This window comes from Sceloporus occidentalis, unplaced genomic scaffold (genome assembly GCF_023333645.1).
Source record: "Sceloporus occidentalis isolate IW3139 unplaced genomic scaffold, rSceOcc1.0.p SCAF_82, whole genome shotgun sequence".
NCBI lineage: Eukaryota > Metazoa > Chordata > Lepidosauria > Squamata > Phrynosomatidae > Sceloporus > Sceloporus occidentalis.
In genome coordinates this window covers 3,590,089-3,662,177 of record NW_028317062.1, presented here as the reverse complement: position 1 = coordinate 3,662,177, position 72,089 = coordinate 3,590,089, and the positions used below count along the sequence as shown (strand labels likewise).

The following is a 72,089-nucleotide window of genomic DNA, read 5'->3' as shown; positions in this document are numbered from 1 at the left end:
TGAGTGGGTCGCCAATTGCCCACTCATTCGCCTTTTCAATGCTGCTGCTGGTGGTGGTGCCAGCATCTCTTCTCTGCCAGTTCGCTTCCTGGCTAGTGTCATGCCTCAAATGTCCCTAATTGTAAGGGCAGTTTCTCCCCCCTGGCTGCCTCTGTCTGCGGTGTGGCAACGCCTGCTACCTCCGCCGGAGTGGCCAGCTTACGCTAGGGCCTTGTGTCTGAGCTCTGGAAGTCTGCTGCCAAACGTCTAAGACTGACAGTGTTTGGGTGCTTTGCCCTGGGGTGAAACAGGTGAGTGGGTCGCCAATTGCCCACTCATTCGCCTTTTCAATGCTGCTGCTGGTGGTGGTGCCAGCATCTCTTCTCTGCCAGTTCGCTTCCTGGCTAGAGTCATGCCCAAAATGTCCCTAATGGTAAGGGCAGTTTCTCCCCCCTGGCTGCCTCTGTTTGCGGTGTGGCAACGCCTGCTACCTCCGCCGGAGTGGCCAGCTTACGCTAGGGCCTTGTGTCTGAGCTCTGGAAGTCTGCTGCCAAACGTCTAAGACTGACAGTGTTTGGGTGCTTTGCCCTGGGGTGAAACAGGTGAGCGGGTCGCCAATTGCCCACTCATTTGCCTTTCCCATTTCATTATTTTCCTTCTGATACACAACCAACCAAACATAACACACACAATAACACATATAACACATATAACACACAGTGACATCACACATAACACACATACACACACACTTACAATGCACAAAACACAAGGACCTTTTCCTTGTTATTTGCCCTGGCCTTCACTCACTAATAGCATTACATTAACACTATAACTCACACTTCACCCTATAACATTTTTCCATCCACATACCTGCCAACAGACCCAACTTTTTCAGGGACAGTCCTGCTTTTTTCCAGTCCTGTCCCATCTAATTTAGCTAAACTAGGTATGCAAAATGCAAATACACATAGGTAGTTATAGCTCGGTAGGTAACGCTACTATAAACATTTAATAAATATAATCAAGTACTAAATAATAAATCTAACTTTAAAATACATTTAAATAAACCCCTATTTTTTTTTTAAAAAAAACATTAAAATTAAATTATTATTATTTAGACATAATCCATCTTTAACCAAACCAGTGCACTGCTACTAATCTTAAACATAACCGTACATTAACCCTAAGCTATTTTTTAGTTCTTGTCCAACATTTTTCCATCAGCATACCTGCCAACACACCCAAGATTTTGGTGGACAGTCCTGCTATTTTCCAGTCCTGTCCAATAAGTAAGTTGGGTTGTTGCAAAGTATGCCATTGTAAATAGGTAGCAAATGTTAGGCATGTAAAGTGGTCCAAAATCAATTTAAAAATGTAAAATATTCCCTATTCTTTTATTAAACATCTATGGACAGTACACCTCGGTATGTGTGTGCAACTCTATTGGTCGTTTCGGCAGGGGGCTCGCCTGCCATCAACGAATGAAGTGCATTCTGCAGTTCTGCAATTCACTCGTTGATGCCAGACCAGCCCCCTGCCGAAACGACCAATAGAGCTGCACACACGTACCTTCACGGCAGCTGCTGCTGCTGTGATGTGTTATTAACCCCGTATTAACCCCTGCTAGGCAACCAGGAGGAAAACGAAGATTAAACGAGCACGAAGAATGTCCGCGAATATTCGCCCGAAGAGAAGACAGGAACGGGCGAATATTCGCGGAATACGAAGATTTTTTTTTCCCCGAAGACGAGCACGAAGACGAACACGAAGAGCCCCCTGGTGCCCAAGTCTAATTATTATAACAATATTATAGTTCTGTATCCCGACATCTTCTTGTATCTTTAACAAATACAACGTGGTGGAAGTCCCTGCTCGTATTGCTTTCCATGGTCCTGAAAAATATGAGATTCAGTAAACTCAATAAACAGTTAACATGTAGCCTAACCTTCTGCTGTTCTAACAATTCTCCAGAATCAAATATACAACTAACCTGACGATAGTTAAATATCGGCCATGCTTTGTTTTCAGGGGTCAATGAAGGCAACACACAATTTGATGGCAGATTAGAACTATTTGGTCCATCCAGTCTGCCTAATTTTTCTGCTCTAAAGACTCAAACCATAATTAGTCTTTGGTCTTCTCTTAGATTCATGGTAACCTCTACCACCTCTGCCAGGTAGCTGTTCCATTTATCCACCACTCTCTCAGTAAAGTAAAACTCTCATATAACATCTTCCTCTAACATCTATCTTCTTTTTTAAAACTAACTTCCATCCTCTACTTTGCATAAGAAGCTCAGGCCCGGATTAATTAAACATTACTACAAGATATAGAGAATAAAAATCTACTGGACAATCCCTATATTCTTTTACAAAGCCTTTACTTTTATAAACTTTGATTATAATAATTTTCTAAAGTCTTGGCAAATCCATTGTAATTAAATGGGGCCCCTTAATGTTTCACTTAGGGCCCCTTAAAAAATAAAACCCCTACCTTTATTTAAAAAGAACCAATGTGTTTATCTCTGGGAGTTGTGGCATAATCCGGCCCATTACTATGAAAGGCCATTAGTGAATAGACCCCACGGATCTCAGGCTACCTCAATACAGAATTTTTGGAAAGCGGGGAAAAATGGTTTTGTGTAAAGGAAACAAATATATCTATTTTACATTTTCTTAAACATATGTGATACATATTGCCTGATCCTGATGCCCACAAGGCATCTCCTGCCTTGAAAATCATTTTCTAGCAAAAATGTTTTTAAAAAAAAAAAAAAAAAAAGGTAAAATCCCAGTTTATTTCTACTTTTAATATCAGTTTGTGCACCTAATACATACCCCCTCCTCTTTTTCTCACTGACACAGCCCGGCAGGCCTAACGGGATGCGCAGAACAGATGGCCTGACAGCAACAGTTTGAGGAGGGGGCTTTCTGCCATCTGTCAGAGAAGAGGCACAGGTGACTGGAGGCTAGGTTCGGGGCAGGGGAAAGTTTTAGCATAAATGCCAGAAGTTCGTTTTAATTTGTCTCATATTTAGTGACCCTTTGCTGTCTTGAATAGCATCTAGTTCCGTTTATTTCATGTTCTATTAAGGGATTACTTTGGTAGAATTTCTCAAAAATAACTCTTTTTCCTCCCTGCAAATTTTCAAAATCTGGCATGCTAGCTTCTGTGCACTACAAATCCCATCAGTCACAGTCAGCCACAATTGAAGATTATGAATGCTTTTAATCTGGGGCATCACACAAGTCCATGCCGGAACCTCTAGGGCCCATTCTGTGCCTATGGGACGACTGGATACATTGAGAGATATTTTTTTATCCTGTAATCATGTCTTATGGGGGTTGCTAAAAATGCAACATTTTCAAAAACTACACAAAGTACAAGTAAACGACGACACGCTTTTCAAGTAACTTACATCCGATGGTCCTCAACAGGTAGCCCCCCATAGCCATCTGAGTATCATCAGAATTATAGTTCTAAAGTAGCGACATGGCAACCCACAACCTATGCACCCCACGATTAACCGTGTTTTTTGCATATTTTATTATCTGTATGAAGTCTCAATTTAATAATTCAGAATTAATAAAAAGACAAATATTTCATAAACTGACATTGTGTGTCATGTTTATAGTAGTTAAGGTTGAGAAAAGTCTTGCGTCCATCAAGCTCAACCCTTTTCCTATTCCTTGTTTACTGCTGTTGATTCAAAAGAAGGCAAAAAACCCTTATGTCAGCAATTTGGATTTGTGCTTTCAATGGGAAAAAAAATTCCTTGTTGACTCCAAATGGTAATCGGATTTCTCCTTGAATCAACAAGCACTAAATAAAATATTAATTCCTATACTATTATACATAGCCCTCTATGTTCGGCTTCTTTAAAAAGGTATCCAGGCCCCCTTAGGCATCTAATGTATTTGTATACATAGAGCAAATGCAGTTTACAGATAGGGACCTCTAGTGACAGAGTTGGGCATTTTCACGAGCTGCACAGGTGCTGCTGGGTATTTTCATGCATTCCACAAATTTCATGCTAGCGATTAAACGTTACGGTAGGGAATCTAAATGGAGGATGGTTCCAGCACTCTTCCAATCCCGTTACTAATGTTATTTATTGCTAGCCACTCTGGCAGGCTTAGGTACCTCAAGGTCTTAGCAGAGCTTCTCGTATTCCCTATAGGCATCAATGACCATGGATGGATATAAAGGGCAAGAGTCTATGACAAACAGTTCTGATCAGCACTCCGTTCCTTGTACTTAATGGTCAGTAACAGTAGGTTTATTTTAATAGATTAATTTGACAAACATCGAGAAGCCACCTACTCCAAGAGTCAAAAGGTGTCTACTAAAGGGAGAGTTGTTTCAAATCACTTCACTACTATATAAAGCCAGCAGTGGCAGGTTTCTCTAGCAAGAGGGGCTGATCTGGCTCTGTATAACGTATAACGCAATGGTTGAGGAGACTTGAGAAATCTCAACAATTTACCTATGCGTTATACTGGACCTGTCAGGCTTTTTCTTCACCAGACGCTTACTAATGTTGGCGCAACACAATGAATAGTAGCACGAAGAGTTGAAATCCTATTTCTGCCTTTAGTAAATAGACCACCATTGTCAGTCTCTATAGAGTAACATACAGATTGTCAGATATTGAAGACTGTCACTAAGCACAATTGAGACTTGGCATCATAAAGAAACCTCAGGTGGGTTATTGCCCACCACATGTAGTTGGCAGCGACACTGACAAAACGCATCTCCATGTTTTAGAAGCACCTTACTGTGTTATTTTTAGCTGCAAAAATACATGAATTGTAGACTAATTGATTATTAAGGCCATCAGGTAGATTTTAGGTCAAAACACAGTTCCTAAAAACAGTAAGTAGCGTCCAATTACGAAACCAAGATCAAGGACTGGAATTACACACTGAGCACGCCAAAGTTGCATCCACATTGGATTAGCGTGTTACGTACAAAAAGTAACACGTTGATCAATAAATCACTGGACTAGGTGCCACAGTATCAGCCCCTACCAAATTTTGCACAACTGGTATGCAAGAACGGGCTCAAGTACGTGTGGTGGAAAAGGGTTCAGATATTTCAATAGGACACTGGGCTAAGAAACACATTAACTTACCTGATTAATGAGCAACCGTCATGTTCTTAGAACTCATAGGCAAAGTAGGAAGTGCATGTAGCCATGTTTAATGGACTTTTGTAAAATGAGGAGGATTTCGCTTTAACATGGTTTACCACCAGCATAGCAAATCAGTTCTGCATCTAAAAAGGCATAGTACTCAGTTAGGAGCACGTTGTTTATTAAACAAGAAGGCTCAGCTTCCACAGTCTGCTCACCAGCAACAAGTAACAAGCCCAAGCTGATCACCTGCATGAAGATGGAGATTTTTCACCTTTTGACTTTATTTTTACTAAATACAGCAACATGTTGAAAAACCACAAAAAAACATTGCCTTATCCCTTGTCAGCATTACCGTGCTTCAAGTACACATCATGCCTTTGGAAACATTAGTAGCTTATAATAAATACACGAATGATCCCACAATTGTTTAGCGTTTTAGCGACATCTAGTGGTCATAATGATGTATTGCCTAAAACATCGATACTTCACTTTAACAAGCTTTATTGGAAGATTAAGGGACATGTGAGGATATGCAGGCAGCTTAGTTTCTTATATAGGCTTTCTGCACCCACATTATAAAAGTTCAGATCTCTTATGCTACCAAGACTCCTAGCCAGTGTTCCAATTATGCACTTTGTCATTTGGTTCTACCACAAGGTTTCTACTGTAGTCCAACTGAAGTCAGCGTATAATAAATAAAAACACTTGTGTAATAGTGTGCAGTGATTTAGTGTCCAGGGTAACACCAATCCAAGGAAAGACTATTTACAGAAATATATATAAAATTTTATTTAGCATAATACCCTTTAGCAACCAAATAAAAAGCATCTACCCAACCCCCTGACTCTGACATCAAACATTCAAATCTCTGGCTCCAGATCTATGGAACAGCCATGTTGCTTGGAGAAGTGTTCTAGAAGGCTTTTAGTAGTAGCAGTCATTTCTTCTTCCATATTGTGCATGACAATGGCATAGAACTTGCGCTAAGGAGGTAGAGTAGGGCATCACATTTAGTTCTCAGAGGATTAGATTTCCCTATTCCCCAATCACAATAATAAAAAATAAAACCTACCCCCTTTAAAATATTTAAATAGCATCAAACATACCACTTTCAAAAGTGGTGGAGGGGATTAAAAAACACAACCCTGATATTCAGATATTACGGTTACTACTATTAATTACAAAAAGAACAGTTCTCTTATAGAAAGATTTTGTTTTACATTTAACTTTCATAGTAATGCTAAGCAAGTGAACCCACAGCCCCAGTCTGGTGACCTCCTATTTACATGTCTGGCTGATATGGGCATTTCAGCAGCCTACAGAGCTACATTATGTGCTTCCACAGTAAAATATGGATTTTTTTTAAATGCTCACTTCCCTCACACTGATGGCCAAACATAGTAGTTTGGCTATTAGAAGCCTACTTGTTAGTACTTGCAACCAGGAGTAGGTAGAGTGTGTACCTGGACAACAGGGTCCATGAAAAGGCTTGTGGAAGCCATCGTTTACGGGGCATTTAGTAAAATCTCCTACAGAAAGAAAGTTGCAACATACCAGTTTGGAACCATGCCTATCCTCATACACAAAACCTGCTGATACAAGAGGAGATGGTCTCCCCGAGTTGTATCATGAGATAGAAAACACTTGTGTCATTGTATTATGAAGGGCCCACAGATGGAGCGACAGACAAGGTCCTCTATCCATAGCCTATGCAAAGCACGAGGAAACAGACACTAGCTTCCTCCTCATTTGATCACTAAGGATAAGATCCCTTTTCGGGCAAATGAAGGTAATAAAGTGTAAAGTAGGTAAGAATGATAAAACAAAAAAAAAAAAAAAAAGAAAAGCTTACATAGAAACACTTGATCCTCTCAACCTCCAAACGTATAAAGGCTTCCATTGATAGATTTGTGATGCTTTTTGAGAGAGTCAGGAAGCCACAATCAGCAGAACATTTAGCATGTTCTATCCTACAAAAAAAAAATATATTATATATTCTGCTTTCAGCAAGCAGAACAGTGAATTAACCCCAGCCAGTGTTTTAAACACTTGTGTTTTGGAAAGAAAACTGTATTCGAGACCGAGTTATGGGTAACCAGAGTTCCTAAATTGGATAAAGCTGTCCCATCAGCATAAGATTGCCTTTGTAGAAACAGGTGTAAAATACCAGCTTTTAGTTTAACAAATGGAGGATTGGGTGGGTGGGGGTGCTTGTCCAGGTTTATGTCAACTTATTGTAGGTGTTATGTACATAGCCAGTTGTGATATGACTATATACAGACAGTATGCCCATCTTCATGGAAGCCACTCCAGAAGGTGGCTTCCTCCACCCAAGCAAAACATTTAGGTCTCTAGCCATTCAATCAAATAAACCTTAGCAGATTTACAATTATTTTCCTCTTAAGGGTTAATCGCCTAAAAATACAAGAATATTGTACACAGTAAGCTTAACACATTACAGTATAATAAAGATGTACAGTAGGCACAGTACAACACATGTTAATTCAAGAGAAAAGGCAAACATGTGCTGTAGAGGTTACATTGCGTATGGCCAGAGAACACATATACATACACAAGCAGTCTCATACGCTATACATTTAAAAAGCAGCTTTTTCGTTTATTTACGTACCTGGGGTCATCATCCGGCTCCCAGCCCTCCAACTCCTTTAAGCAGAAGAAACAGCAAGCTATGTCTGGTTCGTTTTCCGTTGGGCAGTGTACAAACCCAGCCTTGGCCATCTATAAATTAAAAAAATGCTTGGTGTGCCTGCACCACTGTATACATTAAAACAGAACTATAATCACACCCCACTCCAAGCACTTTCATGCGCAGTTTCCTTTCTATTTAGTAAACTTCTATACTTACAGTCTCAGGAGTACACTTGCAGTTTTCCGTAAAAGGCCAGTCTGCAAACGTACGAAGGCGGCTCTCATAATCATACATTTTCCTAAAGTCCTGTAAACGCTGGATTGCCTTCGTGTATATGTTGTTAGGCTGCATTATAAACAAAAATCCTCAAAATTTCTTTAGCACAATAAAAAAAAACCCAGTAATACCTTTACTAAAACAAAACAAATACCCTTATGCTGTTATACTAAGACATGCCCCACTTAGGGTGCTATTTAAGAGTTTCCAATACTCATTACCGACAGCTGAATCTTCCATCCTTCCTAAGATTAACCCTTCCTTTACATTAGTATATACCTAGATCACTTCTACCCTGCAATGCTTTGTTTACCTGTAAAGCTGTGAAACACCAGAGAGTAACACTAAGCCTATTATTTCTAAAATGTTTTTAAGGAAGCTTCCAGGACAATAAGTTAAAGTATAAATCCATGTGTCCTTGACTGGAGATCCAGAGGACACTTGTCCCTAAAAAAAGAGCATGCACTACTGAACAAATCATAGAAGGTGAAGTCATGTGAGAATCTAAAAGGAAGAAATGCTTAACAAATGTTTATTTTTTTTGTGTTAATTTTTATTAAGTTACTGCATAATAAGTAGACTTGGGCCAAGGAATTCCTCTATACATTATAGTGACTACATTATAATCTCAGGCAGCATTGAATTATTTTTAAGTTGTGGTTAGGGTTAGGAAAACCTAGGGCATAAATGCTGCATGAAGAGGGAAGGCAAAGGCGATTTCTCCAACTAGTATGTCAGAGGATATCTTATTTATTGGAAGAATAAAGGGTTATGGTGGGTGCAGAAGACCCACTATTCATATTGTATGTCTCAGATGCTGTGCCTTATCCTTTCTGGGTGGGGCGGTCCACCCCAGATACCACTCATCAGGGGAGTGGACCATCTTACAGAGGTCCCAATTCTCCCAAAAATCCCCTCTCTCTCAATGCCTAACTACCTTCTTTGACAACCACTTGATGTCTCATTTCCCGCAGCTCGACTTCTTCTCTTGCCTCTTCTTGTTCTTCTGTCATGTTTCTTCTTCTGTCCTTGGTCCCAATCCTTTATGATTTATTACGCAGAGGATTGAAAGCAACATCTCAACCATATTTTATCTGAGTATTTTAGATAAAATATGAGACAGAGCAGTAAAATGGCAAATGCATTTTAACATAAAAAAATGTAAAATGATGCATTTACATATGCAGTGTTACATTGAGCTGCTGCTTATTGGCGAAATCCACTATGGAGAAGCATCTTCCGAGTACATCTTACCTTGTTTACTTTGGAGAACAGAAGCCTATGCAAGCAGATATTACCATACACATTTAAGAAAAACAAACATTCAGGGTTAACAATTTAACTTTGGCATGGGTTATGTTAATCCTGGGATAGGGCTATTGAGGTAAAAACTGATTTTTTTTATCCTTTCGGAAAATATTTGGAAGAATTCTCATTTGGGATTTTTTCCTACTTCGGCAGTTATGTGTACCTGGAAACGTTGAGCTTTATGGACAAACTATGTAACTATGTAATGTTCCATGTTGATAAGACCACCTCTCAAACTTTTTATATGTAACTCCTGCTGTACACAAGATATGGAAATTTTGTCCTGTGTCATCTGAAAAACTCACTTACCCTTTTCTGTGCTATGAGGCAGTACTAAAGGTAACATGACTCTTAGAAGGACCATCTGGAAGATCAAGAAGCCCCCAGGCCTAATGACTCTTTATCCCCACACACAGTTTAGCAAAGTGAGCTGTAACCCCTTAACTGATGCCAGATCTGTAATTTCATCGCCTCGTTGATGTTATAGGTTCTGGAGTGGCCAATGAAGGGTTAACTTCCACTTTGAAAAAATAGAACTATATCCTACCAGAGTCCTGAGAATGGGCAGCTGGCAACGCTCTTTCTGTAATTCCTTTTTTCCCTTTTTGTATTTGTTTAAAAAAATGTTTTACTTTTTTCTTTGTGAATATAATTATTAATGTGTCCAACCTAAAGGAACCACATACATAGAAGACGCAGCTATACATGGTATGTATGTTTTGTCCTGTATGGTTCTCTTAATGCGTGTCCTTAATGTCGTGTTTGTCCACTTAGTGGGTCATACACCCAAAGCATAAACGTGATTTATGTACAAATGAAGATGCTATTTCTAGCACTAGAGCTGACTCTTTTATACATTTCATAATGTATATATCAAATAAAATATCAGATAAAGTATATATAAATGTTACCACGGGGTCTTTTTACTAAAGATATCAGATATCAGAACTCACACGTTATCCATGCATTGTGTAGGGTCAACTTGGACCTTCTTGAGCATGAAGCCTGCTTACTCTTGATAGCAGATAAATTATTCAACCCCCTGTAAACTCTCTCTTCTTCTCTTGATATAGAGTATTTATAAATGGTACCAATAATTAATAATAAATGGGAATAGAATATATTACAATACAACAGTATATTAAGAGGTACATGACCTTAAGGAGGCCCATGCTGCACTGAGACTTGGTGGTGGTAAATGTGTGAAAAATAACAGATTTAACATTTTAATGTTTAGATCAAGTAATCCCAGCAGCGAGATGGGGGACCAAACTTGGACAGATGTTGAAGTTTTTAGAATAGGGTAGGAGTTGAAAAAGTATGGCAGGAAGCATATGCAGAATGCTAAAGCTTAGGAAGAGGAGAACACTGGGGCTTCCAACCTCTACTATGTTCATGGAGTCATTCAAGGTAGATTTGCTGAGATCTGTGTCTAAGGTTAAGAGCACTGCCCTGCGTGAGAAGAAGCTGGGATGAAGAGGTCTATGTCACATTATGAACAAGAGAATGCAGCACCAGAGGTTCCACCAAAAACACTTTTTGTACTGATAACTTGCAAGGAGTTGGAAACCAGTGATCTGTATCCCAAGTAATCTCAATGCAAGCTGTGTATACATTTTGGCTAAAGGGTTTGAGGTTCTTCCAGCTCAGTAAATAATCAGTCCACATTCCAATTCATAGTTTGGGCATTGTCTCTAGATTTCTTGTATCAGCATGACATTTATTTCATTGACTCCTTAATAGTATTGTGATATGTAATATGTTGACCACAAGAGTTGTGGAAAAAAAACATAGTGAATAGGCTTGGTCCTAGTATCTCAGTACTGGCCAACTTGTTATAGAACAATGGTGTACAAATCAGAACCTCATTCCCAATTGGCCATGGTTTATTATTCTTTTTACATAATCACATATGTTCAAATGAAATGATCTTTGGTTCATCCCATCATCATAAATCTAGATTGCTTAGTATGTTAATGTTCCTACTACTGCCACAGAGTAGGTTGACCAGATATAGGGAAAGCAAAGTGTGTCCTAGACCAGAGCCCTTGCCAGGTTAGCCTGGCTGAAATTAAGCACTAAACGTTTAAATGGAAAAATGATATGTTGTATTAACTCTAGCAGTAACAAAAATGAACAGCCCAGCTGTTACACAGTAACTATCATGTGAATCCTTAATCGTGCTCAGGAAATTTTATAAGAGGTTTAGGTGATCAGCCTAAAGGGGTAAAAGTCCTTTACAAACATTGATATTAGAAAGAAAACACATTCTAGCCAATACATACACCAATAGTAATGTATATTTATTCAATTCTACCAGAAAACAGATAAACTAGTCACAGAATGACTTATTTCTACATTTCTCCCTTTAAAGGGTAATTTATAGGAAGTTTATATTGCAGCTTCCCTTAAATCTTTGTTTCCATTCATGATCGATTTTTTTTATAAGTATTCCAGTTAAAGGAGCCTTTCTTAGAAACCTGTAACGTTGATTGGCACTGGGGATACCAAATTAGCCATTATTCTTGTATGTGAAAAAGAATACATGCATACATTTGACATCCCGCTTACCAGATTAGATACGTTGCAGCCCTGCAATATATTGAATATATATATATATATATAGATATATATAGATATATATGCTTTATTTTGTGATGACAATTATCAATGACTTGTATCTACTTGTCTGCTTCAGGCTTCCTTGCTTGACTCTTAAGAGTCAATCAGCTACCACGCCGGTTTTAACTAATCCAATTAAGGTTGCTGTGTATAGAATTAGGGACAGGCTTGCCTATTCTGACTATAGCATCCTAAGGTGAAGTTCATTAAATGTAACTAATCAGACACATAAAACAAACTGCTTGTGGTAATTGTATCAAATTTGAAATAGCTTCATTGTTGGATATCTGTGGCCTTGTTTGCAAAAACTTTACGATTTAAGGCAATCTTGAAGCTAAAGTGGACTACATTATAAAAATGCAACATTGTTCAAGTGTGTAAGAGGTTAAGATTTATGATTAGAACTACCTGGTCAGGTAAGTCCTGTAAAACGTGGATTGGTCCCTGTACCTAATTATATATATATATGAATGTTTATTTTTTTTCCCTCTGCTTGAACGCAGGTAAGTTACAGTTTGGTCATGAATTTTATGTGATTCTTGATAGCAGGAGTCTAAAATTGAAGGTGCTGAAGGAATGCATTAAGATCAGAGCCGGCTCTCGCAGTTAAAGGAGTCGCCGGCCAGGCTAGTCTTGTATTTCTGCAATTAAGGAGAGTGTTTGTATGAAATTTTATTTGTGTTCGCTTACTGCTGCAATAAAAAACTGACCAGGTGGAATTTTTTTTTTCTACTGTACTGAGTGGGTTGTAGATACGTGGTAAAGACAACTTGCAGATTTGGTAGATGTTAGTACAGTAAGGGGATTTAAACATACATAAGGTAGGCATACTTCTATCCCGACTCTAAGGCCACATCAGGGACTGACTTGGGTTTGAGTCTTTACATCAGAAGTGGGTAGATGAGATCAGCCTTTCTATGTTTCTATTCATTGAAGGGTACGTTTGAAGGAAAGCTGTGGTTTTATTTGCTATTCATTATGAAGGGTCAACACTTGCCCAGCAAACAGGGCTGAGCTGGCCCTGTGCAATGCATAATTCACTGTTTGAGACATAAGACATCTCACTGATTGAAATACACATTATACAGAGCCTGCCAAGAGCTTTCTGCAGCAGGATGTATAGGCCTTAACAAAAACCACTAGGGGGCGCTCGTGTATACCGGTTGGACAAAGTGAAAATAAAAAATAAACCAGAAGAAAAGATGATGGTGTAGTATTATGTACAGATGATGACACTATGTGTCTATTTATGCACTCACAATGTGTACGTCTTATTCAGGCTTCCTTAACATCAAGTTCTCCGGAGAGTGTGTTTTACGGGTTGCAGCTGGGTATCCGGTCCAGTGACATTAAGGAAAGTATTTTGGAACAATTTTTATTTTTTTCTTTGTATATACCTTATTTCACACTGGTTTTCATCACCTTTTTCTCACACATGTATAGGCCTTAACCACAGCTCTCCTGCAAGTGTCCCCTCCTTAGTGAATAAACCCTTGATATTTTTTTTTTTATTTTTTTTTTTTGTGATGGCAAATGTGCAGATAAAACTGTCCTGTATAGGGTGTAGAGAATATATTTCTTTTTATTGTAGCACTGTGTTGGTTGCATCACAAGTGCAAGCCTGATGTACAATACATGCATGGATTCTGAAAATGTACCCGAACAGTAATTTTATGGCGTCTGCTTTGTTTGTAGCTGGCATCATGGATCCCGGGCATCACACTGCTTTCCTGCTGGCTATTTTAGTCTGCATCCTTCTTCTGGTCCTGGCTGTATCCGCCCTGATGATGTGCTACTGCAGGTAAACCCAGAGAATGCTTGACTGCAGTTACGACACCTTGGGTTTTTTTTTTTTTTATGATTTGAATTTATTATGTTTGCATTGTGTACATCCATACATATGTTTGCTTTACTGGCATTAGGTGTTCAGTTGGTAACTAGGGGTGAAGCCTCCCAATAGCCTATACATTGACCATTGTGACTGGATGAGATATATATATATATATATATATATATATATGTGTGTGTGTATAGTAAAAAAAAAAAAAAAAAAAAAAAAAGGTCTTATTCCCTCACACTTTGTTTCTGTGTTTAATCATTAACGCTTATTGGGTTTTTTCCACACTGAACAATCTAACTATTTAACTGCTTCACAGGCAGAAATGCATCAGATTTCCAAACTGGAAATCCACCATGGGACTGCGAAGGCTACATAGAGATCAAGCGACTTCGATGACAAGTTTTATGTGCAATGCAGTGGATCCCAACCCCTTAATATGTAATGACCCGAAAACCTCTCAGACTATGGTCTCTGTGCCTGTGATTGAAGACCGCAAATGCCAAAGAGACACCCTTCTGACTTCTTGCTTGTCAGTCGATAGCATTATATTGTCTTTGAGCGAAGATGACCGTTTACAGACCGAAGAGCCCATTAATACATCTGCAGTGAAAAAATGTATAGCTTCAGAACAAAACTCGGCACTCAACTTTATATTGTCATCTGGAGCATCTGTATTTGGGAGTTTGGGCACTTTGCTTAGCATGAAAGTCAAACGACGTAGTTCATCCATGAAAAGCGGGATGGATTCAGATATAATGTTGGTGCCAATGGAGTCTCCGGTGCAGGCAACATATCCAGCTCATGGGCATTTCAAAACGGCAAGCTTACCCCGCGACATGAGTCGCAGTACAATCCTGTGTGAAAATTCCAGTGATCAACCGTTTACTTGGACCACTGGTGGGTTATCCATTCTAAGCAGTGATGGTGGGCAAAAGGAATCCTCTTCTGTTCCTGGAACACTAGAAAGGGAATCGCGTGCATATGACGAACAAGCATTAAGCAGGCAGAGGCGTGCTCAGTTATGGAATCCCGCTAGACAGCTACAGCCAAATGACTTGTTTGCACCTCTTGGGAATGGGCCCATCTCTGATGGAACACTGGTTGCAAAGAAAGAACATAACAATGTAACAAGCTTAGACTCGGGGGTAGATATCATAGCAGCACCAGTTAGACGGGAAGATGATCTTAAAAGACAAATGGATCTGAAGGTAACTTGCGTAAAAGAGATGGCAGGGTATATGCCATGTACAAAGGCTGTGATCATGGGGGATGATAAAGAAAATGAGATCTATGGGGATGATCAAGCACAGAGGGAGAGCAAAGAATTGCAGCTCTCCCATCAAGAGGCAGCAAGGAAGCTTAATGGAGCACAGAATGCCAGGAGTGTATGGCAGAAAAGAGAAGAGCGTCCACTCATTGGGGTCAACTAGTGTCTGTTGGTTAGAGATTTTTCTATGCGTTTATTACTGTGCTATGAATCAGTGCATTAAATGAGTTAAATATTTAGGATTCATTTTGACATCCTTTTTTACAAGACTGTATTTTGACAAGGAACAAAATGCTTATATTTTCTATGAATTTCCTATTTTCAAGTTTTTTTACGAGCACTGCCAGCGACAGACTGTCGATCTTTATAAATCTACATATTTTAAGTTGCGTGCAACCAAAGATGGTGATATAAATCCTAAACAAGGCATATCTGCTGCAAAGAGGAATGTTTTGTCCTGTATGCTTTTGTATGTTTTGTTTTGTTTTTCTCTATTAAATATTTTAAATCAATTGTTAATGGGGGATGATTTATTTTTTTTGGTTTCAATACAAAACGGTAAGGGAGCTGTTAAATGTAGGGTGAAGATCCAACCTCTGTTATTTATGTTCTTAAGGGCCAGAGGCTTAGCTGTAATATAACACTGAGAACTGGTCGATTTAGGTGGAACAACCTGCGTGCATGGGATTGGAAGGTCTGTATCTTGAGTCTAAGACCAGACCAAGGGTTGAGCTTTTTGCAGCAGAAAAGTAATACTTTTACAATGGGCCCTCACCACAATATAAGAAGCCACTGACATAGGGGCTGACCCTGACACTATATGTATAAAGTTGTCACATGTGCTAACCAAGTGGCTGTAGTACATGTCCTTATGGAAACTTTGATTTATCTGAAGCATCTACATTCAAGCAAGGATATCAACCATACTATACGAGTGGCAAAATCACCAGTTGGGAGTCTTTGTACACTCTTGTGATCGTATCTATCTAAATTCTCAAGCCAGTGTGTAACTGAGAATCTGCATCTTCAATATGAGATTGGAGCAAAATCTCTGAGAGTTCACAATAGGTCCACTGGCTGCTCAGTAGGATGTCCCTTCTATAGTTCAACCTTGAATTGGAAAGCTCCACCCCTAACCAAATACCCCTTAGATTAAAAAAATCTTTACATATATCATGGAAGCTGCTTGTGTTGGTACACTGAAATAAATAGACACACAAAGACATATTGCACCTCACACATATGCGTAAGAGGCTTCTACCTTTTTATTAAATCAGGGTAGTCAGCATAGCTAATGATAATGCACATATAGGAACATGAACGTCCTGCGCTGTGGATGCTTTCAGTCGCTTTAGTTAAAATTCATTGCTGCTTGGGACTTCATGTAATCCACATCCAAGACACTAACTATGGACAAAGTCAACCTAAGCTCTCATAACATTTTTTTGTGTGATGTAATTAGAGAACAGTTGAAGTCCAGTCTCTACCAAGGCCAGTTACTCTTCAAAGCAAGTCCTGTAGTTCCAGGGTCAAGTTGGAAAGATATTTCATCACCTCACACTTGTCTCCTCTCCTCAACTGAATTATCAGATAGAGCGTTAGGTACATCTTGGAATTATACAAAAAAAATCAGTAAATTTTCAAATCTTAAAGGGGAAGACCAACATGTATTGCTTTACATCTTTTGACTTCAGTTCCATTTTTAAGTCCTAAAACCATATAGAAGCTTGTCCATCCATCACCTGTGCAAATCTGCAATATTAAGACATATTAAAATGAATACATGGTACAATATTTATACATTATGATAAAGCTGGTAAAATATAGACTGTGTTCTTTAGGGAGCTTTACTCCAGTCCTTTGAGGATAATGCATGGTATCCTTGTCATGTAGATGTTGAAATGTTGTCTGCAGTATAAAATGTGCAACCAGGATGCAGCAGAAAAGTAGAATATCCGCAGTGAAAGAGCACTAAATCCAAATATTGGACTGTCGGTGACTTGCGAGTCCCTGATACAGGGATTATTTTTACGTACAAATAAAGTATTATTAGAAAATTCCTTTAACATCTCTGTGAATTAGAAACTTCCAGAATATTATATCACGATGGCTCCAGGCTGCGAGATAACTCCATAAGTCTCTTCTGGTTATCAATCACTTTCATGTGCTGGATATAAGCCCATGTTGTAACTGGACTCCTTGGAGACAAAGAGTGTTCTGAGGCTGCAGGACAGGAAAACAGAATATGTTTGGCAAATACCTGGTAAAATATATTGACTATTCAGCTCCTCTACTTGTTTTAATTATGGGTTAATAGGTATGGGCTCCATAATGCATACAAAGTTATTTTAATTATCTTTTCCCCTGAACTCGTTTATGAACAAATTGTCTCAAGCATGGCATGCGGTACATTTACTACGAAGTAAAATCTTGCTGAGTAAAATCTGCCTAATGACTGTTGAGTATGTCCATTAAAATAAGAGTTCACCATAAAACATCTGAGATCCTACTATTTTATTTGACCTCTGGTGGGTTTATTTACTAAATCCAGAGTTCCACGTACTGAATTAAGAAGACCTCAAAAGCAATTGTCTCAGCTGCTGAATAACCAAACTCTGTGTTTTCTGAACATCTCTGACTTTCTGGTGTCCCACAGTGATCAGTGACATGTGTGACTTTTACAGCATTTCTGTGGCCTTGCTTGTATCATCAGAACCCCAAACATACCACATTAAAGAGAAACCGCCCCTATGTTCTCTAATATAGTTTAGTTTGGGGGAGCATTGGTCTGGGTAGCCCCTGCTGCAGAAGAGAGCTAATTTAAGAGGTCATCTGTGCCAGAGACAGGAGATCCATGCTCCCCATTAATTTATGGGATCAAGCAGACATGCAGAAATGTTCACTTACAAGCTGATATCCTAGCAGCACTGGGTTCATCCAGAATGTGAAGAGGACGTGAACGTAAAGGTGACAGTGGAACTGGAAGTAAAAAAAAAAGTAGATTAATGTAAGTTAAACTGCAATATCCAATTTAGTCACTAGGAGGCGACCACAGAAAGCACACTGCTAACAGCACTTGCACATCTTCTGTAGTCCAAAACACATATTAACTATTTGTTAACTATCCTTTATCATTAAAATGTGCACACGGTACAAATGCCACATATACAGGTAACAGAAGGCATATTGAAAAATAAGAAACATCCTAAGTTCATCTTTAAGTGTTACATAGCAGTCTAATCAAACAATAGCAAGATGTGCTTTCATATGGATAAACATATTTAAAAAGAGCATTACTCACTGTAAGCCTGGCTGCGGCAGCCATGAAATGTTTGTATAATCCTTGCAATCATGCGCTGATGGTTTAAAAAGAATAGGTGATTAAAACCACCGAAATCTGAATATAAATTATGTGAATTCTAAAATTCTTTGGCATTTTCGATTGACCAGCGCAGTATTAACATACCATTTTTTCAAAGTTCACAAGGTTATCCAGCGTGCTTCTATTACCCTCATGCAGGAAGGTCAAGTCTGGAAAAGAACAGACAAGAATTAGGAATTTTTAGAAGCATGGCTCCATGGTACAAGTCTCCATATACATTTTTGCATGTCCAGCAGCAAGGGCTGAGCTGGCCCTGTAAATGTATAATCAATGAGACAACTTCCAGCAAATCTCCCAACATGAACATCACGCAGAGCCAGCTTAGCCTTCCCAGAAGGAGATGGTCACAGGGGTCATCCCTTCATAATGAAGAAGAAGTCATGGAGATTGAAGCTTCAATTTCAACTGCAAGCTACTGTTTTAGTGAATAAACCCATTGTGTGTGTGTGTGTGTGTCACCCACAAATTTAGTAACAGTTCCTACCTTTAAGAATGAGGGGAAGGAATGGAATGAGGGGAGGACTAAGCTTTGCTACAGCTAGTCTGTAGGATCTGTGATTCCATGAAGGATCCTGTGAAGCAAAACACATGAAAACTGTTAATATACTGAATGATGGGGTCTCTGTAGCATTTTGTGGGTCCTGTTGAGTTACTGAGCACTACGAAAATATGTATGGCTGCAATCTAGTCATAAAAGGCCCAGAAGAGCTGTTTCAGGGAAGAAGGTGGAACAGAACACAAACATCAGCATTGAAACAAATATGTCCTTCTTCTCGATCATCATGCACTGCGGACAACTAACGTCGTACGTACGTTACATACCATGAGTCTCTCAAATATGGAATACAGCTTCCTGGTTTTGCTTGGCAGTCTCTGGAAAGACATTATTATTGTCATTATATGTACCATATTTGCTCGATTATAAGACAACCCTGATTATAAGACGACCCCCCAAAATCTGGATATTAATTTAGGGAAAAAAAGCCTGAATATAAGAAGACCCTATAGGAAAACATTTTTACTAGTAAATATTAATTCATGTAAACTATTTTTTCTTATTTAATAAAAAAAATGTTTTTATTTCCTTTTATTTGCCTACCTGCCCCCCAGTTATGCACATCTGCCCCCAGGCTTGCCACTCTGCCTCCCTGAGTACCATGATAGTGGAAAGACATTTTAACTAGTGTCCAAAAAATATCATCCCATATTCCATAGTTGATGTGTTTAACTGCTTTTATTTCTAGAATCTGTTTTCATTTTGTATCTCACCAGCCCCGTGTGTCACATCCACTAAATGCCATTTTTTGTTTTTCTATGTAGTATAGAGAATTCTTTGTTCTTTAAAATGTCCAGGATTTATTACACAACGGGGACTATATGGATAATACACAGTCCTTTTGCTTTCATTAAATAAACAAGGAGCATATATGGATAAATAGTTGGGTTGCAGAGAAAGACATTGATGCTGCTCAACTCAGAGATAGGCACCAGCATTGCTCATGTTGGACATTTACTGGGGTTTGGTGGACAATTTAATGATGTTCTATGGACCTTCACAAACCTTGCCACAGACACTGATGTGCTTCTACGGACACTTTGCCTATCCAGTTGCAGACTTGAAGGTTAGTGAGCCATACACTAGCCACATGCTGCCTAGAGCATTGTCAACCTTTATAGTGTTGGCACATTCATCTGGCTACTCACCTGCCAGGTCCTGGACAAGCGGCTCACAGCTGTATTACTGAGTCCAAACATCACCGCAAAAAAACAATTTAAATTCTTCAGTTCTTTGAGGCTGAAAGTAAATTTTTATGAATTTACAGTGAGACAGAGTTGGAACTTCACAGGATCCAAGCAATATTAAGGAGCCCCTGGGCAGGTGTGTCAATGTATTTCTGTTGAAGTTATAAAGAGGCAACATCCTATCTATTGAAGACACAGGGGTTGTAGCAGTAACCAGGCTAAACTTGTGCCATTGGGACTGTGCTAATATAGCTGGGAAACAGGGATACCTCTGCATAGGTACTACGTCTGCTTGCCTTTTTGGGGAACAAGTCATCTTTGTGTGTGTGTGTGTGTGTGTGTGTGTGTGTATATATATATATATATATATATATATATACACACACACACAAAGATTACTTACATAAAAGGTAAAATTAAAGTCGATGTGTGTAATATGATCAGTGTGTCTTCCAAGTATTACACTTTTCTTTTTTTCATTTTTGTGTAGCTTGTGTTTATATGTTTTTGGGGTTTTGTTAGTGACAGGAACCTTGGAGAAGGCATATGATGCATTAGGAACTTACTGGGCTGCCAGCTTGATAAACTTTCTCAGCAGATGGGCCCTGCGCTCATCATCCTGGCATAGACACACCTCAGTAACCACCCAAAATTGCACTTCATTAAAGCGCTTCATGAATCTTTCCAGGTTGGCTGTAGTTGAGTTACGGAACCTCTGCTTCCCAAATGTATGATACAGAAGTTCCACCTAAGAAGTAAACAGTGAACATTCATTTTTAATAATGTTGCAAATGGACAAAGAATGGCACGGTGTTTGTGGATGTAGTTGGGGTTATGCCCAAAATGAAAACATTTACTTTAAAAAAAATAATTATCTTCTCTTAATTCCCCACTGATGTTACTACATGGGAACGAATGGAAACGAACTCTCAGACATCATACACATTAAAATGATGGCTGGAGTGTCCCTTAAAGATTGTTATACTATTTGTATACTGTTGATTTTATACTGTTAAAAAATTGGGCTCTCATCTTGTGTAAAGGTTATCCTGTAGGCTACGACATAAAATAACAACAATTTAGAACACTGGCTACACTTTTAGCTTGGTAGCTGGAGCATTCTAATTATTGAGTTGCTGCCATGAGAAACAGAACCGCTGTCTGTGTATGACATTTTCAGGAATCACTAATACCTGGTGAATGCTCCTGAACAAGTTCCAATCATTTTCAGTCATTTGGTGTGCAAGGTCTTTTGAGCCGATAACATCCAGTATGTCATAACTGCTTGCGTTTGGCCCCATTTGCTCAGGGAGTGGATTCTTAAAAGAAAAAAAGTGGGTGTTTTCATTCAGTTTGGGTGCAAATGCAATCATACTTCACGGCTCACCTCCCTAGGCCCCGGTTTACTTTACTACCCCTTATGATGAATTGAAATGGTTGCTTTTCAGGAAGCCATTCCAGTCCTGTAATCCTTACACTGGGGTGGTAATACAAAATACCAGAGCTCAAAGACTTTAAGACCCTTAGTCTAGATCAGATCATCATTTTAATACAAACACAGCTGCCATGAAGGCCCAAAATGCATTTTGTGCATAAGCCCTTACTTATAAGTAGCACCCACAATCTACTAGAAGAATATTTATCACCTCACACAAGTATAGCAAAGTATAGCTAGTTCCGCTTTTATTTGTATTGGTGTTTAAGGGCATCAAATATAACACCTGCCCAACAATGCACCATATTTTCTAATTCCACCTTATTACATGTTTTGTTCTATGAAATTATTATTACATGCTTACCAAAGTGGTCAATTCTTGCGCACTGCAGATGAAAAGTCTTTCATTGACCCCCAAAGACGTGAAGACACCAATGTCCTCATTTTTTAGACATACTTGTTCTGCAGACAAAGTAAACAGAAACGGGGTTTGTTTCAGTAGTTTTATGCTGTTTATAAAAAAGGCACATTAAAGAGAAGCTTGGTTTGTGTAAAGCTAAGAAGAAACAATTATTTCCAGAAGTAAGAAGATGTTGTTGTCAGTGTCTCCAAACACATTATGCTTGTTGTTTGGAACATAACTATCTCATTATCTCATGACACAAATACTATATAGAATTTGTATGAAGACATCAAAGTACAATAAGGTTTATATACGAAGAGCAATTTTCATATAAAGCAGTATGGAGCAATCATTCACAATATTCCACAGGTTGCTACAGGGATACATTTTTACCATTTCGCACTAGAATGACTCTTCACATATCACATATGCTATTGATTCTGACTATGGGGAAGCATTTTCACCGTCCAAACTTCTCACCTCCACTTGAGTTTACTTTGACTAAGGTTTGATCTCTGTGGCATCCATTCTTCGTTATGAAAGACGATATCACTTCTTGGACAGAGGCATTTACTGGAAGCATGGTGGTAACACAAGAGTGGTCTGGTCTATATATATCATAAGGTACTAGAAAAAAAAAGCAAAGTAATTATTCTTCGTAAACCCATCAGAAACTCAGCATAAAGAGTTTAAGCAATGTCGACCTAAGGTACTTTATTTTGGGCACAAAATCCCAAATAAAATAAAATGTAGTGACCTTCACATTACACAAAGGGCTCACCTCCAGTGAGCTTCTGCTCGTGTATAGTTTGAAGTACCTGTATAAAACCTCCTTAGTGATTGAACTATGCATTATGCAGGGCCAGCTCAACCTTTCCAGAGAAATTTGCCAGTGTTGGTCAAAAAACTGTCAAAGGCTGAAATCAGTGGGAATGTTCCACTGGTTGCTATGGCGATAAGACCAGTTTTCAAACCTAGTACCACAATCACAGAGCTGCAGAAAAACCAGATCGTCTCTAGTGGTTATACCTTTGTCTTGTGCTTGAATGGTGTACGAGTTGCCAGGTTGATCCTCCTCTATGCCAGAAAACATGTTTGAATAGTTGTGATTCTAATAACAGAAAAAAATAATATGTAAAACAATCAAAATACACTCAAAGCTCTAGGGAGCCAAGATCAATCAAATCATCCATCTAGAGACACTTGACTTGAACTCTGCAAATAAATCTATCACAAGTAACAGCAATCCTCCCGTAGAGTGAAAAAATGTGACCAGTACAGAAATATATTTTACTTCAATTAACAAATTTGGTCCAAAATAGCTCACAAATGTCTATATGATGATTACTATTTAATTAACTGTGATAGATTTACCGTATTGGCTCGAATATAGGCCGCACTTTTTCCCCCCACTTTAAGTCTTTACACGTACTGCGTAGCTGTCCCCCGCCGGCCCTGCAAGACCCCGGGGAGTCTGCAGCGGTAAGTCTAGCGGGGGGACCTCTTGGGGGCAGAGTGGCAGCATATCTCAGGGGGGGATAGAGTGGCAGCATATCTCAGGGGGGGATAGAGTGGCAGCATATCTCAGGGGGGGATAGAGTGGCAGCATATCTCGGGGGGGGCACATCTCGGGGGCAGAGTGCATATCTCAGGGGGGGATACAGTGGCAACATATCTCAGGGGGGCAGAGTGGCAGCATATCTGGGGAGGGCAGAGTGGCAACATATCTCAGGGGGGCAGAGTGGCAGCATATCTGGGGAGGGCAGAGTGGCACCAGCATATCTGGGGAGGGCAGAGTGGCAGCATGTCTGGGGAGGGCAGAGTGGCAGCATATCTCGCGAAGGCAGAGTGGCAGCATATCTGTTCCACTAAGTGTTTTTTTTTTTTACTAAGAAATTTTTTTCTTTAAAAAAGCACCTAACTTTTAGGGTGCGACCTATATTCGGGTGCGGCCTATAACCGAGTCAATACGGTATTACCAGCATCAAATCCAGCCCATTATTGCTTATTTGGTCCTTTTTATCCAGCACGCATGATGAAAGTGGCGGGCATTCTCCACATCTTTTGGTTATTATTTTGCTCCAGGGTTTTCTTTCATAGCCATTTATCTTTACTCATAGCCAAGCTAGTCAGCAATATACATTACAAGTTCTTACCTATTAAACAAAAAGTTCTAATATCTGTTTAAGAGCGAATCTTTCTTTGGGTGAGACACCGTTTACAAAAAGTATGGTCATCTATTTTATGGGACTGGGATACTATGTGTGTTATTGTGTCGGAAATTGTTTAAATTACGTAGGACAATGTCTAAAACTATTATATTTATATCTGCTTTTCAGATGTACCCCTATGAATTCTGTTCCTACCAGGAAAAACACATTGATAATTAATTCGAGGCTTATACAACATACCTTTATCTGGGGAGGTGTACAGCCACCAGTATTATCCATTCTGTGGTGAGGGCGGCAAAAAAGACATAGATATTAGCATTTATTAGCACTATATACATCTGCCTCCAATCTGATTGCTCATATTATTTTACATAGCTAAAAGTAATTAAGATAAAATAATAATTTTAGACTGATAGCTTAGTAATCAAGACAGAGACTGTTTTTAAGATCACTTTTCTTTTGGACTAGAAGAAGATTAAAGGATTAAATAGGATATATATATAGGATTAAATATATATATATATATTGATGCATTGATCTGATCTAGACTAAGGGTCTTAGAAATCCTAAGGGTAGTATAAAATAGCGTTTACAGTTTTTAAGACAAGGTCATCCTACGAGCACAAGATATTTGTAAAAGTACAAGCACCAAATAGTTTACAGGCACCAAGTAACAAAAAAACATACGAGAATAGGTTTTTTAAAATATTGTTATGGACACTTACATTCTGTTTCTCCGTCGCTCCTGCAGGTTTTCCTTTAAAAAGCCCAAAAGACGTGGATCTCTGCTAACATATTCAGAAAGTTTCTGTGTAAAAAGAAAGAGTATCACCATCTGCCTATGCGGTATGCAACAATGCATCCACTACTGGAATCAGCAATAATTATAATAAAAACAAGTATATTACGTTCTAAGTGTATGTAGACAATTAGCAGTTGTTATTATTATTAACCTTTATCTATTAAGTGGTAACATATTCTGCATCACTGTACAATTTTAATATGGGGTGGTGAACAGGCTCAGACTGACCTTTTGGGGACCATTTTTTACTGAAGACAGGAAGTATATCTTTTGAGAAAATGGGAATTTTCATTTTTTAAGAAACTCTTTTAAAGAACAAAACCAGTATTATGAGTTGTTTTCGGCTTGTCCGCTCACCTCCAGTAGATTCTTAGCACTTGGCTCAGCTTGTAGTAGTCTCCCATACAGAGACACCCATAAGCTAACCAATTGTAGGATGTTCTGTCTCTTGTGAAGGGAGTAAGTTGCCTTTTCAGGCTCATTCCCGTCAGATGGCTCCACGTGAAACCTAAGTAGCTGTTAAGGTCCCACTGATGATAAGGTTTCACATAATTCTCCTTAATACATGACTAATTATATATCATAACTGGCATTCTCTATCACTTTTCTCTTCACCTTTAATAAAGGGGTTTCTACTAGTAAGCCCCACCAGCCCAGTAATGATTGTTGTTGTTTAAACATACACGAGACAGGCATGAATCTATCTTGAATCTAAGACAAGACCAAGAGTCTGAATATCTACATCAGGAACAATGGGCAGACTAGACGGACCGAATGGTTCTTATCTGCCATCAAATTGTATTTTTCTATGAAATACTTATTTTAATGTGTAAACAATATTACATAGGTTTATTTATTGTACAGAACTGTAAAATGGGTAAAGTGCTTTAATAAATCTAATTTTTTTGAACCATTTATGGCCGTCCTTTCTGCCTGACTCACCTAAAAGTCGAAATAAGACAATACAGAGTAACTTGTCACTACTCCTCATAATACAAAGGTACATTATACAATCTTGGGGAATCCCGACATCATCTCATAACATTAACCAAAGAATTTGTTAGTAATTCCTTATCATTTTTAGAGAAGCAGATTTGCAATGTAAGGATATTGATGAAGTAAAGCTTGGCAGAGCTGAGTGGTTGGCATGAAAATGCTGTGTGTCAGGAGGAATTCCAGCGCAAAGGAATCTGTAAACAAAAAGTTGATTTAACAAAAAGTTGATTTAATTAAGACATAATTAACCTCCTGGTCACTGTTGTTAGAATTAAATTCCTGTCGCTTATAGACAGTAATGTGTTGTCTGTCCTACATGAACAGACATGGGATACACGACCCCTATGTGATGGAAATGAATGCCAACATTACTCCAAGTACTCCAAATGCATTTTTAAAAAATTACTACTACTAGGCCACTTATACCACTTTAATTCATATAATTCCTCCATACCTTCAGGGTTATTGAGGTTTGAGTTCAATCTCATTGTTTCCAGCAGGTGTTCTAGAATCTTATCGGCTGTCCCAGAGACTACTGTGTATCTATTAAGCAAGAAATTACAAAATGGCTTCATTGTGGTGAAGTCACGGGGCTCAAGATGTCATTTAATACTTTAATTACTATAGTTCCTATATCACTTGGCACACCTTGCCAATATACAAAACCAGTTATCGTAGGGCCATACTAAATATTTTTATGAGGTTGCCTTAAAGCTGAGAAATGCTGCTTCAGGTTGATGGAGTTACCATGTTCATCATTTCCTGAAGCAAAAGATGATAGGAGAGCAAGCATTTGCCAACAGTACTACTCTTAAAAACACTGCAAAAAAAGACATGTGGATATGGACTATCGTTAATCCCATCCAATCCCACTCTGTAGCAAATATTTTGGTTTTTTTATGTTTAATCTTGTAGAATAATATAGAACACAGTCATAAAGGTTATCTCCAGTTTCTGATAAACCATAACTTCTTGATAATGAAGGTTATAGTTCATTTTCTACACATTGGTTTCACAAGCTCTTACTTGTGGTTGCCGTGTAATGTTGCTTGATGATTGTTCCCAGAAACCTGAGGGATTTTTTCCAGAACCAATACCACCTTGCCATGTTCCTTGAGACGCACTGTGTTTGCCTCTACATCCTGTAGAAGACACCACCTTTTAATGTACATCAATAAGATAAATGTACAGATAAAATATTCATAATGTGCTGCAAGGGGGCCCAGCTTGCATTGCATGCCATGTATATTAGTAAGCAAAACATAACCAGATATATATTGCTGAGAATGTTCTTACCCGAAGGATTCGATTGAAGTCATGCTTGTCTACACGCAGGAAGTGACAGTTATCCTCACGCAGGATGATTGTCGCAGCTCTAGGGGCATCGTTCACAAGAGCCAACTGTCCGAAATCGTCCCCTTCATGGAGTGTTGCCACCAGGCCCTAAAATCAGCAAAATGAGAACAGTAATAACTTGCCTAGTAGACCAGATTTGAATGTGTTCAGACTGAGACTTCCCTTCTGTCTTTTGAACTTGGTTATGTCTGATTTGTGCTGGAGCATTGTGTTCTTTTTGCATACAAATGTTCTATACAATGTTACCTTTCCATGTGTTACTACATTAACTGAGCCTTTCCAGATGATGTACCAGGACGTTCCTTTATCGCCTTGACTAAACACTGGAAAAGAGAGAAGAATCATATTGACATGTTATTGACTTTGCGACCTATTAAATGTTCTATTCTTCCACAGTTTTGTTGCACAATAGATCTAAAATAGCCCACTGTAATTAAACTCGCTTACATACAAAATATAAAAGCAAAGTGTATCCTATATCCCCAATAAAACAGATACGGTCATTGTGGGTTACTGTATTTTCCATTTATTCTTCATAACCTCCCATAATCTGTCCTTACAGATCTGATTAGTGTATTTGGTCTATCTACTCACACACTGTTCCTGCTTTTGCATGAGGTTCAAACAGCAACACAGATGCCAGCTCCTTCTTCACCTAAAAAATACAATTAAGCATGTGTATAGTTTGATAAGAAAGTTCTGATTGTTATAAATTAATAGTAACCAGAAGAACAACATTGTCAATTTATGCAGTTAACAGACTGCATACAGCTGTATGGATTGAATTAACTGACTTATTGGTATGTTTTCCATGTACAATATTTATCTCCCTCGTCTCTTCAATACATAGATGCATCTTTATCTAGAGGCTAGAACTACTACTGTAGTCAAAGACAGGGAAGACAGTCTTGAGTGACACTGATCCACCATGCTAACACACTTTTAGAAATATATATTCATCATTGACCCCTTGTAGGCTAATATTTTTAAAAGAAGTCAAGAACTCCAAGGAAGATTTTGTATGATTAATGTGAGATACTTACTGAATTGGAAAGATGGGCCACTGCTTTAATGTGCAGTAATTCTTCAAATATCACCTCTAACTCCTCTTCAGTGCGTTGACATGGACTGAAATTATATAGACAAAATATACCAGATCAGAATTGTATTGGTTGCCAATTTTCAGAGGTTCTAGAATCTGTACTACAGATACAGTACATCTAGTTATCTGTATTAGGGATTTCACTGTTCATCATCCACCTCGGCCATGATATACTTACGGCTTACGAAGGATCATAGTTAGCAGGGCTGCTGGTCCGAGCTGTGCCAGGAACACCAGTGATTCTTGCAATTCATCATCCGTATCTCTCTCACTTAGAGCTAAATCCAGAAAATGCTCTACCTTGAAGCGATAAAACTGTGAATCCTTGTCTTGAAAATTTGGTTCTTGCTTTACTGCAACAAAAATAAAGCAAGGGTGGTGTTCCAGAATTAATGATACCAGGTCAGCAGATTTGCGGCTGTTATTCAGTAATGTACAGTCTTAGGGTTCCCTGCTTTTTCACTTAGTCACAATGGGTCTCAACATGAACATTAGAACATATAGCTGTTACCCTTGCCGTATTGCATCGAAAAGCATTGATTAAAGGGACTCTAAGTCTGGAATATAAAAAAAACGATCCATATGTTGTGTTGTGCTGTTCCATAGTTATGACACAATAGTGTTCTTCATAGGCCATATATGCCATGGCCATGTATGTTCAATTAAATATAGCGTATTATGTAAACATTGGCTTGTGCTTTACGTCCAGTTGGCTTACCATGCACCAAGGCACCTTCATCTACCAACACCTGCCATATACCCACAGCCTGACTTCGTGACTGAGGGCCACAGCTTATGCCAATTAGCCAGTCCACTAGTTCTTTTCCTGAACAGCACTGCCTGCATGGGAGACAAGTATGAATGCTTCTGAGGATAAACACACATCTGCTTCACCGTTTTGAAGTCCATGCAGTAATAATAGGAGCATTTCTACTTCTAGAAGTACTGTTTGATAGAGTTATCATAAAACTAGCAACTGAAGATAAGAGGCTGGATTAAATCTATCCCAAGTGATTGAATATTAATTCTGCTATAGACAGAAAAATGGAATAAAAACAACTCAATACAGTTGTGCATCTGTCCCTGTATATCAAAATATGTGCAAAAGAAGAAATATTCTTCTACAACCTGGATTTCTTTAATAATAAAAGCATTCTAGAAAATGTGCAGTTGAAAGAGATATTAACTCATCTGATCATCTGATCTGATCAGAGAAAAGTATTTGTGTACAGAGATGTATAGTAATTGTTATACCTGTGACTGCGGAAGTGGTGTTTTCGATCACGCATCAAGGTTGGTGACATGCTAAGCAGACAAGAACGCAAAACCTTTGCTGCTCTCCAAACTTTTAGCGAAACAACCTATAAAAGAATAAAAAGTACTTTTCTTGGAGACTTTGCAGTGAAGAGGAAAGTAATAAATATTAAGGGTTATGATAATCATATTGGTTTTCCAAACCTCCAACACTGTTCTACCCCAATAACGACAGACAGTATTTGGAATGAGAAAAGGCCACAGTATTTTATTTGTAAGCAACACACAATTTAATTTTATCAAGTAAAACCATGTAGCCTTCCCTAAGCTTGTACTGACCTGTAAACTGCACCAGCAAGTGGGATCAGTACTACCGTCCAGCTTTCCCTTGAGATGCTGCCCATGAGAAAATGCCCTCAACATCCACCAACATAGTCATACCTGGAAACTCTCTGGGTTTGATATGGAAATCTCCTGGTGAAGCATCGCTTCTCCACTTCTCCGGGTCAAGACCCGAATCCCCTGGGTCGAGGGATTGGGGTCTTAACACGCCCTACTCTTCGCCCATTTGCCCTTTAAATGGGGGTGTTTCCTGCTGACATCAGTGGGACCACCCAACGACGTCACAGGACCACCCCCGTCAGTGAGCAGTCCTGTCTGTGTCCCGCAAGGGAAGGCTCCGGGTATCCGGAGTGAAGAAGATACAAACCATGCAACTTAAAACAACTGACTCCAAAAAAGCACCCCCATGCAGGAACATCCTTAGTTCCCCATTGAAACTGTATATTAATACAAGGTTGAGTGGTTGAGGAACTCGCCACATGTTGACAATATAGTTGAAAAAGAAAGGCTTTAACCCTCAGCACCTCCTTACATAGCCCTTGTCCTTATGCCCACCTCCCAAAAAACCTGCCCCCTCAAATCCACCTGGTAATCAATGCCTCCACCCCAATCAAGGTCTGTTCATGCCACCCTTTCCTTTAAAGTTTGGCATTCAGGGCTCCCTATTCTAGCACATGGTTGTTCAAGTTGTGCAGTTACTATATCAACCAATGGAATGATCCTAATAAGACTTTTACCACAAAGGGGTAAAATTGTCTGTTTCATTGATAGTTAATTAGGTATCACCCAGTCTGTACCTGTGGACTCTGGGCTTATAATGATTTGTTAATGTGTTATATCTTGTCACAACCTACAACAGATTATAGCAGCATGTGGGGAATTATGGAATCATTTCCCCATTCCTTTTTATGATTATAGGGTTTTGACAAGCCTTCCCCCTTCTGCGCAATCTTGGAGATCCTACAACGATAACAACAAATGATCAAACTAGCTTAGAGCCAAACTGACTTATATGCCATAGATTTGAATACTATCTACAAAGAAAGTATGGGACTGCTGTATACTGAAATTCTGTTTTCAGGGGTCAAGCCATGGGTGGAGGCTTCTACCCTTAAATCTAAAAGTGAAGTATGGTTAAAATATAATATAGTGTTTTGGTTTAAATCAGTATTTATGGTTGGTCCATGACAAAGCCAACGTGGTCATTCTGCATGGGTATCATATGTGAAAAACTTTTTAGTGTCTATTCACTCAAGTGTTGACGTACTTCTAAAGTGTTTGCATGAAAAATTGCACATTCCGGCATGAGTGTTCATTTTTTGAACTTCTGAAGTTTTTTGAGGGATGTTTGAGGTTTTGGTTTGCCCAGGTACTAGAGAAGAGGTGAGGTATTTAACATTTGTATAGGGATAGCCTCACTGAAAATGTAAGGCATAAGGTTATTTGTTTTAGGTTTAAACATTCCTTTATTATGTTCCCTTATTCTATAGCAAACATATGTAATTACCCCAAAAAGCAAATAGTGAATAACTGTGTATACAGCTAATGTAAACACTGGTGGAAATGGCAAAGTATTGTGACTGCTACATGAGTATTGCTCAATGCCTTCAGAAGTATGAGTTTCAGTTTTACTATTTCCAACTTCAGAATTTCACATTTGACAACAGCACATCCTTATCATTTATTTCATAGATGAATAACACAGAGGACACCTCTCTACAGAAGAGCACAAACCCTTCTCTTACCTGTTTCACAGTTTGGCTGTATTCTTCCTGAGATTCAATATCAGGAAGCGGGGTCTAGAACACAGAAAGAAAGAAATGCATTATATAAAAGAGATGCTTCTACTCAGACACAATAGGGAAAAAAGGGGTCCAAATATTCTGGGGTGTGGATTGGATGTGATAGGACTCATAAGTACATTTATGCTTCTATTTTCCAGTGCTATAAGTAGGGCTCTTGATATGTGGGGCAGGGTTAGAGGTCCTGCCATCCGCCATGACATCACATACGCTTTTGGAGGTCGAAGGGGCTGCAAGAGCATCTCAAGCGTCTCCTTTTGCTCCATGGAAGTTATGGCCCTGGTATTTTCAATTTCTAGAAACCATCACAAAGGTTTAAAGAACATTCAAATGCATAATTTAGGAAAGAGACGTATCATTCTCAACACCATCAAATACATAATCTTTAAGTTACAGTAAGATGTAAACGATACCTAGTAATTTCTAGTGAAAACATTAACACTAAGCATTAGCCCTTCTTTTTCGCTCCTACGCTAAAAATAATTCTTTGTAACGGTTGAAAGACTGTAAGCTCTTCCTATACTGTAAACTGGAAATAGCTAAGTACACCTAAGTCTTAAAAGCCATAGTTGTAGTGTAGGGAAAATATCAGAAGTCCATATTTATATACCGTGCATTTTACTTTTCTGTCATTGCACGACCTGCGATCATTTGAATAGCAGGGAATTAATTTAATCACAGCTGTAGATATTGAGTAAATAAGTCAATCTACCAAATCTCCCATGGAAGCAGATTCACCAGCACCCCGGAAATGCAAAATTAATACATGAATCCACGCACAGGTATCTTTAAAATGTAACACCCAAGGAAGAAGGAAGAGTCTATATATATATATATATATATATATATATATACACATCCATTCATATGTTTATATACAATTAAAGAAATCAGATGTCTCCTCCTTTTATAAGCGGTAAAAGGCTACAATGTTTATGCAGCACTGCAATCTGCTTTTTTTATATAGTGTTAAGTTAACTATATTATCACCACTAGGGGGTGCAATATTTCATAGCTGTATGCACAAAGGATTTTCCATATTACCCACAGGGATGGGGAATGATCCTTTTGCTGCCTTGGTGGCATACATTTATCTGTAGGAACTTAATTAACTGCCTTCTTAAGAACTATTTGAGCGAGTTCCCTTTAAGTAGTTAACACCAGAAACTGAGAAGGGGCAACTATTGGTGTTGCAGAAAAATATATGCCTACTTAGGTCGATGTATTTTACATTTTTTTTTCACAAATAGAGTTGTGTGCATCTTGACATCAACAAGCCAATATCTGCTGTTTCAGCATTAGAGTATCAAATATGGTGAAAGGGGATGAAGTCTTGGTGCCCAGCTCTTATCAGAACTGGTTAATGCTCGTTCTTAATTATTCCCGTTAAACACCATTGGGCGATTGTGCGGAATCAAGAAAACTATGTGGTTGAGAAATTCTGCTAAAATATTTAAGAGTCCTATAAGTGTTAGCAACTTTGCACCGTTACAGACATGATGTGCTGGTGGTCTACAAGGGGGTTGCAGGAGCTTTGTGCGTTTGGGGCCCACATTTTTCTTTCCTTCTGTAGTAGCAGAAACTGAATGCTTCCACAATATGGCTTACTATAAAACTACAGTCAGTTGTACAATCGGCAGATTTCCGACTAAGTCAGCAATTGGACCTAAAAGACTTGGCAGCAGATCCTTAAAGTTGTAGCCCATTGACATCTGGAAAGCCACAGCTGTACAGACTACATGGGGATCTGAAGGCCAAAGGTACAGAAGAGGGTCTCAGCAGCCATGGACCCTAAAGATTTATCTTGTACATTTTCATAGATTAATTCTTTTACAGAAAAACCTACCAACATTCATTGTGTTATTCAAGATATAAAATGGGGTTATGTGTCCTGTGATAGACACATCCTTAGGCCAAAATCTCCCAATAAACAAAGGGCTAATTAGAAACACTTACATAAACGACATTTTCTCTATCACAAGGTCACTTGTGGAGCATGCACTCCAGCTGTCCCCTGCACGCCGCCTTCCACCTGAATAAGCTTGTTTGCAGAACAAACAAGAAAAAAATGTCTGCCAAAGCAATATGCATTCCCCAGTCAGTGGATAGCTATGTTTAAATACTTAAAGCAAATCTACACTGAAACAAATAATAATACTTAATTTTAAAAAAGTACTGGCCCAGGTCTGATGAGACCTTGTAAGCAGAACTAAGAGGTTTTATCAGGCTGCCCTGCTGAACAAAGTGTACTCTTTTGTCATTAGAGCACAAGCACACCATTAGAGAACCGATTTCATTAATTTTCATTACATTTAAAGTTCTATAGCAAGGACAATAAGATGTCCATAATGGTCCCAATAGTAGAATTGGTCAGCAGCACCAAAAAATCAGCAGGTGCACAAGCCAGGCTGCACCAGGACCCTTAATATCATATAAACAGACGAAGGATCAGCACTTCAAGTTGTGAGGTGTTTTAATGTCCACACACAAACAGTCTTTTGTGTGTGAACATTAACCCACCTCACAACTTGAAGTGCTAAGCCGTTGTCTGTTCATAATGGTCCTAAATCCAGTGGAAAAAGTATTTTTCTCCTTGACCATAAAATACTACACTAATAGAGGTCAGGGTTAATTAAAAAAAAAACCTTTATCACATTTTGTTCCAATAAACCCCCTTTACCTGCAAACCTGGAGGCTCCCGTAGTCAGCCATGCCATATTCTAGGTGACTTTCCCTGTTCAAATACCACACTATACTCTTCTGAACACACCAGTGCTGTCCCTTCATAATGAATAGTGAAGGGAGGGAGTTGAAACCACATCTTACTACAGACCCCCCTGACAATTCTAGTGAAAAAACCCTATGTTTCAAAGACATTAACCATTGGCTACTTCAAATACTGTTACATTCTTCTCCTAGTTTCAATCCATTCTCTTTCTCTTATGTTATTAATCCACCTCCTCTTGTCAGATTTGGAACCCTCTAATCCCATACCCTGAGATTTAAGGCCCTCCATTTTAGCCTCCAACAGATTTTAACCATTAACTTGAGGCTCTTTACTCTAACTCCTCTATAATCTATTTAGACTAGAAAGTTAGTTATTTTCTTATATATCGGGTCCGCTACTCTTCTGTGCTCGGACCTGTCTTGGTTACAAGTTACATATTACAAATAAGGAAAATCGCTAAAACTGTATTGGTCCAAGACAAGAGTCTATTCTTATTCTACCACATTTTCTAGGCTAGGTACCACCTTCACGTAAAAACTCCACAAAAACTCCACATTACCAAGTACACATCTACAGTGACTGTTAAGGTCCTGGATTTGGGTGCCTCCATTTAGATTATCTACGCTGGCATGTTTGAGGCTCTTACATTGCGAAATGCATTGATAAACTAAAATGTACATCTTCCTTGTCACTGTTGTAACAGTCTATTTAAACCTTACTGGCTTCTGTATCTATGTTGTACCTGTTGTTCCAGATGTGATGAATAAAAAAATTAGCTGATATAAACATGCGCATGGAAGTATTATCAGTAAAAGCCAAAGCAAACATGTACTCTGAACACACCTTGTTTCACTGATGTAAGAGCAGTAGATCTGTGTGTCACCTTCAGCAGCCTCCTTGCCATGTTCATACAATACAGGCTCAAGTCCTAATGTCATACATTTTGTGCATTTCATATACTTGGTTGCGTTTCAGAGGTAAATCAATGCGAATGTAAAGAATTACAGCTACTGTGTTGTTAAATATCTTAAAGAAGCACTCCAGCCATATTTTCTTGTTAACTGCATAGTAGAGTCTGCTTTGCTTGCATTTCACTCGATTCAAATCAGTTCTAACATTCTTTAGTTATCGGAGTTAAAGAATTAAATCACTGTCTAATTTAACTCCTCCCCCAGCTGCCTCTACTCTAAACAGGGAGCATACCTCAGTATGTTTCTTACATTTGCTCAGTAGAACTTCCTTTCTTGTCAATGGGAGCTCAGCGCCCATTGACAGCAGTCAATCACATCTGTTTGCACACATATGATTGGCTGTAGCTTCATGACTTCATTGTGTGCTACTGAGCATGTGCTAGAAATGTACATGCCAATTCTTCCTAGGTACAGTGTAGAAGGCCAGGTTACGGCCTTTATTAACTTTTATTTCTTATTTAAACAATTGAATTGACTTCCTTTTGCACTGAAAGATGAAATTATATCCATCTGACAGGGTTGAGCAATTTATCATCCACCTCCTCTCGCTATTACCATTAAAGACACTTTAAGGTTTGTTCACCTGAATAAGTAATGGCACTCAAACTGCTCAACTGTGTTTACAAGGAGTGCAGTAAAGCGTAGCCCCCAACCAATTTCACAATGTTCCTGATGGGAGCGTCAATATTTTTCACCCCCAGCTGACCACAAGTGTGAGATTGTTTTATCCTGAAAGGATACCAGGAATGTAAGTTATTTATATAAAGAGTTCCAAGAGGGAATATAAGTAAAAACGAGCCCCAGGAACTACAAATACGTGTCATCTAAAATTGTCAAGCATGACATTACTAATAAGTGGAAACAAAACACATCATGTGTATTTACTTTGGGTTAGAATTATGACAAAATTATACGTGATTGCCATTAGTTGAGCTTTCAGGTTGCATGCCCTCAATGTATTTCTTTGATTTGGACACAACATAGGTCAGGTGTAAAGAAACTTTTAAACATTTTTCTATCACAATTTATATCACATAAAAACAACATAGAAAGCTTTCTTTTCAGTAGGTCTGCTTTTGGGTCGCATGCAAATTAAGTGTTCATAGCAAAATGATGTGTGTTTTATTTTTTGTACATTTTTTAAGGGTTTACAGTAGGGGGGCACCTGACGTCTTAATCACAGAGCAAGGATCAGTGATTTTTCACATTGTGCTGACCATCTCCTGCAATCTAAATAGCTGGGTGAAGAAAGAAAGTACCGTAAATGCCTTGAGAGGTTTCTCGAGAATCCCTTTATGTATTTTCTTACCAAAAATGTTAATTTAAAGAAGCGCCCCTTTAAGTAACAAAACTTTAGCTTTAGATTAATTTGTTATGGTGTCTTTAGATGCATGGATACATTTTAAGATTTATATAACTATGTTTTGGTTTTCTTCTTCAGGTCTTGAGGTCACTAGAATTGTAGAATCAAGACGAATGAGAAGCCCTGACTCTACTTAGCAGTCAGGGCGGCATGTGGTTGTGGGGATAGAGGGGTCAAGTATAGGTCAGGGTTATATAACAGGTTAGGGTTGAGGTTACATAATAAAAAAAAAAAAAAAAGTGTAGAAGCTGCTAGATGCGCTCGCGCCGCTTAGTTGGCCGCGCCTTTTTGCGCTCGAGGGTGTCTCGAGCCACTTAGTTTAACCGCGCTTTTCTGATATGAGGTAAAGTGGTATCTCGCGCTGGGCTCGCGCTGCGCTCGCGCTGCGCTAAGGGCGGGATTTTGCCCTATAAATAGACCTGCTGAGGTGCGTTTGTTTCACACCTGCGGCGAACCGCTAGCTGACTGCACTGACCTCTCTGTAGCGTCTGGTGAGCGGCAGCTTAGCGGGAGAGCCAAGGGTACGAAGATGGAAGAACTTCTTCTGAGGCGCCCACCCTCCCACCCAAAAAGTTTAAAAAAAAAAAAAAATCTGTCGTGGCTTTTATTGGGGTTAAGGTTGCCCCTTTTTTCTTCTGAAGGGTGAACCAGTGGTTTTGGGCTATCCTGGCTTTAGGGCGGATGGTCTTTGAGTATTTAAGTATGGTTGCACTCTGGGGCTTGTGCCAAGAGTGCTTTATGGTTTACAATGTTTATGTTGATATTAAGTAATTGGTTGTTGTTACAATGTAAAACCAAATAAAAGACCACGGCCTGTTTCTCCAATTCAGTTGTTAGTGTCTTTATTTATTAGGATAAGTCGGTATGGGTTAAGCTGTTTATTTGTTTGTGCATATCCCTTACAATCACATGAACCTGCACTCCCAGTGGCTCCATTAAGACAAATTTTCAAGAGGCCGCTAAATCACAGGATAAATATCAAGCCCTGAGACACTGCTTGTATTTAATTCCCACGTTAAATATATCATAACTGTATGATAAAATCACATCTTCCTTTGTGCTCTTTGCTTTTGAATAATGTGGATCTGCCACCTATGTAAAACGTACAATTCAAATTATATTCACTAATTAATCTTGGGTTTATAGATTAAATCCAAATATACATATTAAAAATCCATCCGATGTGTATCATGGGAAATATATCTTGCCCTTAGGATCTATTCTTCCCCATCATGTTGTCTCTACCCATACTGCTTAATTGCTGATTCATGTTGATTGGTTCTGGCAGCCATTGTAAAAGTTGGAGGGGGATAAATTGAAGATACAAAACTATTTAGATAATGGTGGCCCTGCCACAGGCTGTCCACCATTCCAGCCTCCCCGAGGTAATTTTTTTAAAGTGTTTTTCAACTCTACAACTACACAGATTGCTAAACAAAATACACAAGCCACAGATGGTTTTAACTAATGAACAGTAATAGTTCCTCTTTAACTCACCGGGGGCTGTGTGCGAGGGGGAGGGGTTGTGTTATAACAACAAAAGTGATTGCGTTCTTGCCCAAAGGTGTTTTTTTTTTGTTTGTTTATACTAGAGACATAACCATTTGTTAGCTGTAGCATGCAACAAGCATAGGAATTGTCCCACCTGTAAACTACACAATGCAGATAATGTGTTTAAAGAGGTTATAAGTGCCCTCTTTTTTGTATGTGCCCCTCCCCCCTGAAAGTGTTACCTGTACTACAATACCTATTTGTTTATTGTTTCGGGCATCTTAAGTCAATATTAGGATTTGGGAGGTAAAAATAGACTGTTGCCCCTTGGATTTGTTTAATGACTCCCCTGTGTCTGGGGTAAGCTTGGTTGCACATATGCTCCACAAGTCTGGCTATCAGTGTTACTGCAATCAAAACTGAGAAGTATTGTCCTGCACTGTTCTATGAGAACTTCCTTTCTCCATACAATAGATGTGTACTCCTCCTTGAATAGGGTTTCCTGCCTTGAACTGATCCAGAAATCCTGAATTACAGGAGACATCCGGCAGGAGCTTGGCATTTCTCCAGCCTCCCTGCGTTGGTTCTTGAGTGTATTTGGCATGGGTTTGGTGTTGCTATGGTTACTCACTGTGTGCTGTTGGGCACGCCGCCTTGTCTTTGCCTCTATGAGAAAAGCTTTTCCCACTTTTTTATCCCTTTTGGCTCAATTAAACTTTTGCCCACAGATCTACAAGCATTAATGTGATCATGTGTACACTGGAAGTTTTTGTAGCCCAAACCTGAGAAGGACCCCGTTCTATGACTTTTACTAAGCCACAGAGAGATAGTCACCTGTACAATGAAAATAATAGAATATAGAGTATTGCGTGTGGGAGAGCATCAGGGATTGAAAGCAGGCTATTACAAGCTTTCCATGAGAGTAAGTCTAAGGACCATGTGTAAGCTATGACCTTTGGTGTAAGCTAAACAAGATTCAGTGTTAGAATTAACTTGTCCTTCCTTTCACCCCATCCAAGAGACATACCCACAGATCCTCAGTCACAAGACATGCAACAAAAATATAACATAATGCTTATATATATAATTAATTCACAAAAAACTAACATAATGTTTGTGTTCTGCAGTTATTAAACTATGGAAGTTGTATATAAAAATGTATTTTGGTGGAAGGTTTGAAAACTGGTCAGGTCACTATGAAACCAATGGAATGTTCCTACTCACCGTACCATTACACTGGGCGCCATGGGGATAAGACCATTTTTTAAAACATTGTACCAGAATTATGTTTTATACTATATATTTACTTATAACTATAAAAAAGCACCTCTTCCAGGGATGTGATCATTTCAGTTAGTATGCCATTTAGGTAGTCACTAAGAAATGCGAGTCTCAAGATGTATACATATTGTTCTACATTAGCACAGAAGTATCAGCCATAAAGACTGGCTGAGCTGCTTCATATGAGTAGATACAGTTAACTTGAACCGCTGAGGGTCACTGAGGACAGTATTGAGGGACCACCATACCTGGCTACCCAGAGCTCTTTCTTCTGGGGGCGTGGCTTTATTCAGGGGCACAAGGCTAGCTGCTTTTACTGGAAAGGTTAGCCCAGTTATATTTTAGTGGACGGGGGGGAGTGGCCAGGTGCTGCTGTCCTAACCAAAGATTGAAGAAACTGACCCTGAGTCCCATTGAAGCAGAGCATCACCTGGAGACTCTGGTCAAACCCAACAGGTTTCCAGGCACGGGGGGTAAAAATGCTTTTATGAATAAAAGTAATATAGCACATTTTTTATGTAGGATCATAGGTAAAGAATCAAATTAGGATTCCATATTCATGTAATGTTACGCTTAATCTTATAAGAAAAAGTTCAGATAAATCCCCAAATTATGTCTTGCTACAGTGTATCTATACCCTGACACAATTATGCTGAAAAAGTGTGTAATTTATCCAAACATTCACATGTTAATTGTTCTAAGTAAATAAAACCCTTTGCATTGGCTTCGTTGTTGCATTTATGCTTGGCGCCTATATCTACTCTGCCAAAAAAATAACACTTTTGTAACTAAATATAGTTTTAGAAACATCTCCCCTAGTACTATTAAAAGCCCAAGCCCCTTTCAGAAATAATTATTTCATCCTGTTAAATTCTGCATTGTTCAGAATTGTTACTGGGAATACTTAATTGTCATGTGACACAGAAGCAGGCCCTGGTAGGCTGTTATAGAAACTGAAAAAGTTTCTTCAAAGATTCTGTGTTGCTTCCTTGCAACTTAACTTTCAGCAGAGCGATTAAAATGCTAGATTGGCCAAGATTTATTTTGCTTAACAAAGACATCATATAGACTTTAAAGTATATGATAGGTGCGTGATGCCTTTGTCTATCCCCCTTCTGTTTGGAGTGCAGGAGATATACTTGGCCCAATACATCTCCTGACACGTGAGTTAGCTCCTGTGCTGGCATAGCAAGCATGCAAGCAGGGGTCTTACGAGACCCCATGCACATGTGTGGAAAGCGCAGCCACTGATTTCAATGGGAGAACTTTCTTGCCACTGACTGGCTGCTTCGAGCAGTTATTCAGTTGACCGAAAATTGGAACTTAAGTACCAAGTGCATGGACATGTGCGGACCCTAACAGGTGTCCAAATTCAAACCTGCTTCCAGCCCATTTCAACCTGACACCCGTGGTTTAGATTAATATTGACCTCTGAATCTCCGAAGCTGAAGCTTCTAGAATGTCTCAGATTTTTTGAGTGTATTTTTTCTCTTTCATCCTACTGGGAAATATCGTTCAAATCTGATCTGACTGCATTGACGTAAGCAATAGGAAACTGTAGCCTAGTCAGCATAACTAAAAGCTTCATAAATGAGCTGATCCTGAGATATTTCAAGAACTAAACCCTTTAATAGCTCATCATAAATATTTTATTGAAGTGAATTGCAGATAGCAGCAACCAGTATGTATTAATCACTCCTTGGGAGGTGAAGGTATCCTAAATTAAGTCACTTGTATTCAAGATGGGTTTTAGCTAGACCTGTCCATTCGTATTCGGGAGATCATGAAAACGAACACAACCTTTAACTAATGGTCTCCCCAGGCCAAGTTTCTGCATCAGAAGGTTAAAAGTCCCTACAAGCGACTCTATTGGTCGCTGGCAGGGTGCTCCTCTGGCAGCAACCAATGAAGGGCAATGAACTTCCACACATATTTCCCCAGCGTTAGATTATGCTGTTTAAGATCAAAAGGGTAGATCTCAATTGAAGCAAATGAAACTGCATTTCTAACAAGGTGCTGGTTTTACAATTGTAAGCGTGTCAAATAATTAGATGTGGTCAACTGTCATTCCAAAATATTAATAATAGGGTGTATTTAATTCCTAATTATGGCAGAGGACTAATTCTAAAAGCTAATTATTTCTATCTATAGCTATTTTATCATTTACATTAAAGGCTTATTATTATTCCATACTAGTAATAAGGCTGAATAAACAACCAGTACTGCCTACCTTGTGCAACTCTATTCTAACATTAAAGCAGATCTCTTACTTTTTTCGCAAACCTTCGTTTTTGCAGTTCAATACTCTATTGCGAGGTTTCCCACCTTTGGCCAAAAAGCCAAGCTTCCCTTAAGTATATTACTATTCAATTAAATATACGTGAGCATAAAAATGTAGCATGCGGCCGTGCATATCTATCCATCGGTCACACCTATGTCATCAGGTGGTTGTTGGCCTTTAAGTGCCAGAGCCGCCATGTGATCCCCAGTCTAGCCCTGGCCAACAGGGCCAGCCCCACCAAATAGGCACCTAAAGTGCCAAACGGCAGGACTCCTTACTGATTCTTATAGCAGGATATTACCTGGTGCTCAGCATCCAGTTGCTACATGCTATGTGTCAAGAATGGTGACCGTGAAGAGACAGACCAACATCCACGTACAGGTAGGCTAAAGGTAGGTGAGAGGCCCAGACATTTAGAGACGGCAGTGATACCCATTTGTTGCATTCTGGGAGTGTAACAGAAATGATATTTTTAGTAAGCTTGAATCTCCATCACAAAGCATCAATGTATTCCCCGGGGGAATGTGCACTTCTATGAAAAGAAGTAAAAGTGTTGAAATTTAACAGAAAAACAACAGCGCACTTAGCATAGTGATTATTCACTTACTATGTAAGCAGAGCACTTTCCATGCTTCCATAATGGCTGGATATTGATAGTTTTGGTTCAGTGCCAAATGAATGTCACTGCAATTGAATTATAATAGGTGGTTTAGGTGACAGCTTGAGTACTGTTCCTGTGGTTTTATGACACCCCAGCTAAAAATACACACACGCCATCATGAATACACGTTTCCTATGGCATGTAAAAATAGCTACAGAATTTAGTGTGGTCAAAACCAGCAAATCAGAAACCACTCTTTTTTAAAAAATATATATTTGTATGCAATGGGAAACAAAATTAGATTATCAACCGCCAAGTGTTACAGACGTAAGGTCTGCACAACTAGGTAAGGTATAGCCATATAAAGTCAATATTGTATAATATATACAAAAAGAGAGACATTTATTTCTACCTAAAGTGATATATATATATATACATATTTTTTTTTATTATTTTTTTTTTAAGGAAAATTTAGGGGTTTATTCACTAAACTAGATGTTCAGATGAATTATATTGGATTATATAAGGGGGGAAAAAAGTTGTTTTAAGATAATTTAATTTTGAAGTTTGGTTTTAAATTTAGTTTGGTGCAAAACCAATGCACTTATTCAGTGGCATCAGTTGCAATGCGGACAAGACCCAGCAGAGTTACTTTGTATATATTAATTAATCTAAGTATGAACATCACTCAATTATCAATGTATATTAATTATTAAGGTCTACAGCTCTTACTCCACAAAGTACTCCTGAAATGTATCAACTGTCTTAAAGGGACACTCCAGTCATCACATGCACTTTAATAGCTGTATCCCCTTTAAATTACTATTTAATCCCTCTTGCAAATGCATGGAGGGATTCAGCAGTATCCCCTCTCATCTATGGGCTTGCCTCTGTTATCTTGTCCTAATATAAAAGACAAACACCCTGACTCCTTATTATATTGCTTGTGATAAACAATAGAATGGCTCAGTCTTAATTACCCAGCCTGACACACTGACTAATGAAAGTCTATGGAGGAAAGGATTTAATTGTTTGAGGACTTCATTAGCATTCCCAAAAAGGATCAGCTCAGTGTGTTTGGCAGGGAAAGTACTCCAAAATATCACTGACAATGGCAGCCACTAAGTCTGCAGAGAAAGGAAGTTTATTGAAACAAAATGAGATACATTCATTTTTTTGTGAAAAATATTCCTTTCCCTTTACGTTGGCTACTAAGGCATCTAACTGAGAAATTCTACTACTGTGCCCCCTGCTCGCCTGCTGCTCTGTAGCCAGGAATGATATGCCTACCTGCAGTGATTGTATCAGTCACAATGAGATACAAAAGGACTACTGTGTCATCCCAACTCAAAACTACATCACATCATTGGAGGCAAGTTTCTAGGTCACTGGCAAAGAATCCTGCAAAAACTGGGAGTGATTCGCTTAAACTGGTTCAGATTGGAGTCTCTTACAAGACGAGCATCGAATAAACACTTCAGTGCAACCTCTTGTTTAATAACCCACAAAGGGCGCACAATACTAAATTGTGAATTGGCGTACGGCATAAACGAGCACAGAATGTACTTTAGATAGTAAAAGTGATTTCATTAATAAAGCAGAATGGTTGAATTAACTCTCTTGAAAAGCACCATCATGACAGGATTCTGATGTTTCTGACATTAAGCAGATAGAGAAATAGTACTCTGTTCTGCCAGAAGTAGCCTTCACAGCGCAAGCTGAGAAACTGATAAGAAACTTCAGAAGCCCCAGCGTAGGAGGAGATTGAGTGGGCATGTGAGCCTCCTTTTGCCCCAGAACTGATGCAGGAGATGAAAGCTGAGATGTAGACTTTTCATGGATGACTAGGTACACTTTCCAGGAAGACAAGTGTGTTGTATTTTCCAATCAGTCTTTACCTGTCTAGGCTCTAAATGCCACGGTTTATTTTCTTTATGAACGTCAGCAGTACCTTGAACAAATATTTCCACTCAGCACCTTCCATTGTGATGCTCTTAACTCCATCCTCTCCTGACACCATTAGGCTCTTAACAATTATTAATGGATAATAAAACAGTCGTCTGATACCAGTTAATAGTACTTAACGTAGGCTACCGTGAAAGAAATTCAGTGCTGGCTTGCCATTACATCAGAACATTTACTGTCTGCATCTCAGGGTATTTGCCATTCAGATGCTGAGATCGATTAAACGTATAAACTGTCCTTTATACACTATATATAGTGAAAATAATATTTTCGGTGCATTATAATGACTTTGAGTTATTTAGTTTATGTGTATCTTTCCTGCAAAATGTCTATATATTTTGTTTTCTGTGCTAAACAAAATTGCCAGAGAAGACATTTATATTTGACTTTTACACTGGACCAAGGAGCTTTCTGCCCCTTTTGAAAACCATGAATTGGTACAATAGCCAACTGGGCATTTGCCCAGTTATGGGGGGGGGGGCGGCTTTGCTCTAAAGTATCATTACTCCTTTAATGATCCGTACATGTTGTTTGCCTTTAAAGTTGATAAGGGCCAAAATGTACTAGAATGGAAGCCAATATCCCTTCCTATACACAGGTACTTACACAATGTAGCCATCTCCCCATCCATTTATCTGCCAAAACATCTATAAATAACCTGAGCAGAGATTCTTAGAAAAGCTAATAACTGGATTGATACAAAGACAGCGTTCCCAGGAAGTCTTTCGCAACACACAGAAACACGATTTCCAATGCTTCTCATTCTTTCTAATGCAAAAAAATCAAACTATCACTATCACTAATGAGTCAGCTTGTTTTTCACTAAGGTATATATTCTGCACATTATTTATTGCCACTCGGTATTATCCCCTGTATATATTCCTTGTTCCTTGTACGTTGCAGCATCCGCATCTAAAATTATATGACACATCCTTATGTACACATATTAGAAAAACATAAGCTCGTGTCCTAGGATGTGACATCATATCGCAGCACTCTGCAGTGAGGACGGCTTGGAGTTCTGCCCTAGGTTAGGCCTAGATCAGTGCCCATGGTAAATATGGCGTAGATTAAACTGTAAAATTTAAGCATTTGGGAAAAGTGCCAGATCCACTTTTACCCCAATTCACTACATTTCTACTAAGTCCATTCTTCCAGCTGTCCCTTATCGCTTTCACGTGTTTGAATTAGGGTGACCATATCAGCCACTTTTTCCAGTCCACGCAGCATTTTGCCATATTACCGACCAGCACATTTAAATTGCAGTATGTGGGATGTGTAAACCCACGACGGGAACCAATTACTTAGTTACACTTCCCACATACTGAAGGGCAGCATTTTACATGTACTGATCAGCAATATGTGAAAATGATGTTTGTCCTGGAAAATTTGACTGATGGTGTCAACCTAGTTCCTAAGTCTAATTCTCCAAACAGAGCTGAACCATTTGCCCACAGCAGGGCCATGTAACACAGCTCACGCTCCTTTGTTTGTCATTAGTGTGAGTGTGTGTTAGTATGAATGTGTGATTGTGTGTTGTACTAGGGTGGTAAGGGGGGCACTTTCCTGTATACGACCTTGGGCTAGAAGGTGCCAGCCGTCTAGTGGCTATTGGTCATTTTGTTAACTCTTTTTAAGCCAAAAGGTAAATCATCAACATTGCATGCTATAAATATAATGGGGAGAAGAATGTAAATGTGATGTAAGTTGACTCCGGGAAGCTCGGGTTCAGGACTACACCCCACAGGTAAATGCGACATGTCCACATTCTTAGCATACAATTTAACCTTTTGGGTACCATGTGTAGGTTGAAAACATTTATCTCTTTCTAAGTATACTAACTATGTTAGCCCAGCCAGAAAACAGTCTCATATTGGAAGGCAGAGGTTTGTGAAAGTGATACCGGAAGGATTATTATTCATACCTATGTTCCTGTTACCTAACACAAGAAAATGATTGTTTTTTTTTTCTTTCTTAAATTAGAAGATTGGCTGCAGTTCCACTGCCTCTACTAAACTTAACATTTTATGTGCAGGTGGAACTGCACCTTCAAAAAAAGGTCACCGTAACCAGAGGGAACAGTCTAATTCCTATTTTCAAAATATTATGCTAAACAGGAACAAATAGAATTACATTGAAAAGTTACTTTGACCATAAGTATGGTAACAATATCATATACAGTGTTTCTTTTTCTATGGGGAAAATAAATAAGCATAATTAGAACAGTCCAGCTTGCTTTCCTATTTCTTTTTTTAAGATGGAAGTGCAAATATATATCAAAGGGATAAAAGCACTTTAACCCTGTTGATTCAAGGAGGAATAAGTAGCTGAATAAAAAAAAACCATATAAATCACTACAATAAAACTTGATTCATCCTAAGTATAACCAAAAATCCAAAAGCAATTAAGAAAGTATAAATACCCATCTAATCCCTTGGATGCTGCTGGGGATGTCCTCAGATCTCTGTTCCACCTGGATCTCATAAGAGTAGGTCCTGAAGAAGTGCATCTTGTTCATGTGCCTCATCCAGCTCAGTTTCCTTGTCTCCTGGAATCTAACTGCTCTGATTCTTAACTAATCTATTGAAATTCATTAAAATAACAATAAACACCACGAATTGCAGGCATGTCGGTGAACCTGGGAGTATTTGCTTGCGATCGAAGTGTTCAGCAGCTGTGCTGTCTCTGATGAGACATCCTACTGGTTTGATGAGATGAAGTTGTGATTTGCAGGGTCCCTGGCATTCTCATTTCTGTTGTGGTCTGGAGCTGAGAGTCACCAGCAAAAAGGAGAGGCTGCCAGTCTACCCTCTGGAGCTCCGATACAGAACGCTGCACTTTCTCTCGTTCCTTCTGTTCTGCACAATGTCCTGCTTATCGCTAAGCACAGCTCTGTCTCCTGGGAGGGAGCAGCAAATAGTAGTCAAATGTCACAATTAGCTTGAAAAGTTTTTCTTTGTTAACTCTGCATTGATCAGACTGGTCCTGGAAGATTTACCATTAAGTCCCACAACAAACGGAATGTTCTTGCTCTTTGCATCCCAAAACATCCCGTCCACTCTCATTTTAATCCTTTTTTCACTTTTCAATGATCTTCTATGGCACACCACTGATAGAAACGTTTACATACAACAACAATGCCTTTGGCATCTGTACAGAAGCAGACAGTCAGGTTAGTAGACAAAAGGCTGATGGGTCCCCTTAACACAGGTGCGGGTGTGAGCTTAAGCCTCACCTTGACGGGCTGTCAGGAACCAGCAGGTGTTTTTTTACAAAGCATCCAGGTAAAGTTTTGCAGGTAACAGTAGACAGAAGGTTCTTGCCTTAGTAGTGCCGAGTACACTGTGGGAAGGAGGTGGATAAGAGCTGCCTAATACATGCGAAGCTGGGGAGGACGCACAGGCATGCAGAGACACTGCCTTTCTGCTCCAGCTACACAAACACTTGGCAGGTGACCTGGAGTCCTTGTGGAGAAAGGTACACTCCCAAAGGAAGGAGTAACACAGGGGAGGGATGTACTGGAAATTACAAAGAGAATAAAGAAACAGAGAGAGAATACACAATTCACTATAACAAATCCAGATTCCCATACATACATAAAGGGGAGATAGAGGGGTTTATTCACTAAATGCACTATAATTGTCGTTTGAACTCTCTCTTCACTATTCTATGTGAAGGGCCAACACTGGAAGGTTCCTCCAGCTAGAAAGGATCAGCTGGACCTGTAACGTTTATAAGGTGAACCTGCTATTAGTATATTAAACAACGTGCAGGTCATACCTCAGGTACTGAATAATGAGGCAGTCAGACTCAGATAAAATGGGCTAGTTGGTTATAACTTATTTTGCACTCTCAATCCTAGATGTGCATGTCTCAGTATTACTGTGAAAATTAGTTGGATAAGAACTGTAAATCTGCCCTAATTTGTCCGCTAATCCTAGACACAGATATAGAGCACTTTAAAATCAAACAGTGGTTGTAATTCACTACCCTGAACTAATGATTTTATTTTCCCAATAAATTAACACAAAAAACTCATGCTATTGGTATTGAAATGGAAAGAGACATATGTTATTTCACTTGGTTCATTTATGTTTTGTTATTTCGTTTTTATTCTACTTTCACTTTTAGACTATGATCCTTTGTATAGTAAATATAAATAGTAAAACCATTGGATATTACCCAGTTGCTAATTTGCTTGTTTTTTAGTAAGGCTGATGGAAGTGTCCTTCTTTCCTTCCTTCATGTCCCTGTTTTGTAGGAGCACAATGTAGAGGAGATAATTATACTGTTCATTCAATATGTAAAACTGTTCATCTCAGATGTTCATATTTTTAGAATTTAGAATGACATGACTCTTCGAGTAACAGTGAAGAAAAACGTAAGCTACCCTTATATTAGAGTAGCCATTGAATCATGTTCTGTTGCAATGGCTAAAATGTAGCTCCAGTTATCAATCTAACGAAGCACCTCCTGGTGTTCGGATCCTTACACTATTGTGTTCTGACTTAGAATCCCAGTGTGTCATTGTAACTCTGATATCAACTTTTTCTCTCTGAGTAAACAATTTTTCCAGTTCTTCTACCGGAATCCAAATATTAAGAGTCTTTGTTGCTTTCTGCTTCTCTTAGCGTGCCTAATCTTGTTGTCTGACTTCTCCCTGCTGCAAATTTATGGAAACTGATAAGAGGGCGTGGTTCCACTTGTCAACATAATAGGTGTTTTACTTTGCACAACTTCACAAGTTTTCAAACAGATGTGATGTTTATCCATCAGAGTTTATCCATAGCCAACTCTTACAAAAGGTGAATTTTGATCCATACATAGAAACATCTACATTATGGCAGATAAAGACTTTCGACCCATTTGCCCATTTTCAGGTAGAAGACCTGGAGAAATGGGTTACTTAGGGAGAAAAACTACATAGCGGAGTTACAACTAGACACTGGGATTCTAATTCCTTGGGCTCATACATTGTGCATCATGAGTATCAGGAGTGATGTAGCACATACAATGATATGTAGACAGGGTTAGGCACCAACATTGCTCATGGCGGACATTTACTGGGGTCTGTGGTGGACAATTTAATGATGTTCTATGAACCCTCATAAACTTTGCCACAGACACTGGTGTCTTTGTATGGACACTTTGCCTATCTTTGTACGTAGATGAGGAGAAAAAAACAGAAAGTGGTTGAAGTGTGCCCTTGGCGTGCAGGCAGCAAAAGAACAGCCCTGGTGTATACGATGGTACATCGATCCTACTAAATATGCAACCTCTGTACCAGTGCACAGTAAGATATACAGAGCATTGGGTTAAGGTTAGGGAGACCAGACTGCCGGGGCCATATCCTTGACAGTAGTAAAGGAGAAATGTTTGCAAGTCCCTCAGGTGTTCAAAGCAATATCACGCTGCTACAATTTCTTTTGCACAACAAAATAAGAAATGATCATACATGATTGCATTGGCGAAATAATTTGGGAGAACATATTCAGAGGAAGATTGGAAAGAAGCCATATATAGACTAGCACAATCTAGAAATTGGCAATAAATGTATTCTGGTGGTATTTTACTCCAGTTAATCTAAATATGTATGCCTTTTATTCTTTTTAGGTTGTGCGCTCCTCTTTCTATGTATTTTTTTGCTGTATATTTGCAGATTCTGGCCAAACCTTAGGGTTGAGCAGCTCCTCCTTCCACATAGGTGCCTCATTAATGGTCTCCAGAGAAGGCTTAAAATTGCTTGAGAGTCTCATCTGGGCTAAAATGCAGCACAGTCCCACTGATTCATCCCCTTGGTAAGTAATATAGCCATGAAAAATCCTCAATATGTATGCCTTAGGTAATGCTGTTTGCTGGGTATGGGCTGAATTCTTGCTTTGTTTTGTGTATTTATTGGCCATTGTCATTCTAGCAACAACCCAAGAATCTGAATGTGTATATCTGTTATGCTTTTTAGGTTGTGCGCTCCCCTTTCTGTATATTTTTTATACTCCAGTTTGATTACATAAACTTCAACCTAATTGTTCAGATTTATGTTTGAGAGGATCTCTGCACCTTTTCTTGTATACTCTGATTGTGTACTAATATTTGACTTCACTGGAATGAGGTGTTTGCATTAATATCCAAAATAACACACTTTATTTACTCTTAGATTCAGGGGTGGTACTACTGCACACTTGGATTGAACATGTCCCACAGAGATGCATTAAATGATTGGTATATATCGTATTAGCCACAAAACTGGTGATCCTTAGACTAAAGATGTATATTGTTAACCCTTCAAAAAAAAAAAATATTCAATATTATTAATGAAATTAGAAAGATGGAATACCTAATGGTTGTCTTAACAATTCAATACAAACATTTGACAAAGTTTGGAAAGAATAATATATTTAGCCAAAGCAGAGGTTGAAGTTTAATTTCAGTTAGTTTAATTCACTTCAATACAAATTAACTGCAGGTGACTGAATAAAAACATGTTTATGGAGTGGCTTGGTGGAATTTTGTAGTGGCTGTGCCCAAGGCACATCCAATTTTGGATTATAATGTAATATGTTTTTAGGTTGCAAAAAAAAGATAAATGCCAGTAATTACTAGAAAACTGATAGTTTGGAAATTGGTATGTTATGTATGTAAAAAGAAATAAGGGTGATTGGAAGAGAGATATTATGTGGTATTATAGTGGTTCTCCAACGTATGTGTCAAGGAAATGCAGAATGCTTGCACCATATTAAAATAAAAATCAAACAAACAATTTTATTAAACAAAGACTACAAATTAGCATTAACAAGAAAGGTGATGTCCCACTATATCTTAATGAATTTACTGGCTGAGTTAATGTATCAGAGTAGTAAGAGTTTGTCTCTGTAGGGTGTCTAACAGCCCAGTTATTGGCACTGCTTGACTACATGGGGGTTCCTTAACACACAGAGTCAAAAGCAGAGCCGGCCTTAGGTGTTCTGGCGCCCTGTGCGGACTACTCCTCTGGCGCCCCCCCCATCCCAAAAAAAGAAAGGAATAAAAACTTGTAACAAAACTTGTAACAAAACCCCAATCACTATATACTACGCCAAACATTGATGTGGTCTAGGCCTACCACTTAATTGTCTGGCTTAGTAGTAGGGATGCACCGAAACGAATTCTGGACTGAAACCGAAAGTGCAGCATTTACCTGGCCAAAACCGAATATGACCCCCCCAACACCATAAAAAATCTAACACTTTTATTTAAAGTAAGTAACACACCAAAATAGGAGAAAACAATTAAATAATATTATATATATATATATATATATATAAAGTCCAAAAATAGTTACCGGCACTCCAGGGACTTTCCAAATAACCACACAAACAACTTCGGTTTTCAAGTCTATATATATCATATATATATATATGATTAATAGCAATCACATTCCTATCATGCCCAGGCATACCCAGATTCCAGGATTTACTCGCAGACTTGGCATGATAGGAGTATGATTGCCTTATCTACCCCTTCTCACTCTCTTCTGCCGTATCTACCCCTTCTCACTCCCTTCTCCCTATCTACCCCCTTTCCCCTGTCTCACTCCCTTCTCCCTATATACGCCCTCCTAACTATCTACCCTTTCCCTCTTTGAAGTTCACTTACCTTTCAGGAGTCCTGCGGTGGGGGTGCAAGGCCTCTGCCTCCCAGCTCTGCCACTGTATGGAACAGTATAGAATGATGGGAGGTATGATGTACTTTTAGAGCATAATTAGATCATGAAAAAGACATTGGAAATGGTACAGCATAACACCCATCACTCATATACTAATCCACACGCATACCAATCCACACGCATACCAATCCACACGTATACCAATCTACACGTATACCAATCCACACGTATACCAATCCACACGTATACCAATCCACACATATATACCAATCCACACACATACCAATCCACACATACCAATCCACACATATATACCAATCCAGACGTATACCAATTCAGACGTATACCAATCCACACGTATACCAATCCACACATATATACCAATCCACACATATACACTAATCCACACATATATACCAATCCACACATATATACCAATCCACACATATATACCAATCCACACATATATACCAATCCACTCTCACTGAATGCTTTCCTACCTTTCCTCTTTTCTCCTTACAGCTCCTTTTCCTCCTCTTCGTTCTTCTTCTTCAGTTCTTCTGTCTTCTTCCGGGTCAGAGGGCACGGACAGCGGTGGGCGCGGCTTCAGTGTTGTGCGCCGGGATCTGACAACAAACCCCGGCGCACAGCAGCTGTTGCCGCGCGGATCGCAAGGGAGCGGTATCGGAGGTCTTTAACAGACCTCCGGCTCCCTTGAGTGATGTTAAGCCGGGTTCAAGGGAGATCCTTGAACCGTCTTAAAATCACTCAAGGGAGCCGGAGGTCTGTTAAAGACCTCCGATACGGCTCCCTTGCGAGCCTGCTCCTCCAGCGGCGGACATTACTGTCCGTCTCTGGAGGGGTGCCGGGTGCCCCCCTGATGAGCGGCACCGGGTGCCGCTCGCCCCCCCCGCTAGGTACGCTGCTGGCGGCAGCGGTACGCTACGGTGGCGGCGGCGCCCCCTGGAGTGTGGCGCCCTGTGCGGTCGCACAGGTCGCACACCCCAAAGGCCGGCCCTGGTCAAAAGTCCCTGTTCGGTTGGGGCAGGAGACATCAGAGACATAGTAATGTGAGGGCTTTGCTATATTCAAACATCTTTGGATGAAGGGTTTATTTTCTTACCTCCCTGCTTGTTTCATTGTTTCAGGCAGGGCCGGCCCAAGACAAAATGCCGCCTGGGGCGAACTTTAAAATGCCGCCCCCCCCATTATCTACGAACAGATTTTCAAGCATATGGTAGTTAGCTCCTGCACTTGCTCAGCAAATCATCCATGTGCATGTATGGAAAAAGCTGTCATTGATTTCAATTGAAGCATTTTGCTGCCACTGATTGGCTGCTTCAAGTAGCCAATCAGCGGCAAGAATAGAAAGATCATGGAGTAGGATGGCAACTTTACCAGCAGGGCTGCTTTTTTGTGTGTCAGGTAAGTGCTTTATTTTTTTTATTTTGGAAAAATGTATATTCACACAGAACAGACTGCATTCAGCTATGGTTTAATGACCATACTAACATTGCACAGTCCTTGCCAAACCTTGGTTTCCTAGTCTTGGTTTGTGAATCACAAATCCCCCTATTCCAGGAGTGGCCCCTGGGTGAAGTATTTTTTCATTCATTCTAACACCGGATATACACAAACTACCTCTCTCCCTTCTTTCGCTTGTACAACTAACCTTAGTTAGTCCACTGGGCCCTCTGTCTCCACATGGTTTTTTAAATCTATGTGATTAAAGGCGGGCACACGCCCAGAAGCATACATAAAAAAAAAGATTTTGAGCAGCAAGGCAGCACTGAGTACACTGCCACTTAATGCCTTGAATTATTTATCTAGTTTCAACTGGAGCATATCCTTTAATGCAGAGCTTCATTCTGCAGATGTTTTTTTTTCTCCTTACCAAAGCCTGACACAGGATAACTTAGGCTTAAGAAAAAAAATAATGGCATACACAAAAAGCATTGAGACATAGGTCACATTTCACAGTTAGAGAACTACTTAAGAGTCACTACTGTAGAAGTTGTTGTTATATTTCCTGAAACCGACCAATGAGATATTTGAGTAAACAAAACCAGTAGATGACATATGCTGTGACTTGAACTAAATGTGACCTCTTTATTACAGGCCCAGGACAGCATAAAAAGTCAACTAACATTTGCAAACAAAGCAAACTATATAGACATTTCAATTCTAACTATGCTAAAGGATAGAATTGTTAAATATCTAGATGTAAATGGTGTTCCTGATAGGAATCTGTCAAACTAATTTAATTTATATAACTGAAGTTTATATAAATTTCAGTAAGGCATTGCGCACCATCCCCATAAGAAAAACCATTGTGGTCGAAATAGTTGGCTGGATAAGGCAATGGTTGAGTGACAGGAGGCAGAAGGTTGTAGTTAATAGTGTGTATTCAGAGGAAGAACCTGTACTTCTTAATATTTTTATTAGTGAAATTAAGAATGTCTTCATCGTAAGGTATATATTTCCGCAGATCATAAAAGGTCTGCAACAGGGTAGACCTTATGACTGAAACAAACCAAATGGCAAATTGGAAGAATGGTCTAGAGTGTGGCAGCTGCAGTTTAACGATGATAAATGTAAAAGAATGCACTTGGAAAGCTGTAATAGAAACTTGTAAATACTTAAAGGGATTTAACAAGGTACATGAGGAAAGCATATTTGTAAGGAGTAGAAATGTTAGAAAAACAAGACATAGTGTCCCAGCAGATGTGGTGGAAGCGTGTTGGATAGGCAGAAAACTACCCTGGCTATTGGACTGGACAGTACATGGTAAGATATACAAAGCAGTTAATCTAAATGTGTATGCCTTTTATGGTTTTTAGGTTGTGTGCTCCTCCTTCTGTATATTTTCTGCTGTGTATATTTACAGATTCTGACAAACCTTAGGGTTGAGCAGCCCCTGCTGCCATACAGGTGCCTCATTAATGGTGTCCAGAGAAGGCTTCAAATTCCTTGAGAGTCTCATTTGGGTTAAAATGCTGTGCAGTCCCACTGATTCAGCTCTTTGGTAAGTAAAATGAGATAGGACTCGACAAACTTGGACTGACAGGTTCGAGTGCTTACATACAACTACTTCCTGCCACTTTAAATATAGTTGATGGCTCTGCTACTATGTGCTGTTGACTATACCTCTATTGAGGGTTTCTACAAGGGGGAGGAGAGGAGAAATGTGGTTGTGGGAGCAGACATGAAAAGTTCTTTCAGTGTTGTGCAATTTTCATAATTTCAATATATTTATGGCACAATCTAATAAGCAGTAAACACTTCACCTGGGAAAATACGGACAAGCTGAGTTATTCATAGATGCCTAGTTTAAGAAAACCATATAATAGATAATGTAGGGCTGTTTCACAAAAAATAGCATTTTGTTCACAAATCAGTTTAATAATACATTTTTGATACTGCAAACTGCAATTTCCCTGCTGAACTCTAGTATTGGCCAGAAATAGGAATAACTGACAAATTTACCTAAAAGGAAATTCTTGCTAAGCCATATGACATAATGAAAGTTATTTATAATTTGGCTTAAACAATCTGCTTTTTTTAATTAGACTAGAGGCTGACCTTCTCGTGATCCAACCCTCACATCCAACCCTAGCAAACAACTGAGCATTCTCAGTTATTTAGCAACGATAATAAATATTAATGCCTGGAGTTTTAATTGGATACCATGGTACAGATATGTAATTAAGATAATGTGGAATGTCGCTGGACTAGTAGTCCTGGATTTCCAGAGTACAACAAAGTCAAATGCCCAGCATTCGGAATATATTACAATTTAAACGTTTTGTCCTCAGACCGCAATTAATGCAGTTTCAGTTTAGTTGAGGCAAACTAACAAAAATATGTTATTGTGTCTGCATACCACGTTGTTTTTTAAGGGTACTGTAGGAAACCCTGCTTATGTAAATTGGTCCATATAGTACATAAATATGAGGACAATAAGGAAAGCATTAAGGTCTATTCTCTAAAGGGTTGGCAGGAGCAGGGCTACTATCAGAAATCTTGGAACCCAGTAACAGTTTAATGTCTGGAAGCCCATGTCGCTCCCAGCAGCCCTCCACATGTCCATCCCAATGTCCCACCATCACTCTGCCTTACAAGGCAAGCCTGAGATTAGTGGCATCTGGGTCCAATATTTCTTGAGGGCCCCATGTAATTAACATGCAGTCTCCCTCTAAGACCTTCTCGCTCTATTACCTTACACACACATTCTTTCTCTTCCTCTCTCTCCTAGGTGCCAAAAAGCCCAGGCTTACCTCTAATACTCCTATACGCTGACACACATTCAAGATAACAATATATGCTGACACCAAATACTAACAAACATGCACTCATGCTAACACCATGCACTAACATACTCTAATACCATACAGGAACAGCCCCGCACATGCTAATATCACACGCTCACAAACACCTTAGAGTAACACACTATGTATGCACTCATACACAGGCATGCTAACACAATACACCAACACACACATTGTAACACAACATAATGATACATACACTCACACTAGTATCATACAGTAACACATACACAACACCATACACTCAAACATGCTAACACCACACTATTATATACATGCACACATTATCCAACAACATACACTAACACACTATACAAACTGTATATAAATATATATACACATTAACTAACACTATATATAAATATAGAGAGAGTAAATCAGTGTGTTTGTTTTTATGTATAGTGTTAGTGTGTGTAATATAAAAATATTTACAAACTGTGCAGAAGAACAGTGCACATACATATACACACACACACACACACACACACTACCCTCTTCAATCTCTTACCTTGCTGAGTTCTGTCTTCTATGCAGCTCACACTCTCTGTGCAAGCTGCCACTGCCTCTCTACTCAGTGCACACATATGTACCAAGATACATACAATAACATAGTTACACTAACACCCTTACTCACACACATACTAACATACGTATTTACAGTAACACACAACCTATCTTTGTTGGCTCAGTAGGGGGTAGGCTGGTGCCAGCTCTTTTGCTCTCTCAAGGTCCTCACATGCTATGTCTGAGTGCTGGGAAATCATGCCATATCCCTGCTCTCCGACTCAGTATGTTGGGCCTGAGGAAGCATCAATCTTGCAGTATGCCGAGAGGAGGAGGTTGGTGGAGCTGGTGTTGGGGCCTGTTGGGGCCTCAATACGCAAGTGCCTCTAGTGGCTAGTTACAGTGCAATTGTGTGCCGTGCACCTGCGGTGGCCGCTTTAGCACAACCCTGCAGCTAAGCTGGGAGGCCTGGCCTCCCTGCTCTCTCTCACCCCCCAGTACCGGGCGTAGCGCCGTGATGGAGGCCTTGTGCATGTGATTTGCAGCTCCCTTGCTTCTCTACCCATCACAGAAACCAACCTCTAAAAGGTGGGTGCTTTGTGAAGAAAAAAAACAACTTTTGTACATTAATGTGACAAAACATTGATTATAACAAGAAGACAGGCCGCAAAGAACAGAAATTGTAAACATTGTAAAAGGTACATATTATTCCGTAGCTAATAGTCAGAAAACAGTTTTTAAGATTAAGGGGGAAGATGTATATTTTATTCACTTAAACAATGTCTCTGAAATAAATATGAATGATTGAGATGATGGTGGAGACAGTAAGGAGGAGTAATATATTCTGGATAAAATAGAAAAAGAATATGTGGGGAAGACTTAAAAAAAAGTAATGAAAGAGAATTAAGTGACTGAGATAAAGAGTTTGTGCAAAGTTGGAGTTAAATGTATAGATACATTTCTTGGTTAACATAAAATAGTTATTAGCGCTAAATAGGTTACAAAAGAAGCTGCATAGCTTTTATGGTATATGAATGCTGTATTATCTTTTGAAAATGCATATTATAAATATAATATCTATATAATATCTAACAATCTCTATAAGATCACAAGAACATTATCTTTTGGTAAGGTACGTGGGTCAGGGTAATTTTGTTTAAAGCATGCATGTTACTCTTAAAGGACATACTATTTTAGTATCTAGTACTCACACTCAGAATATGAAAAATGTGTTAATATGATGCAGAAGCAATGAGACTGGTTCATCTCAAGCATTTATAAAGAGCCAAAAAAAACACTGATACGTGTAACTGTGAACTGCCCAAAGCTATACTACACAAGCAAAGTATGTAGACACCTCTGCTAATTATTGAGTTTAGCTGTTTCAGCCACACCCATTGTTAACAGGTTTATAAAGTTAACCACATAGGCAGCCATCTACATAGGCAAACAATGGGTCGTACTTTAAACATGGCACTGTCATTGGATGCCACAAGTATATTTGTGAAATTTCTGCCCTGCTAGATCTGCCCCAGTACACCATAAGTGGAAGCATCTAGGGATAACAACAGCCCAGCCATGAAGCGGGAGACAACATACCATCACAGAGCAGGACTGTTAAGTGGTGAAACGCATACAGCATAAAAATCACCTGTCCTCTGTAGTATCATTCACTAAAGAGTTCCAAACTACCTATGGAAGCAACAGCAACATGAAATGGGTTTCCATGGCCAAGCAGCTGCACACAAGTCGAAGATCACTACGTGGAATGCCAAGTGCTGGCTGGAGTGGTGTAAAGCACATCACAGCTAGATTCTGAAGCAGTGAAAACGTGATCTCTCGAGTGATAAATTACACTTCACTATCTGGAAGTCTGAAGAATGAATCTGGGTTTGGGGGATTCCAGGAGAACGCTACCTACCGGAATGCATAGTGTCTACTGTAAAGTTTGATGGAGGAGGGGTATTGTCTGGGGCTGTTTTTCAGGGTTTGGGCCAGGCCTCTTAGTTCCAGTGATGGGTAATGTTAATGCTACAGCATACTAAGGCATTTTAGACAAGCGTACCACAAAGTTGGAAGCATACCAGTTTTGGGAAACCCCTTTCTTGTTTGATGAGCCCTGGTCTTAAACACCTATGGGAAGAATTAAAATGCTAATTGCGAGCCAGGCCTTCCACTTGTGGAAAGCCTTCCCAGAAGGCTGTTATAGCCACAAAAGGGGGGTGGGAGCTCCATATTATTGCCCATGATTTTGGAATGGGATGTCCAACAGGCACATATAAGTGCGATGGTCTACATAGTTTTGGTGATATAGTGAAGCTTCCCCCCAGAGGTAGTTATGTATTTACTAGTGAGAACGCAGTAAGCCCTGACCTAGGACAGTACTCCCAGTCTCCCCCCTCCACAGTCGGCACTCTTAATACATTAAAAGGCGCTTTGTGCCTTTGATACACAGACCACCAGGACATAACTTCATATCACAGCACACCCTGTCTTAAAGCTGCACATGGCCTTTTAATACAATCTATGGAGGCTGTGCTGAACCATCATATTGGAGAGATCCCATTGGGCCCATTGTGCATCAGAACACCAGGGGGCTTGATGACCCAAGAGAGTGATCTGACCTTGTATTTTATTTAAAAAAAAGGAAATAAGAGACTTTTCTCTTTTCTTTAAATTAACAGAAATTATAACCACAATAAACTGTAGATCAAAATTGCTTGAAGATTCAGTCTCAATAGAAGGAGACCGTGATTGGTGCGTTTGAGAGTGTGCCAATGTGTCTGTGTTAGGGTGGCATGCCGGACAGTCCCGCAATGGGACTTTTAAATCCTGGGCACCATTAGTCTGGGACAATGTATTGTCCTGGAATGAGAAGTCTTGAGTTAATGAGGTCTCAGCCAATCAGGAGAGGCTTCTCAACTCTCCTGATTGCCTGAGAGTTCAGGAGCCTCACCTAATAGGCTGAGTCCCTCCTTCACACCAAGCTCACTGTAAGGTGCAGCAAGCAACAGGTATGTGTGTTTGACTGTGTATGTGACTGTGTTTGTGTGTTTGTCACTGTTTGTTTTTGTGACTGTGTGTGTTATACCTGGTAATAGAGGGGTTAACACTCTGAATCTACTCATGTCTAATGATTGTATATATATTATAATATAAATATATTATTAAATCTGAAATCAACATGGTTTCCAAGGCTTCCTAATAATTAATATATAATAGTATATGTGAATCAGTGTCTCATGACGTTGAGACGTGCGCCCCGTCTAGATCTCTCGCTCCTCGTGGGGGCTCGCGTCTAGAGGCAGGACGGACCTCACCGCGTCACCCGCGAACAGAACGAGCAGGGGGCTGAACACGCGGGCTGCGTCTCGGCTCCCCTGCTCGTGGAAGCCTCGGAACCGCTGGCGAGGTAACAATTGTAGATAGGGTTGTTTTTGTGTATCAGCATTAAATATATAGCGCAAAAGATATGAGGGAAGGAGAGACGTTTTTGCAAAAATTCACATTTAGAATGCCCATCAGGTCCCATATACTGTGCGTCATAGATGAGATATGGGCAAAAAGGCATGGAAACTTCCTCACACTCTTTACAAGTGGTCTAGCCATAATGTGGTTGGGTGTAGCTATCCATTTTGTTTTAGTGCCTTTAATTAAAAAAAATCCAAACTTTTTATATCTGACTAAAGGATGCTGCAGCCATATTAGGTTTAACAGTATACAAAAAACAAAAAGGAATATGGTTTATTTCAGTTAAGCGATGTAAAATGATAATACTGCAAGGGATTGGCAGTTCACTGCAGTCTTTAATCGGTCACGCACTGCTAGGCTTTTTCTGTACAGAGTAAATGCTTGTTTGAAGCAAATGTGAAATGCGACAATACTGGATTATCTTGCAGTAGAATAAAGGGACTACTTCAGGAGGGAGAACTTTTTCCTCTAGCCTTTAATTTATTTTTTTACCCATCTAAATTTCTTTAACTGCTTTGTTCCCTGTAGAGCCCTGTCCAATAAGCGTACAATAGCTATAGGATTTATAGACAAAATGAAAGAGCCCACAGGCATTTGCCAAGACTCTAACTAAGGATTATCTTTGTATAAACACTGTTAAAATGCATACCAACAAATACTTTCCCAATATTGTTCAGGATTAAGTATGTAATGAAATGCCTCTCTGAAATGCTGATTTCATGTATTATGTTAGACAGTAATTTGAACACACATCTGTAAAACAAACAGTTGAGACACAGAAGGGAAACATGAAGGATATAGGCCTTTTGCACATTGTTTCTTCATTTACATGGGCTATTTGTTTATGTTGTACATACTACAGAGTAAAGGACTGCATCGGGATGCGGGTCCCACGGGGCCCTTTAAAAAACTTGCAGTTGGTTTTTCAGGTGTTGCGGGCGGGAGCAGGTGGTCAGACAATGTACCTGCGGGGTCCCAGTAATCCCACGCGCTCCCGCAAGGCTGCCTTCGCTTTGCTCGCACACATCGTCTCTTCTCTTGTTCCGCCCAGAAACCCAGCGGAGTCACGTGAATTTACGTCACGTCACATGACCGTACCAGCGTGTATTGGCTGACTTGGCATGATAGGAGTGTGATTGCTAACAGCAATCACAGTCCCATCATGTCTAGGTTCCAGCATTTACTGGATGGATGTGTAAGTGCTAGAACCTAGGCATGATGGGACTGTGACTACTGTTAGCAATCACACTCCTATCATGCCAAGTCAGCCAGTACATGCTGAAACCTAGCTAGCTGCCCCCCTTGTGTAGTGATGCTGCCAGCAGTATGGGGTCTGCACATCACTTACAGCCACCCTGTACCAGCATGTACTGGCTGACTTGGCATGATAGGAGTGTGATTGCTAACAGCAATCACAGCGAGCACAGTCCCATCATGCCTAGGTACCAGCATTTACTGGTTGCCTGGGTATGATAGGAGTGTGATTGCTGTTAGCAATCACACTCCTATCATGCCAAGTCATATTGCTAATTTTGTCCAATTGTGTGTTACCTACTTTTATTAAACATGTGAGTTTTTATTATTATTTTTAAAGGTGGGGGTCATTTTCGGTTGAACCCTGAATGTTTTGGTCCAGAATTTTCATTTTAGTTCATCCCTAGAATAAATCTAGGGAATCCTGAATGTGTAGTCGCAAAACTTTCAAGGCCCAGAAATCAGTGAGAGGAAGAGTAAAGGTTTTGTGTTATTTTACTTTATTTTAATCTGCATATTTTATTAAAGGCCATATTTTTTGTCACAGTGAAAAATGAGTGCGGCCCGCGCACGTATACAATTCTGATGAAGTGGCCCACTGCAGAAAAAACTTGGACACCCCTGGATTATGCCCTTTGTACATGCGCCCCTTTTTCTTTGATTTTTTTACAGATATGATTCAATATGTAAATTGAATTTGTTGGGTAAAAATCATGTTTTTTTGGGGGGGGTGAGGGGCCCTTAACAGATTCTCGCACCCGGGCCCTGAGGCGTCTAGTTACGGCAGGGGTCTGATGCAAGAATCAACGGACCACAGAGGAGAAGGGCAGCTGCAGCTTCTACCTCAGATAAATCCTTTATTTCTTTTTTCTAAAAAATGCATGTTAAAATACTCACAGATTACTTTAATATGCATTCTTCTTTAGTGGGGGCATCTGGTACAGTAAACTGTCCTTTTAAATTAAAAAATAATTTTATGGAATAGTTAATCCCAAAACCCATAGATGTGTCGGGAGGGTCAGGTAAAAGATGGAAAATATATAAGTGTTCAATAAGAATCACAGTTAATCGCCTCCACCTCTGCCTGCAGCTTTTTTGCTTATTTAAATAACAGCCTCAGCTTTCATCCATTAACCTTTCTAAACTCAACTGAAAATGGCAATATATACTTAAGTAAATAACACCTGGATTACCATGCCATGAAAAGTATACACAGGAATGTATATACAGAGATTAACGCCTTTCTTACTGGAAAAATAGATTAAAACAACATGGGCTTTGTTGTTAAACATGCAGCGTTGTAATGACACGTGGTAATGCAGTAGCTGTATATAAATGTCGTAGTCACTGTGTTCCCAGGGTAGGGCATGGGGCAGTGATCATATCGATACAGCTCTGCAGTATTGAAAAGCTTCCCCAGTTAAAGGGAAAATCCAATTATACTACATCAATTATCCAGATCCACCAGTCTTTTTTTAAAGCACCTGATTGTTATCTCTCAGAAGGAGAATGTAAAATAAATTTGGTAGATGCCGACATTACAAATGTGTAGAATTCTATAACAGAAGATGCTAGGGTACTTTAGAAATAGTTTAGTGTACCGTAGCACAAAAAAAATCTTAGTTTAAAGCTGTGGCAAATGCGGTCTTTAATAAGGTCTACTATTAACGCATGATGACTGCTACCAGCAGGACCATCTGATAGGACCATGGCCAAGCATTTTCTTAGCTCCCTAGCAGCATGAATGGATAGAACAGGCTTGCTTGCTGGCAGTGGGTGACTGATCAGTGAAATATGTGCCACTTGCCTAACCTAACCTGGCGAAGCTGTATGTGTAGCTGTGGGCGCTCAATGCAGGGGTCATGTCAGGCCGCACCGACTCTACAGATTAGGAGGAAACTGTTAGAGTCAATGCGGTCTTCCCTCCTTCTAACCCTAACGTGATTCTGCTTGAGACACCGCACTGCCAGGGCAGGGAGGAGCTGGTAACACAGTAAATGAATGGCGCATGTATGAACAGACCTCACGCTCTCTTTTATTTTGGGATGGTTAGAGGGAGATCCATGTTCTCCTTAACCAGCCCTGTTGGCCTCTTGGCAGGGTGGCAGACACCACACCTTGCCAAACCCTGATTGGCGTCCCTGTCAAAGTGCCTCCTGGGTCCCGTGGACCCATGTAAGGCTCAACTCTATTTGGGTCCCAGATGGACTAGAAAGGCAAGTGGAGGGGGCTAACCATACAGCATATAATAATAATAATATCCACAAAGGCAGAAAAAGAGAACATACCTAAAGTGGGCAGATCTTTAAGTCTAAACAATCCCTCACAGGAATCAGATACTGCTCTAAAGGCTTCCGAGGTATACTAGTACCCACAAACATATACATTAATTAATTATAAGGCCCTAGAAATGTATTTTGTCCAAAACACAAATGCCCCTATCACATCAATTCACCCTTTTGGCTGGATTCTATGTCTTGTTGCATGCATGCAAAAGTGTACTGTTTACAATACATACTATCTTATAAAGCTACCTGAGAAGTAAAGCAACACAAGCAAATAAAGTATAATCTCAATCAACAAATGTCTTCTATTTCTACAACGCAAATGCCCCTATAAATACTGATGCATGTGCAACACCATAGCAATATGAATAGATAAATAAGTATTTATTTAAAAAAACTAAAATAAACAAGGCTGAACTTTAAAATGTCAAAGTATGTAATGTTTAGGTTTTTTTTACTCATTACTGATCCAAATTGCCTCCCTACCCAGTTTTAATTAATCTCATGGTTCATGTGCTGCAGCAGGAAGTCAGATAAATGTCACAAGGTACACTCACTTCCTGTTACCTTAAATTGCACAGAGCACAGGAAGACGTCGACAAGAAGAAAGGAAAAATATCTGGAGTGTGCTGTAGGGTGGAACCTATTCCTTACAAACTTAAAACAATACGGTGTAAAGTTAAACACAATATTTTTCTACGTCTTCCCAATATGAGCTAAGATTATACTAACTTTGTACTGTTTTAGTATTTAAACAGTCCTTCACAATAAAGCATTTTCGCTTGATTTCCAAGGTAATCTGTAATAAATCATCGACAGTGTCTTCTGCATAAACCGACTTGTATGTTTTGTTTTGAAACCAGTGTAAAGTATTTTTAGACCACTTTCTGTTAAGGAGACCACAATGGCCATTTTCTTCCAGGACACATATAGTATTCAAATGTTTCCTATAATGTGATGCCCTGCAGTATGTGGGATATATAACCGAGTAATTAATTCAATTCTGTATGTTTATACAAAAAATGGGAGATGTGACCATTCTACTTACTGTTTGTACTAATTGGCTGGAGCATGTCTTGAAGTGAGCTACATTTTTCTAGAACCCAAAGCAAACTATGATTCTGGAGCCTCCTTCCAACATGTACTTGTTTGCTAACTGACGTGGCAAGGATCCTCGTGGTGGTAGTCCCTACGACCTCAGTGATGTACCAGCTTTTTAAAATATACTGGTGGAGAAATCAGTATAGGTGGTAGATATGTGCCTCATTGCCTCTTTCTACCTCTACTAAAAAAGTTACTCAATACACAATTTAACTTTGTTAAAATACCATAAAAATTATTTGTTTCAACACTTTTGTTTGTTTCCTTGTTATGAAGATCTTTTCATTTTCTTTGAATCAGAATTTTTTGAATATTTTACCAATTTGTGCTTTCATTTTGTCGCCATTTGTCACTGTTTTTGCTTCTTTTTAATTGGAACCCTAGGAACATTAACAGTGGATCATGAACATATAAGCACTGTATAAACAACTGTTATTCATTTACATTTGGATATAATCAAACCCATATAAAACCCAATTGAGGTTAGCAAACATTTGTATGGCTGGCTGTTGCCCACATTAAACCACACTTCGAGAAAAGTATGCTTGTTGCATTTTGTGTGCCATTTGTTTCCATTTATAGAGATTTGTTACAGACATCAGCAAGACAAACACATCCAGTTGGAGAAAAGGACTTTACCGCCACTTCTATATTATGAGGAGTTTTTCACTCTGGCCGATGAGCAATTTTAACTTGTCGGTAGCAGCAGTTACAGACTGATGAGAGTTGGAGTGTGAGATAGTGACAGTGACGATAAGCTTAGCAGAGGCTGAGATTGATGCTCATTGCTCATCTACAATACTGCAACTTAATTAATAGTTAATAATCTCTTATTCTTCATTGATAAATAAATATTGGTGACAATATAATATGTGTAATATACCGTATTTGCCCTCACTTTAAGTCTTTAAATTGGGGGTTCGGCTTATAATCGGGGTTTAGCGCAAGCGGGCAAGCATGCAGGTCCCCTGGATCCTCCTCTCCGGCCGGGGCTTCTATGAAGGAGTGCCAGCGTTACATGACCTTCCGGTGTTCCACCCTAGAAGCCCCATTGGAAGTACCGCCCGGCAGCAGCGGGTTGTCTGAGCGTATTGCGCAGATGTTCACCGGCCGCAAAGTGGCATATCGGGGGGGGCATAAAGCATATCGGGAGCAGAGTGGCATATCTTGGGAGCAGGCAGAGTGGCATATCTGGGGGCATAAAGCATATCTGCGGAGCAGAGTGGCATATCTGGGGGTCAGAGGGGCATATCTATAATACCTATTGGCTATTGGTTTTGTAACACATGCTGACTAACTGTATAATAGATATTAAAAATGTTAAGATACATGTATTCCTGTTCAATAGATAAAATACTGTTTTACTATTCCACTTATGTGTATTTTTTTCATTAAAAACACATTTTTCTTTAAAATAGCACCAAACTCTTAAAATTCTAAGCTCTTTAAATTCTGGATTATATTTTACCTTTGGAGATAGTATTGCAGAGCGATTTTTGGACAAAGTCCACAAATGACAAAGTGATGTCACAATGTTTTGTTTTTTTTAATGACACTATAAACCACCACCCCAAACTGTAGTATGTGAAATTGGCCACAAAAATAATTACATACCAAAAATATATATTTATTAAAAGCTTATCATTGTTAAACTTGCTGGCAATCATCTTCCTTTTGAATTTCTATATTGTGGATTTTATCTCTTCTTGTATTTAAACTTCTTGTGTAGGCAAAGGTAGGATATCACTCAATATAAAAGCGGAGGACACAGTTATTACAAATAATCCAAAATGGGAACATTGTGCACTATTCAGTTCGGTATGCTCTTGGGGTAATAGCTCTCTCTTGATCTACTTACTGCAGGTGATTAGACATTACCGGTAATCTCTATTAATGATAACAGAAACAAGTCACAAGTTGTACTCAAACCACAGCGACAAGAACCACTCACTTCTTCACTCACTTGTATAAAATTGTAAATGACAGTGCTACTGGAGCAGACACGACTTGTCCCAGAGAGGGCAGTTTATTTTTCGTAATAAAACAAATATGTTTCAAGACAGTATCTGTGTGCAATGGGATTATCTGTACTGCCCTTTACCGCAGACAAAGGAACTCTATTCTCAAGCAGACACACCGTCCAAACGACAGGAGCAAAAGTCTCACATCACAGGACAGTCTGTGACACCTTACACAAAATTAAGCTATTTACAGTGGGCCATAGTCCTAAAATGTGATTCTGAGAAAAAACAACTGATTTAGATCCCCAAAGAATCCCAAAGAACATAGGTCTACCTGCTGATTGTACTATATGTAGCCCCAAACATGGAAGGCTAGCACCTAGCCAGCTGATTTGTGGCATATATCTCACACCACCTTATTGTTGAGGAGACAGTTTAATGTCCCTGACAGCCTCACCAAAGAAGAATACATATTAAAAATAAATAAAACTACTTAAGAAGGAAGCTGCAGCTCACCACCTCCTCTTCCAATGATTTGTTGCCACTGATTGGCTGAATGGATTTTTACACAATATTTGAAATAACTTTTTGGTTGTTTAATAAAACCCTTGTACCTTGTGTATGTTATCTTCAGTAAAAGGCAGTGTATTTGAAACCTTATTATAGGGAAAGTGGACATATGCTTTCTGAACAACAGAGATCTCTTCTTAACCTTATTGATGGTGTTTAAAAAAATAATTATTTTCTTTAAAGATCAGTAAAAGTTGATCGGAGGAGTTGTCATTTTAATGTTACGTATACATGAATAAATACAAACAGGTATTTTTACCATTTTTGTTGTTGACTTAAATCATGGGCATTCAAAGTAGGTTTAGAAAGTGAAAAGAAATCTCTCTAAGAGTAACAGATAATTTATACATTAAATTATGATTAATGTTTAACTCTCATCACTTTGTAACAGAAAAAAAATTACAAATCACCATACTGGACCCTTAAGTTGTTTCTATGTAAACATAAGCATTTCTAACTGTAGGCCTTGACTTACATGTCATATCTATAACTTGTATAGCAGACCTCTTAGCCAGTAAATAATGTATTATGTCATAGGAATTAGCTGACTTAACTTGCATGTCAGATCTATGACTTTTAAAACAGACCTCTTAGCCAGTAAATAAAGTATTGTGTCATAGAAACTGGAGAACTTGCTTCCCACAGACATCACTGACCTTCTGCATTTAGCGAATATTTTAATATAAGATGAATGTTTTGGTCTGTGTCTAAACTAAAAAAAAAAAAAACAGTGGCTTTAGTCTGAACGTACTTACGTGTTTGTGATGTATGTAGTTATACTTATAGTATTTGGCACTATGTGGTAACGTTTAATGCTATGTTCAAATATGTTTACCCAATAATAATTGTAAATACATATGTAAGCAGAACAAACCAGAAACTTGCATGGGTAAAAATTTAAATCATGTAACGGCACTAGGTATAAAGGTACAAGATTAACAGCACCTATACCGTTTTCTACAAATATTATAACATAAACCTTTTATAGGAATAAAACTCCCTAATGATCATTTAGCCATAGGCATGCTATTATTTTAGGATGCTGGGCAGGCATTATGATTGCTGATATTCTGCAACAGATGAAAAACTCCCTGTTGACAATAGTTCCCCTTTAATTACGTAAGTGCAATTAAATGGCAGGATAGCCTGTGAAGGTAATTATTTATGGTATACGCAGGGGAAAATACCATCTTCATAGGTTACGGCCTGGTGTTCTATATATACTTGAGTCAGGACCTCGTAAATGTAGGGTCTCACGGGAGAGCTCTGGGAATGTTGGCAAAATGTTAAAGATGTGGAACATCCAAAAGCAGACATAACAATCCTAGGTCTTTAGTTTCCCACAATTCTTTTATGTGCCAAGATCTAGTGGGCAATTTATTAGAGAAAACCAAACCCACACATAAGTCAGAAGGCAAAAAAAAATAAAAAATGCCTATTTACATATATTTCCATGGGTTTGATGTGACTGTGATGCAGGCTTTCATAACCATAGCAAAATATGACTTTTGCTTTTAAAGAAAAACATTTTAAACCAAAATATTATATTATATCTTCTTAGATATAACCATACATTGTATTGCACGGATGTTACTGCCAACTCCACCTCCTGTCCCCCACTCCACACCAGCAACCCTAGGCCAACACATTTCTTCTTGATGTGCTACCTTACCCTATATAAATTTGATACCAAGCGATATATTTTATAGTTTGAATTTAATTTTAATATGTATTAAAATGCGTAGGTACATGAATCTTCTGAAAAGGATTAAAAACAACAGACACAACACTATATAGTGAGAAGAAAATGTATAAATAAAGATTAAAGGAGGATGGTGATTATCTATTTAATGTATTTTGTCTATTATCTAAACCTGGTAGTATTAAATTAAAGCCTTCTATGTACACAATACAGGAACTTGCTCTCCAGTATTAGCTATAATTATAGTTACAGTCCATATGCATCTAGATATACATAAAATCTGGAACAGATTTCTCACTTGGCAGAATTGGCATTGCAATAGGGCACCATGTTTCTACCCAATGTTACCTGATTTGACATAATTCTGCTCATTTCCTGCCTAATGCCCCTCCTAGAAACTTATTTTAGTGTATTTTGGAACATGAGAGAACACAAATGTCTTTATGGAATAGCAATTCAGCCCTGTGTGAAAATCTTATTTATTTTCATATGAAAGATGTACATTGTTTGACGACTTGGAAGAGCACAATAAGGCATGAATAGGCTTATGTGTGGAATATGCTGCTATCAGTTCATAAAACCTGCAGACATATTCAGAATGACAAACTATTGCATAACACAGGTTAAGCAAGGGTATATTTGTTTATGTACAGCTGTCCTTCCATGTCCTTCTCGTATCAGTCTGAATGTTCCAGCATCTCCAAGGAGATCTAAGCAATCTAAGGAGATTAAGGAGCATATGATAACAGACAAGAAGGGGTTCTTGGAAGAACATTCCATGACGAAATGGAAATGGAGGGAATGTAACATGAATATAGATTCACAAGTAGTTTCAGTTCACATGATGGATATTTGGAGGAGGTGATGGAGACACTTGATGTTCAGGAAGAATCAGTTGTAGGTTTACAACAACTATGAAGCCTGGTATAATATACCTTGCTGTAAAATGCTGCTTTGATATGCATTGCATTGTACATTAGTATTACTATGGGGAATATATCACAACCCTAAAGTTGTAGAGTTTATCATGATGACAGGGACAATCCGATTAGTGGAGGTTATTGGAATCTATAGAATACTGCAGGTTATAATTAGATTTCATTGGATAGGGCAGTTTTGTATGCTTTGATATTTACCATTAAGAAACCAAAATTCTGGGACAACAGAAAGCAACTTATAGATTTTTCATGTATGACATGTCCTCTGTCACTGAATGAGCAGTCACCGCAGAAGTTCTTCGGTCCTGAATCACCTAGCAAGGAAATGGGTCCCAAGCTACGTAGACAGTGGCTTAGATGATCCCAACAGTGAGAAGACTCAGGTGTAGGCAGGTAAAGTTACTGTAGGTACTGAGTATAATAGGCAAAGCACAGATGGATCCGGATGCAGAATGCATAGTAAGACATAGCCAGGTTCGTTAGTCACACAAGCCAGAGGTCAGTACACAGTGCAGGTAGTCAGACAAGCCAGGTAGAACAATACAGGAACAGAATGACTAGGCAGAAGAGTGGTCAGACAAGAAAAGGGTAAGTACCAGAAAACACGATCTCCAATGCAGCAAACAAAATACCGGGACCACGACAAGGTACCTGAGAGCTGCAGTTCAGGGTTTTTTAATTTGGCCATGTGAGCACCCCACCTCCTGATGTGTCACCAGCGCACCCTACATTTCTGAGCCCCCGGGACCGGCAACAAGTCCCAGCAATGTGACAATGTAGGCTGAAGACTATACAAGAATTATTAGACCCTGTGGTTATCCATCTGGATAAAAGGGAGGCCTATAATCACAGAATCGCCAATTAAATTGATTTATTTAACTTGATAATCTGTTTAATACAATGTTCACATACTGTTTAAATGTTGGTTGTGCAAGAAAAAAGTTTCAGTGGGTAACGCAGGGCCGGCCCGACAATGGAGCCGAGTGGGGCAACTTTGCCGCCCCAAGCCCTCATTTTCACTTACCAAGTTGTCAGTACCTGCTCGGCGCCCCTCTCTCTCTCCTTTGCGAGCCCTCTAGCTCGGTCTCGGTGCCGGCTTATAATGCTGAGCGCCGGAAGATGACGTCATTTCCGGCGCTCAGCATTACAAGCCGGCACCGAGACCGAGCAGGGAGACTCGCCGCAGGACTGCTGAAAGGTAAGTACGGGGGGGGGTAGGGTAGATAATAGGGAGGGAGGGAGAGGAAGGGTAGATAATGGGGGGGCGGCATTTTAAACTTCGCCCCAGGCGGCATTTTGTCTTGGGCCGGCCCTGGGGTAATGTATGTTTTTTGCGGGACTTTCCTGGCACCTGCTGCAAAAGTTTTTAAGAAATATGTCCTCGCAACAAAGGGAAAGGAGGCCCCATGCGTCAGCACTTATCCTTGGAGTAAAACACTGAGGGATGGTCAACAGGTTCATAGGTCTGCAACCCACAGCAGGCTGGTAAGGGATGACGTTCAGGATATATCTGTCTTTTACCTCACTATGCTCAATGCCTGGTTGATGCAACCCAATTGCGCGATTACAATCTATCTTCCTCCCTATTGCAAAAGTCAGCAAAGACTGAGCAGATATACATTCAGTATTGAGTTACAGAGCCTGAAGAGACCTGATCCTGTTTTTTTCCAATAATCACTGCGTTACACAGTGCCAAACACATTTTTTATAGTTATGTTAAAAGGTCAGAAAACTCATGGGTAGTTTTAATGACCTGTCCAATTGAATGGCACTACACCGTTC

The 72,089-nt window shown here is 39.3% G+C and overlaps 2 protein-coding genes across 2 annotated transcripts; both read right to left on the bottom strand.

Annotated features, from left to right (window-relative positions):
* Positions 1–5,979: 5,979 nt before the first annotated feature.
* On the bottom strand, positions 5,980–9,058 carry LOC149285278 (baculoviral IAP repeat-containing protein 5.1-like). Its single transcript, XM_089495624.1, has 6 exons — positions 8,983–9,058; positions 8,359–8,366; positions 7,986–8,114; positions 7,749–7,858; positions 6,972–7,089; positions 5,980–6,102 (listed from the first exon to the last, which is right to left on the bottom strand). Exons 1-6 carry the CDS (start codon positions 9,056–9,058, stop codon positions 5,980–5,982), a joined length of 564 nt encoding a protein of 187 aa, XP_089351750.1.
* Positions 9,059–17,183: 8,125 nt separating this feature from the next.
* LOC149285277 (rap guanine nucleotide exchange factor 3-like) lies at positions 17,184–47,078 on the bottom strand. The gene is made up of 27 exons (XM_089495623.1): positions 46,974–47,078; positions 31,814–31,867; positions 29,727–29,833; positions 29,191–29,312; positions 28,651–28,825; positions 28,414–28,498; positions 27,965–28,025; positions 27,617–27,693; positions 27,311–27,457; positions 27,041–27,156; positions 26,469–26,557; positions 26,130–26,208; positions 25,376–25,526; positions 24,942–25,024; positions 24,457–24,496; positions 23,075–23,156; positions 22,526–22,672; positions 22,007–22,104; positions 21,401–21,526; positions 20,774–20,955; positions 20,169–20,259; positions 19,287–19,337; positions 18,949–19,036; positions 18,549–18,613; positions 18,384–18,438; positions 17,990–18,061; positions 17,184–17,305 (listed from the first exon to the last, which is right to left on the bottom strand). The coding sequence occupies exons 1-27, from the start codon at positions 47,076–47,078 to the stop codon at positions 17,184–17,186; spliced, it is 2,670 nt and encodes an 889-aa protein (XP_089351749.1).
* Between the last annotated feature and the right edge of the window lie 25,011 nt (positions 47,079–72,089).

Coding starts and splice junctions, on each gene's coding strand:
- LOC149285277 (XM_089495623.1), bottom strand. CDS start 47,078: ATGAGGCACATGAACAAGATGCACTTCTTCAGGACCTACTCTTATGAG. Junction 21,527..22,006: donor CGCAAGAATTGACCACTTTG/GTAAGCATGTAA, acceptor TTTTCTTTTAAG/AATCCACTCCCTGAGCAAAT. Junction 18,614..18,948: donor CCTTCCCCTCATTCTTAAAG/GTAGGAACTGTT, acceptor GTTCTTTTCCAG/ACTTGACCTTCCTGCATGAG.
- LOC149285278 (XM_089495624.1), bottom strand. CDS start 9,058: ATGACAGAAGAACAAGAAGAGGCAAGAGAAGAAGTCGAGCTGCGGGAA. Junction 7,859..7,985: donor GCAAGTGTACTCCTGAGACT/GTAAGTATAGAA, acceptor TTTAATTTATAG/ATGGCCAAGGCTGGGTTTGT. Junction 6,103..6,971: donor AGAGGATCAAGTGTTTCTAT/GTAAGCTTTTCT, acceptor CTACCTCCTTAG/CGCAAGTTCTATGCCATTGT.